The sequence below is a fragment of the Malaclemys terrapin genome, chromosome 2 (genome assembly GCF_027887155.1).
Source record: "Malaclemys terrapin pileata isolate rMalTer1 chromosome 2, rMalTer1.hap1, whole genome shotgun sequence".
Lineage (NCBI taxonomy): Eukaryota > Metazoa > Chordata > Testudines > Emydidae > Malaclemys > Malaclemys terrapin.
In genome coordinates, this window is record NC_071506.1 from 183657912 (window position 1) to 183730000 (window position 72089).

Consider the following 72089-nt stretch of genomic DNA (forward strand, 5'->3'; position numbering starts at 1 on the left):
AGTGATGGACGGATGACGACAGTTACCCAAAAGCACCCTGGACACATTTTTTTTACCCAGAAGGCATTTGCGGCTCCACCCAGAATTCCAATGGGCAGCGGGGACTCCGGGAACTGTGGGATAGCTGACCACAGTGCACCACTTCCAATGTCGATGCTTTCCCCGTTAGTGTGGACTCACAAAGTCGAATTACTGTCCTTAGTGTGGACACACACGTTCGACTTTGCAATATCGATTCCAAAAATTCGATTTAAGTAAAATTGAACTACTCTCGTAGTGTAGACAAGGCCTCAGAGAGTTAAATCTTGAGTCTGTGGCTTCCTGTATTTGGGGGAGGCTAAGAGATATCTATATGTAGAGATGTGCCTCAGCTGTTAAGTCTGAATCTGATCCGGATCTGAAATTGCCCATATTACATTTTTCCCATTCACATGGGGCAATGATATATTTTCGATGAGAATGACATTTATTTTAGATGAAGAGAGACAAACCAAAAGAGAACAGGTCTTCATGTGAGAGCTGTCTGTCTGTCTGTCCACTGTACTGGCTACATCTGAACATGGAATGGCTTTGCAGCAGAGATAAGTTTATTTAGCACTTAAAGATATAGCCCATGGGGAAACAAACTGAAACAGACACAAGCTACAGAAATCATACCACAAAGTTTGGGAGTGTTCCATCACATGGTTTTGCTCCAGACACATATCTACTATGCTAAAATAACCTTTCGATAGAAGGCCAAGTCTTGCTTTTTTTCACTCAAGCAAGTAATTCCATTGAAGCCAAATGGACCAATATATTAGTAAGGTGAATAGGAATGGACCCAAAAAGTTTTCCCTTTCAACCTGTAATGAATTAGGAAGTTTAATCTATCATAACAAGACCAGCCAGGCCATTCGAACATAACTCCAAAGAGTCAATACTTTCACAAATGATAGCTGGAATAAAAGATTCCGTAACACAGCGTCCATTCTCTTCACCCCATAAACAGAATTTTGGGCTACTATATGGAAAATATCAGCTCTGCCATGGTAGAGTTAAACATTTGTTGAAACAAGCACTATAGTTTGACTTTGCATGTCCATTGTGGCTCTTTCCCTCCCCCCTCCCACCAAGGATACTGATGTGCTGCCATTTTCACTTGAACCTGCCAGAATTTGAGATTTATATGCAGACATTTCTTTACATGCGGCCCCAAATGACAAACTAAAATCATTTTTTTCTTAAATGACACACAGTGCTATTCCATTTGCTATTTATTTGTTTATTTATTTATTGTTTCCCCTGAAGCAAAGCAATCTCACTCACTCCAATTTTGGCTTGCTTCGCTTTCCTTTTTTTATTCCAGTAAAAAAAGCTGAAGAGGATGAGATTATTCTGACAGCACCACATTCACATGTTACGACAATCCCTCCAATCTTAACCTTTTCCTTCTTAACTTTTAATTTCCTTATAGTAGTATCATTGCACTGTAGATGTGGTGGCTGTGTTGAAACTTCTATTGGGACTACTTGGTGATTGTAAGGAATGTACATGTGCCTGGGACCTGAAGCTCATCTAAAGTTGCAGTCAGAAAATTAGCTTTTATTTCTCACTTAAAGGAAATCCATTATGTTCTATAAAAATATGGGGCCAGATTCAGACCCAATTATCACATAGTTGCACCACTGAGTGCTGCTGAGTCGAGCATGGAGACTGCTGAATCAATATATCCCGTGTGCCCTAAACATGTCCTTTCCCTAACAGATGGAGAATGCAATCATGCAAAATGAAGAGGGGAGGAGGGTAATGGAAAATTCCCACAATTTCTTTGAAGGGAAAAAAAATCAATCATTTCTTCATGCCCTAATTTGTACAGTGTCTGGGAAGTTGCTCAGGAATCAGATTACTAAACAGCCAGTGACTGATAGTTCTGATATAGTGTTTTCCATGCTTGCTGTAATGTCTACCAGGCTGATTGCTGTCTGTGTGGTTTGGCTGGCGCTCTGAGAAGTTGAGCTGATTTCTAGGGTTCAGAGTTGCAGCTCTGCTGCTTGTGCAGTTTGAAGGGATCTCTCTTCCTAAACAGTTGTTCATTTTCTAACATGTCCCCATCCTCCTCAATATGAAGGGCATATATTGAAAACAGTAGCATTTTAAATGGTTTAAACCAAAATGAAGGAGTAATAATTATTGCCTTATTTAATTCTCATTCATTATTTTGAAGGGGCAACGATAATTAATTACACAAAAATGTAAAAATTGGTTATATATTTTCATCCATGTGCAAAGGTAATGGAAAACTGCAAGGCTCAATTTTAACAACTTTGATAGCGAAATAAATATTTGTGTATAGGAGTATGTAGAGCTATACAGAATATCTCTAATATCCATTAATTTTCAGAACAGTTTATATATATTATACTTGTCACTGACTAATCTGGAGTCTGATCTAAAGCCCATTGAAGTCAGTGGAAAGATTCACAGTGGATTCAGTGGTCTTTGGATCAGGCTGTAAACCCTAAGCCGGCAGAATCAGACCTTCAGTTGACAACTTTACACATTGGGGAAGCAGCCAATGTGGTGCATGGGACACCAAGGTTTAAAATAAGAACTTTGTTGTCACAGGAAGAGACCAGTCAATGTTGAGGTACAAGTGTTGTTGAATTTATGAAGATTCATTGTTTGAGGAGAAAGGAAAATGTTCTGCAAAAGGAAGCTAGCTTTGAGACTCACATGGTATGTCTACAATGCAATTAAAAATCCGCAACTGGCCTGTGCCAGCTGACTCAGGCTCATGGGGCTTGGGATAAGGTGCTGTATAATTGTGGTGTAGATGCTCAGGCTGCAAGGTTGGAGGATCCCAGACCTTGGGCTGCAGCTCAAGCCCAAATGTCTACACTCAGTTACACAGCCCCTTAGCCCAAGCCCTGCCAGCCTGAGTCAGCTGACACTGGCCAGCCATGGGTGTCTAACTACATTGTAGACATACCCAGAGAGACAGTCTTGACAGCCTAGTGAAGGGGATGTATTCCTACTAAAAGGGTTGCAAGAGAACATCAGTGCCATATAGTCTAAATGGGCACCACTAGAGCCCATGATTGTATTAATTGGAACAAACAAACTGGCCATTATAAAAAGAATGTTACTTTTAAAAAAATAGCAACAGGCCTTAGTCCACAGTAAAGGTGAATTTCCATATGGACTCAATTCAGCTCTATGCATCTGAAGAAGTGAGGTTTTTACTCACGAAAGCTCATGCCCAAATAAATCTGTTAGTCTTTAAGGTGCCACCAGACTCCTTGTTGTTTTTGTAGATACAGACTAACACGGCTACCCCCTGATACATGATTGTATACAATACTTTCATTTGTCATCTTATTTTCTTAGTACATTGTATGAAGAACCTGCTCTGAGTTCTTATCACAATACATCACCAGCATCGTTTAATTGGAACAAACAAACTGGCCATTATAAAAAGAATGTTACTTTTAAAAAAATAGCAACAGGCCGTAGTCCACAGTAAAGGTGAATTTCCATATGGACTCAATTCAGCTTCTGCACTACAAAAGCTCAGGCCACGCACAGCCTGAAAAACCATTTGTAAAGAACATGCTGACTTCCTGAACCTAACAGCCAGGCTTGGGTCTGGCTTTTGGAATGAATCTATTCCTGTGATGGGGCATGAAAAGGCTGGTGGAGAAAGGGCTAAGCCTCTCCCGCTGGCTCCCAGTTGTGTGCCTTCAGTACAAATATTTGCAGGTACAGCGGGGCTAGACCAGCTGTGGTGTATTAATTTGCCAGATCAGCACACTTTATGAAGCATGTGTCTTTGGGATATGGGACTGAGTCACGCAGTGACAGTCAGGAAGGAAATTTCTCTAGAAAGGGGAGCTCAGAGGAGAGCTAGGAGGGTGGGTAATCTTCCTCTTTAAAGTGTGGGTGAAGCAAGCCACACTTTAGACCTTTGTGCTAGGTGGGGCTAAAGCCAGCAAGACCTCGTACTAGAAGCTTCTCCAATCTGAAGGCAAAACCATGGCAAGATCCAGTGCCTCGAAAGTGAAGTCAGGAAACTTAAAAGTTGGAATAAGACACCATTTTTAACAGTGAGATTAATTAACCGCTGTAATAAATTTCCAAGGACTGTGGTAAATACTTCATCACTTGGAATCTTTAAATCAAGACTGGATGTCTTTCTAAAATATATATTCTAGTTCAACCACTAGTTGTTGGGCTAGATAAAGGAATGACTGAGTAAGTATCTATGGTCTGTGTTACACAGGAGGTCAGGTTAGATGTTTATAATTGTCCTTTCTGGCCACAGAATCTATGAAAACCTCTACTTTACTTGAGGGTGGCCTTGATTATTTGTGTTTGGTCCATTAAAGGTCAGGAATTCTTCACATTTATTTGTACACTTCTACAATAAAGCTCATTACTGAGGTGTTTAAACTCCATCTAGGTACTTTACTACTCTAATCAGCCAATAAGGGCTTAATCCTAAATCCATTAAGTCAATCAAAAAGTTCCCATTTATTTCAGTGGGCTTTGGATCAGGCTGTATGTGCCTGTAAAGTGTCTTCACAATGTTAAACCATTATTAAGTTATGGCTGAATCCACCAAACCATATTTGACAGTTGCTTGGTACAGTACTGTTAAAAACAAGGGCAAAGTGATTTAAACAATATTGCAGGGAGAGAACCACATTTCTGGTTCACATCACTTTTAGCTCAGAATGCTCTTGTTTACTTGTAATGGATTTTGAATACACAAAATGTAAACACTAGACTCATCCATTTATTTTGCAAAGAAAATGATGAAACTGTAATGCATTTGCAATATAATATCTGTAAGTGAAAGCAGGCAGCCTGCAGCAAGTGTGTTTTTGGCAGCATTCCCATGTGCCACTGATGGAAGGACATGTTGCATTGGAGAAATGCATCACTCAATTTACAAATTCAGGAAGGAGTCTTGTTTTTAAGATCCATAATCATAACATAGTTCAAATGCCATTCCTAATAACAAGCAGAGCGATTAAGAAAACAGGAAATGTTACTTATCTCCCAGAGCCAATAGAATTTCGGGCAATTGTGACAAGACTTGTGTGGGACCAAAATTATGAGGTTGAGCTCAGCTTTCATTTTAACACTTTCTAGTCCTTTTCATTGTGGAAATTGCCTTGAAAATGTAAACTGATCGGTAGGATTCAAAAGCATATCCTAGATTTTACCTAATGATCACAGGTTATCCATATTCATCCAACAGCCTCCCAGGGCTGAGATTTTTGAGTACATCAAATCCAAGGACACAGATCAGAATTTGTGGCTGAGAAGGTCAGTTGACCGCTCAGCAAATGATATTAAGTTGCTCTTCCATATGGCAGAAATCATTATTAACAAGAGACATCATGGTTTATTGGACTAACATAGGACTGAGACCAAGAGACTCTTGAAGCTAATCTCAGTTCTAACATTGATTCCCTCTGTGATGTTAATCAAATCACGTAGGGCCAAATTTTCAGAAATGCCTGCAGTTTTGAGTATCCAGCTTTCAAACATCTATAATATCCTAAATAATGCTTTCTCTCTTTCCCCATCAGTTCTAAAACTAACCCAGAAAATCTGGGAACTATGGGATTAATCTTTCAAGGTTCTGAGCATGCTGACATGACCCAGCTAAGCACTTAAGATGTGCTTAACTTTAACTGTAAGGAAATACCCTGGAATGTATAATGTGTATATGCTTTACAGAAAAAGCTAAGTATCAGAGATGGAGGAGACCTGAAATAATGTTTTTATATTCAGAGGCATAAATGCTAGTTGTAGAAAGGCCCCTAATAATTGTCACTTCTGTTTTCCTGTTGGGCTATTAGATAACTATCAAATTTTAGTAATGATAGTATTCTGCATTTGACTAGTGTCTTTCCTATGAGGATCTCGAAGATTTTACAAAATTAATTGTCTTTAATACATCAACACCCCTGTGAACTAGGTAGGATTATTGTATGCAGTATTGTTGTAGTCATGGTGATCCCAGGGTGGGGGAGGAAATATCTTCTACAGAACCAATTCCTATTGGTGAGAGAGTCAAGCTTTTGAGCTTACACAAAGCTCCTCTTCAGGTCTGGAGACCTTCTTCAGATCCCAAGGAAGAGCTCTGTGTAAACTCAAACTTACCTCACCCACCTTGTCTCTCAGACAAGATTATTGGCATTTTAAAGATGGGAAAACTGAGGGACAGAGAAGTTAGCCTTGTCTACACTACAAAAGGTATCCATTGATGACAGGCCTAGTGGCCACAAACAGGGACTGGGCCCCACTGTGCTAAGGACTGTATAAGCATAAAATTTAGTCTCTGCCCCAGAGAATTTACAGATAGAACCAAGAATCCTCATCTCCCACACCTGCGCCTTAACAACTAAGCTACATTCTCTCTTCGCCTTCCCATCCTGCTCCTTCCTAGGGCTGCAGAGATCTAATCTACTTTTTTCTCTTATCGTTGTTAGATCCATAATTTCTTGAGCCACTTTTGCAACCTCTTTTGTCATGCTGCTTTGATATAACCTGCTGGAGATGAAGGCATAAGCAAGGAGCTAAAGATAAAAGGTAAGAACTCACACTGTGTTCATGGATTTTTGTAGTTTTTCTGTATCAAATGTAGGAATTAAGATATAAAATCCTACTCTGGCATAGATCATAGTGCAACTAAAGATCTAATTCATGGGATAAATCCAACAGAGAGAATGAATTCAGAGAAGGCTTTTGGAGTGGATTTCCGCACAGCCAGAACCATCAAATTACTGAAATTTGTCACTAGACTAGGAGACTGTAGCAGGCACACTGTTAATTAACTGTCAGGAGTGAGAAAGAACTGGGGGAGGAGGGTGAAAGCAATGGAAGTTGGGGAGGAGGTGAGAGTTCAGAAGTAACATACAGTTGACTCTTAAAAGATATTTCTTTTCCCCCTTTGTGTCTTTTAATTTCCCTCTCCCTCTGTTGATGGCCTTTTATTTCTGACTACTTTAGTTTCTTCACCATGTCCTTGCACCTTTTTTCTCTCATGTATTCTGTCCATGGTCTTGTATTCTTTCACACTGTAAAATTGTTTGTACAAAAGATACTACCAAGATAGTTATATTTTCAAGCTTCCTTTTGTTGATTGGATTGTTTTCCCACACATTATGATCTATAATCTTTTTAATATGATTTAATCTTAATGAAGATTGAAACCTGCCTATAAACAAAATCTCCCCATGCCAGTGGACCCATTGAAGTTAATAGAAAAAAATCCACTGACTTCAGTGGGAGCTGGATTTGGGCCTACAAGCAAAATGAAAAATCAGTGGAGCAATCTGGTACTTCCATGTCACTTCAGTCTGAGCCTGATCCTTAAAAGTGCTGAGCTAATGAACATGCAACAATCTCAGCTCCCAATGACCTTAATGAGAGTTGAAGGCTCTCAATACTTCATAGGATTGGACTTTATCACAGGAGTTCCAATGTTTTATTGTATAGGCATTTCCTCTTATTTATCTGGTGGCCTTGTGACAAAGATATTGGACTGGGACACAAGAGGGTTCAGTTCCCAGCTTTGCTACTGACTTCCTATATGTTCTTGATCAAATCACTTGATCCCTTTGTGCTTCAATTCTCTATCTGTATTATGGAGCTATAACTTCCTTTGCCCATCTTACCTGGACAGCAATTTACTGCGCAGCAAGCCAGGGGTGGATCTACAGTGTACCAGCCTGCCATGCAGTAATGTCCTATGTGGATCCTGCTATAGTATGCAGTTTGGGCCTTTCAATGCACTGTAGCAGGGTCCATAGAGGACGTAACTGCATGGCAAATTGGTGCACTGTAAATTCACACCCCAGCTTGCTGCACAATAACTTGCCATGTAGACAAGCCCTTCAACTAAGGTCTTCAGGGCAGGAATTGTCTCTTACCACATGAACACACAGCACCTAGAACAGAAGAGCTAGTATCTCAGTTGGGCACTACTGTAGTATGAATAATAATTACACACAAAAAATATATTAGAAGAATGTTGTTTAGGTCAAGCACTCAAAAGCTGGGAAATGTTAGATTTATATCTAATTCTGCCCAGCCTAGTTCTCTCTCCCCTTCTCCACTTCTGCAGCTATGCCAGCAGCTCCTAGGCCTTCCCTGTGGAATGTGGTCTGCTGGTTTGGAAGTGGTATGGGCCCAACTCTTTAGGCTGTTCCTGCACAATTATTGTTTGCTACGCTGCCAACATTTTCCTGAGCTGCTCAAGCAAGAGAAGGGAAATGGTGATTCTCAACAGTTTATAACAGGGATTGGCAACCTTTGGCATGCAGTCTGCCAGGGTAAGCCCCCTGGCAGGTTGGGCCTGTTTCTTTACCTGCCGCGTCAGCAGGTTCAGCCGATCGCAGCTCCCACTGGCTGTGGGTTCGCCGCTCCAGGCCAATGGGGGTGGCGGGAAGCGGCAGCCAGCACATCCCTCAGCCCGTGCCGCTTCTCGGCCAGTGGGAGCCACGATCGGCCGAACTTGCGGACGCGGGAGGTAAACAAACCCGGCCCGCCAGGGTGCTTACTCTGGCGAGCTGCATGCCAAAGGTTGCCGATCCCTGGTTTATAACATGTGAATAGAAGTTCATGAGACAAGCAACAAGTGTGTCTCTAGCCCCAGAGCTTTGTCTCTTCCAAATTTCAAAGGTGTGTTGCAAACAATGGCGATGTTTAAATTTCTCATAAAAAGTTTGCAAGAATCCTTCATAATGCAAATTTTAGGAGTCCTAAACATTGAGGTGGCTATGAATTTTGCATATAATAAATTCCATGAAATTCATAATCTTTAGCATATTATTTCACTTATTAATAGCTATCCATAGAAAAGAGTGGAGAAATGATTTACGCACTTATGATCAAATCTAGAACAGCTGTGTGATGGGTTGCTCTTACAACACTAGGATAACGAGCCATGGTATTATGCCGCAAATTATGAAACAGTCCTTTTACCCATCATATTATGTAATACATGCCCCCTGCAAAAGAGATCACCACTAGGTATGAATGAAACTGCTTGATATTTCTGAGGTACTAACAAAAGTTCTAGTTCATACATAGGAAACAGAGAACAGGAAGAAGAGGCAAAGATAAAAGATTTGAAAGAATAAATTATTCTGTGTAACTGTCCTTAGCACATAACAATGCCAGAGAGACATTTAAAAGAAGATGAAGAAAAGTGAATTTATTTTTGTTCTGCCCCTCTTTTAGAAGACACCTAATTCTTTCAATTAATTCATTTGAATGACAGTTGTAGACAACTAATGAGCTACAGATGTCCAACTCTATAAGCTGCAGTCAGGAAAACATGGCTTATTTATCAGTTCTTTACAAGAAAAAAAAGGCTTTTTATCTGGTCTGTTTATTTGTGGTTAACATCTGCTATCTTTGCAAAAATCTTTAGCTCCATCTTCAGAGCAATAATGTGTATGCACCTTTAGAGCAAGAGGGGTATGTTAAATATACCTCAGAGCATACAAGCTGAAACCCTGGAAAAGTACTTGCAAACTAAGTTGCATTATTAACTCTAAAATGCATACCAAGATGACTCCACATTATTGCTTTGGTGCTACCTGTGTGAATGTCCAGAAATATACTTCAAAGGCTGGGAGAATTAAAGCTTAGCACAATACAGAAAAGGTCAAATAGAAAAATGCACACATCATGGCCCTGATACAGGAAGGTACTTAGACTCATGGGCCACTGTAAGTAGATTTCAAGGAGAGTACATATGTGTTTAAAGTATGCTTAAGTATCTCCCTGAATGGGTGCTTATATTAACAACATGCATGTGCCAATGCAATGCAAAGCTGTATGTGGCATGTTAAAGAAAAAGTACAGTGAACAATTGTGTTGCGTTTCATCTACTAAATCACTGGGTACTGAGCTTGGAGGCTCAAAATTCCTTATGATGGTTGACACACAGCTGTTGATACCAGAGGCAGAGTATTTTGGAGCCTACAGTGTTCATAAATGGGAAAGCTATCATTTGGCAGAGTTCGTGTTGTCAGTTGTATGAGACAGCTGGGTTATAGACTGGTAAGGCTAAGGATGTCAGAGTATGGAATAAACTAATTCTCAGCTGAGAGCTCCGGTTGCCTTTAGTGTCAGTACTTCCGAGGCATTTCATCACTTGACGGTGCATGCCAAGACTGCTTATGGATATGTCAACTTTTTCCTTTCAACTGGCGCAGCTTCTATTTGAGATCAGATGCAGAAATGACTCATGATTTTGAGGCTGCTATCTCCCTGGATAATGTGAGGAACAAAAGTGATATTTTATAGCTCTTTTTGATATTTCACATAGTTTCAGAGTACATAAACTCAATGGTCAATTTGTGATTTAGGTTTGCCCTAACATTCTGGGAATTGGGAAATATTCATAACAGTCCTCACGGGTTTCATCCAAAGATTCCAATTGGGTTCAGTAGCCTGTGGATCAGACCCAAATAAATATTTTTACTCATTTTCCAGATTCTGTGTAGATCTACATGCCGTAATTAATGAGCCTTATTTTTCCCAGCCACTGATCATTGGTGGCGGGTGAACTCCCCCTTCAGGGAGGCTAGCCCATGCGGCCCCTTCTGCCCAAGACCCCACCCCCTGCCCGCCAGAGCCCCGAGTTCCCTGCACACCCCACGGCCAGAGGAGCACCAGCCAGCCCACCCCAGACACACTGGCCGGCCTACTCCAGCTGCACCAGCCCAAGCACTGGACCGCTGGCTCAATCCTAGGGCTGGCCTGGGCCACTGGCCCAACCCCTGGGCAGGTCCAAGCCACCCCTGGCTGCCCCAGCCACTGGCTGCCGACCTGAGCCCCGAGCCGGCTTCAGGGAAGAGGGGGAACAACGGCAGGGTCTTGGGGCAGAACGTGGGTGGGACTTAGCCACCCCCAGCCTTCACTACCCACTGCCCATGCCACTGATATTTAAAATCAAGAAAGCTAATTTTGCATAGTTTTTTTTCAGTAAAAGCTAATTAAAACAATTAAAAAAAATTATGATAGCTGGGAGAAGATTGGTTAAGACAATTCAAATGAAGCTGGACATACTGAGTTCGAGACATGTCCTGAAGCAAACCTAAATAACTGCCAATTGTCCCCCTGTTTGGAAATGAAATTATTCCAGACATACAGTGCCTTGCAGCCTGCTTTAGCATCTCTGCAGCTCTCTATCAAATAGCCTGTAAAAATAATAGTCATGATAATAATGAATCTGCTCCTACTCCTATTGTTGTCAAGTTTGTTTGCCATTGCCTTCAGTGGAAGCAGGATGAGATCCAGTAATAATTAAAATGTTAAGGAACCTCAAGATGCTTAACAGGATATGATGTATGTTCCTCTCAGCCTTCTGTGAATTCTCGTGCTCACTTGGAGCATGCCAAGTGCAATAAACTCTATTGCCCTGTCTGAGAAGTGTAAATAATAACACGATGCCCAAGTCATTGAGTTGAATATTGGTGGTTGTTGTTGCTCTGTACAGAACTTCTTTTTAGAGTAGCTTAGCCAGGTACAAAAGGACAAAGGACAATTTTTGTCTGTGAAATAGCAACTGCTGGCAAAATGCTGTTTTCATAAGTCTTTGAACAAAGCAGCTGTTTCATTCCTAAGATTGTATTTTTAAAAAGGTATACCAGAAAGTATAGAAAACACCAGACTAGCAGAAGAAACATTAATGGAAAATAGGTAGAATTTTAGGAATCTGTACAACATCCACAAATGTAAATACAGGTAGGTATCAAGAACGTCTGTTTGTGGGGGAAGAGAGATGTGTCTGGGTGAACTTCATCCCAAAGCAGAGGACAAGATGGTATGCTCCACTTAGCCCTAGGAATGAAATTCAAATCAGGACCATAAAGGCCATGATGCAACAATTTAAACTCTGACCCTGAAAACACTTGTCCACATTTATTCAACGAGGCTACTTACAGTTGTGAGGAAAGTGACACACCTGTGACAACATTTGCAGGAGCGGGCACTAAAGCCCAGATTCAGCAGGTACTTAACTTGAAGCATGTGCATGCTTGAAGTTAAGTGCTTCAATGCTAAGCTGGATATGGATGACATTATTCACCTTCTTAATGTTATGTGCTTTACTGAATCAGGACCCTAAGTGTTTATCCTCAGTTTTAAGTGATGCACAGGATCTTGTGTGCATCTGTGTAGGACTCAATTTCACCTTTATATTCATTTATATATATCTCACATTTCCTATGATTAACAACAAATGCTAATCAAGACAAAGTTCGTCCAAGGATGGCAATACAGAGAGAGCGAGAGAGAGATCTTAATCCATAGTGGTTGAACAAACCATTTAGTTAACGTAAAAGGTAAAATGGTATTGGTAGAGTGCCCCAAAAGAACATTATCAGCAGTTCTAGCCACCCCTGTCCTATTCACTCTGGGTGTTCAATTATACCTGACTCTGGTGTCAGTATACTGGCACTGCAGCAGGAAGTAAATTGTACCCCACAAAGTGATGTAGTAGCAGGAGTATGGCATCCCCCAAAGCAGAAGGCCTCTCAATGTTCCTTTCAGATAGTGCATCCTCCCTAGTGCCCAAACCCCAAAATGAAGGGCTCAACACAGTCTTAAGAAGTGATTCCTCAAAGTGTGGAAGGTCAGATTCTTTCACAGACAGCAGCTGCTCTCCCAGCTCTGCCCTCTCCTGAACCACAAAGCCCAGTCCCCAAGGCACAACTTTGGAGCTGTTTCCACAAAATCAGATAAAGCAAGGAATTAGAATTCTTTCTTCATGTCCTTCCCACTCCAGAGGCCACTCTCAGAAGGGAGCCAAATCAGTCCCTAGAAAATTAGCCATGAGCATTCTCCTCTCTCATTGAGTCTCTCTGTACTGTGCTCTTAAAAATTATTACAGAAGCCAGTGTGATAATATCAGCTCTTCTGAAAGGAATTAACCACCAGAAATTTAAAAAAAAAGGACATATGTAAGAAAGGGAATCAGAATGACCAGTACCGCAATTAGCTGGGTATAGTCAAGCTTTCCTTTCATGCTATTTTAATTTTTTAAAAACATTTTTCACTTTTAAATGAAATGTTTGCCCTAGTTCTTCAGTCATTGCTGGAACTCCCCCCTGCCTTCACACCAAAAGAGTCTGGGTTTTAATTTGCTTCACCTCTTTCTACTAATTGGTGTGAGCAGGCAATCTGATCTTGTCAGCGTAAAGAGTGGCGGATACAAAAATCAGGTCAGCAAATTTGATTTCTAGTGAGTGTTAATACATGTGCTCACAGGTATGTGTAAGTCATATTGCTGTTTATAGGTGGTATATAGTTGGTCCTGTATTATCAGTACATTTAAAGTACTATTCCAAAAGCTACCAGTTGAACGTAATGTCATGGACTTCAGATGAATTTTTGTGAAACAAGGCAGATTTAGGGGAAAATACTCTGAGTCTGGCATTACTGATGTCATACATATCCCAAATATGCAAGTCCTGCTTACTTCAGCAAACTTTGAGTGGAATAAATGCAAAGTATTCAAGAGAAATAAGAAAGAAGGATTTGGGGCTCAGTCACTAATGTAAACAGGATGAGACTGTGAAGATCAGTAAAGGCAGCATGCAAATTTGTACTCAGGTAAACAAAAGGGGGCAAATTCTTCTCTCAGTTATAACACTGCCACTGAGTGCAGAATTAGGCCCAAAGGCTCTGAGTTAACCCAGGTAAAACAAACCTATATCAATTATCTGAAGCTTCTAACTGGCCATGAACTTAGTGCCAGAAACCCTTTGTAGGATGTGTGATATTATAAGGCTCTGTACAATTAACCTCATGACTGAGCCTATTTACAGTGTAAACACAATGTAACTAATAATAGTTGGATCTAAAACTACATTAAATATGAAACAAAAGAGGCAATAATCATAATTACTATAGCCTTGTAGCATAGCAGGTATTACACTGCTCTACAGCCAAAATGCTTCTGAAATAAATGTAGTCAAACTTTACTAATTCTGGGTCACTGAGAACGAAAATGATGCTTAAAATTGTTGATTGGCTCTAGTTTTCAAGATATGCTATTGGGTCAGTATTTATGACCCTTGACTTGGGAATGGCAGAGGATAAGTGAGTTATAAAGGGAAGGGATCTCAATTTAAACCAGAAATGACTAAAATACATCTTTGACTGGAGGTTGTTGCTCTCTTGCTTGGTCTGCAGACTGGATACACAAAGTCCTGCTGTTTTCTCTGCAAATGGGATAGTCGTGCAAGAGAGTCCCACTACATCAAGAAAGATTGGCCACTCTGACAGTCATTGGAGCCTGGGAGGAAAAGTGTTCAACATCCACCACTTGTTGAATCAAGGAAGATTTTGTTACCACCCTTACACATCAAGCTGGGTCTGATGAAGAACTTTGTCAAGGCCATTGACAAAACACAAGCAGCTTTCAAGTATCTCCGTGGAAAATTTCCCAGGTTAAGTGAAGCTAAGATAAAGGAAGGTGTCTTTGTTAGTCCTCAGATTCGTGAACTTCTTCGAGATGATGCATTTGACCATGCACTGCGTGGCAAGGAAAAGACGGCATGGAAAGCCTTCCAGTTAGTGGCAATAAATTTTCTCGGAAACAACAAGGCAGACAACTACAGGTTGTTGGTGGAAAACCTCCTCAAGGCATACAAAAACCTTGGTTGCAACATGTCACTAAAGATACGTTTTTTGCACTCTCATCTAGATTTTTTTCCACCGACCTGCGGAGCAGTGAGCGACAAGCACGGCGAGCGATTTCACCAGGACATTGCAACAATGGAGAAACGCTATCAGGGCAAATGGAGCCCATCAATGCTTGCAGACTATTGCTGGACAGCGACAAGAGATGCTCCATTTAATGAATACAAGAGACAAGCCAAGAAGCGCCGAGTAGACACTGAATAGGACTAAACTATGTACATAATAGTTTTTTGCCTTTTGTTTCATAATAAATTTTATTTATATAACCCTTTTGATGATTTTTAAAGTGTTACATAAACAGGACAGGTGGAATATTATCATGTAAAGCAACCATAAACACATGAAAAGACCTAGGTTTACAATTTATGATTAAAACTCTACTATCTACACAATATACATAGACATAAAATGTAAAAACTTAAATATCTTAGCAACAGTAGCCAATCAGTTGTTTTAATTGTCATATTTGAATTCAGCACATCAAAATACATAATAAATAGCACATTTTATCTCTGAAGCAGACGACTTCTCAAAAATTGTAGACCAGTGTTATCCTTGACTCTTGAGAGCTTCCCTTAAAAGGAATATACCTGTTGCAGAAGGCATGTAATGGGAAACATAATACAGTCACTAGCTGTGTTATATTTTCTTAGGATCTCTGTGGGGGTGGAGGGCCAACAATATGTCACGTTGGCTGTGTCTCTTAGCCCACCTACTTCTGCCCCATGACCACTCAGTGCAGTCTCTGGCCCCATATGACCTCCTTAGACCAGCAGCAAGTCCTACATTGGGCCTCGGAAAGGAAGATAATGCAGCCGAGCCCTTTCCTTTCACTTGGGAAAGTGGGGAAATTCACACACTGAGGATCAATTCTGTGCATGGACCTGGTGGAAGGCAACATCCCTAGATCATTACCCTTTGAAACGAATAAAGCACCTAAACCGAAGCATTCTGAAATTCATCAGGATGCTGCAGAGTTGTACCTAAATCCAGAAGTAAACTGTTGTTTGTTGGGGTAAAGGGCCAAGCCAAATATTTCAGCAGACTTCTGGAAGCCTCAAGGGCTTCCAAACGTCTATAAAATTAGTCACTTTCCTAATTACAGATCCCACTTTCTGGTTGTGGCTGTAAGAATGGGCCTTTTGCAAATCTACATGTCAGCACCATAGGGTCAATGTGCATCCAACAGCTAGCCCTGTATCTGGGGCTAGATTTAAGTCCTTTTTTATATTAAACCATATTTCTCAGTTTATTCATACTCAGAGGTGAAACTGAAATTTCAGACTACTGCTGTAACAGGAACTATTTTACTTGGTATATATGATGAATGTGCATGAATAATATCGGAGCAACTGACAACAAAGGGAGAAGGATTGGGCCCTATCTCAGTCATGGAGAAACTACCTCAGTGCATTTGTGTCTCCTTACAATGTATTAATTGCTTTATACACCCAAAGGCTGCTTTGGAGTTTGTTGATAAATTGTATAGTCAACTGCTTGACCACACTTTGGGTCATTTATTTTTTTTTATGAAATATACTCAAGAGGCCAAATAACTAGTGTGAGATAGATTTATTAATATGATAAAGGAGAGAGGTTCTAGATGATACCAATCACCGAAGAGCAGTATAGTGCAATGATGTTACATTCACCTTATGCAGATGGTATGCTCCCCAAATTACACATTTCAGCTGGTATTATTTATATGATTTTATAAGTTACATATTTCTTTACATATCATTACAATCCAATCTATTAGTTTGTTTTAGTTCCCTAACTTCTTGTTCTATGAGTAGTATCCCCATAGGTGCTCCACTCTAGGTGTGCTTTTTTGCATCTTTGATCAGAGATTTCACATAGCAGTGTCCATTCAGCCCATGCATGTGTGTTACTAAGTCAATAGTAGTCTTTAGCTTCCTAATTTAAACAAAAAATATATAGATAGATATTTAGTTAGATACTTGATAAAATAGTTCTAGTTCACTGGGAGGTTATGCCCGGTTCTTCCAGTTTCAAACATTGTCATGCTGGGAGGCAATCCTGGTGAGTGATGGACACTCCTGATACATTCATTGCCACGGGGAATCTGATGTGGCTCAGAAGTGTAACTTCGTCTGGCATTGAAATCTAGAGCCAGAAAAAGCAGTGAAATCAAACTTCATCTCCTCATGATGAAGAGCTTGCTGCACCCAGCTCCTGACCCAGGCCAGGGGACCCCCCCCATACACACACACATACACACTCTGGTCTCCAAGTAAATCTGCTGCCTCCACTGTTTCTGAGCCACATTCCTTGAGAACATCTAAAAGGAAGACTTCCAACAATGGCCACACAAGTTCTCCAGGTAGAGAATCTACCTCAAAGAAATTGCAGTCTCTGATGACTAGGGTGACCAGATGAGATGAAGAAAATATCGGGACCTGGGGGGGAAGGAGGAGGCAAAAAAAATAAAATAAAAATAAAAGCCGAGTGCAGCCGGCCGGCCGAGTAGAAGAAAAAAAAAAAGGCGAGTGCTGCCGGCGGCGCAAAATATCGGGACAAAAATTGCGTCCTGACCATAGATCGGTCGGGACGCGGGACAAACAGCTCAAAATCAGGACGGTCCCAATTTTATCGGGACGTCTGGTCACCCTACTGATGACTTCAGTGACTTAGGCACCATCTGCTCTCCAAACTGGTACCCATGAGACTGCTGGTTCCTCGGGTACTGAGAGCACTGCTAAACCAAAAGACTGCAAAGTCTCTGGCCTGGAGAGATCATCAGTACCATCAGAGGACCAAGGAGGCAAGAAGAGTTCTTCCTCTGCTCACTCAATACTGAAGAAGCCTGCTTGGGGCTCCAACCACACTTTCCTTGGACCACCCAAGACTCATGGTACCATCTGCTCCCTCAGCCACTATCACTTTCGTGCAGGCCATGGATTTAGTACAACAGCATGCTCGGTACTGCAGGAGTTTTGTTTTCCCTGAGATCTAGCTGTATCTGAGATGCCCAACTCACCACTGCTCAGCTCCAACATATTTTCGGTACCAAGGACATTGAGGTCTCAGATATCTCTTGGTGCTCTACTGTTTCACAGTGATTTAAAGGAAGAGAATTTAGATGAAGACTTTGCCTTGGTCTCCCAAATATCGGTACAGGGCTCTCCTCCCGCTCCTCAGTCCTTAGTGGATGATCTTAAACAGGTTCCAGCTCTGGTCAAGATAATTGCTGACTCCTTGCAGATCCCTCTTGAGGTTTAAGAATCACATCATAACCTGCTTGACATCCTGCCTACAGCTTCATCTGCGCGCACAGCCTTGCCTGTCAATGAGGCCCTTCTGGACCCTGCAACCCTGGCTACAATTCCATCTACATGCAAGAGAGCAGACAAGAAATATTATGTTCCAGTGAAAGACTCAGAGTTTCTATTCTGTCATCCCTCTCCTAGTTCTTTGGTGGTCTATGCAGTTAATGAACATGAAAGGCAGCACCCTGCTAAATCTACGCCCCATGACAAAGTTCATAAGTGTCTAGACCTAACTGGCACCGTCTTTGCAATTCAGAATCGCTAACTACCAGTGTTAGGGTTACCATACGTCCTCTTTTTCCCGGACATGTCCGGCTTTTCGGCAGTCAAACCCCCGTCCGGGGGGAATTGCCAAAAAGCCGAACATGTCCGGGAAAATGGCAGCTCTGCTCCTCCCCTGACTCTTCGGCTCTGTTTAAGAGCCGAGCTGCCTGAGCGCTATGGGCTTCAGGCAGCCCCCTTGCCTCCGGACCCCAGCCGACGGCCGGGCACTTCCCCTCCCGGGCTCCGGCGGCGCAGGGTCCGGAGGCACGGGGGCCTCCAGCCGCAGCGGCTCTGCTCCTCCCCGACTCTTCGGCTCTGTTTAAGAGCCGGGCTGCCCGAGCGCTACCGGCTTCGGGCAGCCCCAGTGACTCCCGACCCTGCGCCGCCGGAGCCCGGGAGGGGAAGTGCCCGGCTGGGGGCGCAGGGTCCGGAGGCATAGGGACTGCCCAAAGCCCGAGTGCTACCGGCTTCACGGTTTCCGCGTGGCTGGGATTGGGAGGGAGGAGGGGGCAGAGTTAGGGCGGGGAAGGGGCAGAGTTGGGGCGGGGCTAGGGGCGGGGCAATGGGCGGGGCCAGGGCCCGTGGAGGGTCCTCTTTTTTTATTTATTAGATATGGTAACCCTAACCAGTGTTAATGGTGAAAAACAATCATAAAAATTACACCAAACTGAATTATTTTGTGGAGCAACTATCAGCTGAGCACAGACAACAATTCTAGGCAATTATTATGGAAGGCCAGCTGCTCACCAGAATATTGCTGCAAGCCTCCCTCAACACTGCTGATACTGCAGCCCATTCAATCTCTACAGCAGTAGTTATGAGAAGGACATCCTGGCTCCAGTTTTCAGGTTTTCCTAAGGAGGTACAAAATATAGTTGAGGACCTCCACTTTGATAGTTCTAAACTGTTTGCTGACAGTACAGCCAAATCTTTGTGCACATTAAAGGACTCCAGGGCTACTTTTCGTTCTCTTGGGATCTATACATCTGCCCATAAGAGAAGGTTTAGCAAATCCCAGATGTCTCAGAGATCCTGTCCTACCCAATTCCCAACCACCCAGAGATCATATGAACCACAACACAAAAGACAGACATTCCAGAGATGGAAACCCCCAACGTCTCAGCCTTGGACCTCAAAGCCTTCCACCTCCAAGCACCAATTTTGATGAGGTGATCGAGGATCTGAGTTACCATTCTCATCCTTACCAGTTGCACTAATTCAACTTTCTCCCTTCAGTGGCCACCTTTACCACTTCAGGCAGGCCTAGGAGTTGATCACTAATACAGGGTTTTGAGATTGTCTTCACAGGGTACTCCATCCATTTTACTTATTTTCCACCAACCAACCCCCCTTCTCCATCCCTTTTCAAGAACCCCTCTTATAAAAGCTTGTTTCATCAAGTAATAGACTCTCTCCTTCAAGTGGGTGCTATAGAACCAGTTTCCATGCAGCACAGAGGAAAAGGGTTTTATTCTAGGTACTTCCTAGTGCCAAAAAAGAATGGTGGTTAGAGACCCATCCTATATTTGAGCCTACTCAACACATATGTGAAGGCCACAAACATTCAGAATGGTAACACTTGCAGTGATAATTCTGTCACTAGATCCAGGGGATTGATTCTCAGCCTGCAACCTTCAGGATGCATATTTTTACATTGCAATCCATCTATCTTACAAATAATTCCTGTTTTATTGGGCCAGGACCACTTTCACTACAGGGTGCTCCCCTTTGGCCTGTCATCTGCCCCGCTGGTCTTTTCAAAGATCGTGTCAGTAGTAGCCATGCAAATCCACAGGAAAAGAATTTTGAGGTTCCCTTAGCTGGACGATTGGCTGATGAACGGTTGCTCCCTAGAACTAACTTCATGGAAAACCTTCACAGCCATAGCTCTCTTCCTCAAAATGGGCTTACAATTAAACATTCAAAAATCCACTTTGACCCCTGTGCAAAAGTTGCAATTCATAGGGTCTCATCTCAGTTCAGTAGCAGCAAGAGTCTACCTCCCACTGCACATGTTCATGGCCCTTTCTAACTTAGCCAATACAATGCAATTCAGCCCACAAGGCCTGTTTCCAGTTGTTGGAGCACATGGCAGCAGGAACTTTCATAATAGACTACAGTATAGACTCCAAATGCACTGCCTTCAGGGGTGGCTCAGGACTGTTTATTCACCAAATAGACACAGTTTAAATACACTACTTTCCAAAATCACCTTCATAAAGGAATCCCTCAATTGTTAGAAAGACGATTGCAATGTTTGTGCAGGACTTTCTTTTGCATGTCCTTCCCCAATGATTGTCATAATGACAGATGCATCTGTGCTAGGGTGGGGAGCCCATCTGGACACTCACGCAGCCCAGAGCACACTGTGTATCAACCTCCTGGAACTCAGAGAAGTCAGATACACCTGTTCCAGTTTCTACCACTAATCGGAGCAAATACCTAAAGGTCATAATGAACAACCTGTCATGCATGTTCTATATCAGCTGATAAGGAAGAGCAAGCTCCACCACCGTCTGCGCCAAGGCTGTCAAGCTTTAGAATTGGTGCATATGCAATCACATTATTATCAGGGCAGCCTATATTCCAGGAGTTCAGAATATGACAGCGTACTCACTCAGCAGGCACATCTTCCAAGACCACAAGTGGGAGACAGAATCTATTATACTTCTCCACATATGCCACCAATCGGGTACCCGCCAAATAGACCTGTTCACCACAGCAATGAACAAGAAATATGCCCAGCTCTGCTTCAGAGGCAGGCTGGGTCACCGATCCCTTGGGGATACCTTTCACCTTCACTGGTCATCGGATCTACTCTATGCATTCCCACCGACTCGTCTAATATCCAAAGTTCTATTCAAAATAAAAAAGGACACAGCCAGGATCTTTCTAATAGTTCCGACCTGGCTCAGATCAACATGGTTTCCTTACCTGATACAGCTGGCTGTTTACTCACCAGTCACTCTCCAGGCTGCTCCTTGTCTCCTCTTCCAGGAAGACAATAAGATCCCTTCATCCCAGGCTCTGAGTTCTTCATCTCAAAGCACGGCTGGTCAATGGTTTACAGGATTAGAAACAACCTGCTCAGAGGTGGTAAAAACAGTACTAGTACACACCAGAAAACAGTCTATTCACTACATGTACTCTCAAAAATATTCTACCAACAGCCCCATTACTGCCAGATATACTGGACTATCACTAAAAAGCTCTGGGCTGTCACTGACCTCCATTAGAGTCCACCTAGCAACTATCACAGCTTTCCATTCTCCAACAAAGGATTATTCTATTTTTGCTCACCAATTGACAATGAGGTTCCTTGGGGGGATAGGAAATCTTTTTCTGGCAATCAAGCATCCTACACAGACCTCAGTCTGGTCCTTAAATGCCTTACAAGACCATCATTTGATCTGATAGCTACCTTTTCACTCCTCCATTTATCAATGAAAACAATATTCCTGATAGCCATCACGTCAATATGATGGGTTCGGGAAATAGGGAACCTTATAGTATATCCCCCTTTCACAATATTTTAAGTCACATTATGACCACACCACAATTTTTTTCCAAAAATGTCCTCCAAGTTCCATATTAACCAACCCTTTAAAGCATCTGCCACCTAGATAAACAAGAAGGACTGTTACACACCCTTGATATCAGGAGAGCCCTGGCTTTCTATCTTGATAGGACTAAACCCTTCAGAAAGACTCCCAAATTGTTTGTCTCACTTGCAGATGGAACAAATGGATCTTCAATCTCTAAACAAAGCCTTTCCAACTGCATTAGTTCTTGCTATGAATCTTGTAATAGTCAAGCACCCTCGACCACATGAACTCATTCTTCAAGGTCCGTTTCCACCTCTGCAGACTTTCTCAAAAACATTTCTATCAATGAAATATGTAAAGGCACAACTTGGGCTTCTGTACATACGTTTGCTGGACACTATGCAATAACTCACGACTCTACTTCCAATGCTATGTTTGGCTCGGCAGTACTTTCTTCCATACTGGACTCAACTCCAAAGCCATCTCTGCATTAGAGGGAACCGCTCAGTAGTCACCTAGAATGGAGCACCCCGGGGAACGCTACTCGAAGAAGAAGAAATGGTTATTCTCCCAGTGCAGTATTTATAATTCTTTGAAATGTATGTCCACATATATGCTCCCCGCCCTCCTTCCCTATGCTTTAGAAGTCTCTGTTATAGGGCTTCGTGGTAAAGAGTGAACAGAGGGCAGTTTGCCTGCACAATACTATATAACAACCACACAGGCACAAGACTGAGTAGCATACATGCATGGACCGAGCAGACACTGCTATGAGACATCGCTGATCAAGGTGCAGGGTGCACAAGCGTAACTAGAGTGGAATTCTCACTGGGGAACATATCTTGAAGAACCGTAGTTACTGCACAGGGTGAGTAGCCACCTCTTCTGTTCATTCCTTTATTTTTGTTTTGGATACTATCATTCCAGGTACCGATCTGTGAAGGTACTTCCCCAGCACGTACTTAGACATAGAACAAATGTATTTTGAGTTTGACAAGTTTCCAATCTGCTTGTGCCAAATGCTTACTTCAGCAAATACAAGATGGTATGCGATACTTAGCATAAGTGAACAGGATTGTGGAATAAGCAAGTATAGGCTATATCCCTGCTCCAATATATATGCTTAATATTATTGGTGTTTGATGCATACTAATATATATATATATAAATGGTGCCGATAACACACATTATTCATGGATGTGTTTCTGTGCTAGCCAGGATATATTAGTCAATAAGTATCACAAACCTAAATTATATTTCTGTGAAGTACATTGTGTCTATACATATATTTTATATGGTCAAAGGGCAAAATAGTCGAGTGAATAAAATACAGGACTGAGTCAAAATACCTGGCTTCCATTCATGCTCTGCCGCTGACCTGCTTTGTGACCCTTGCAAGTCACATCTCTTCTATGTGCTTCTGTATCCTCTTCCACCTTTTGTTTGTCTTCCGTATTTAGAGTGTATGCTTTTTAAGTCAGTGTCTATCTCCTGCTATGCATCTGCGCAGCACCATGTACAATGGGGCCTTGATCTCAGCTGGAGTCTCTAGGTTCTAGTGTAATATCACTAATAATAAACCTCCAGTAAAGAGGAAAGGTTACCTATAACCAGACAGCTCCCTAGTGACTTCAAATATGCTAAGAAGTTATTCTAGCTAAGGAAAGTATTAAGCACAAACTGTGGAGCTGCAAATCCCTGCCTACCTTTTGCAGGGTAGCTGCAGTATTAGACCCAAAGAGCTAAAATGGATTGTGGAGGCTGCAGTCAGAATCTAAAACAGCTCAATAGTGCCAAATTTCACAAATTTGCATGGCAGATCTGATAGAATTATATGGGCTTTAGCGTGACTTCAGTGATTAAATATCTGTTTCGCTTGATCTCACCCTTTTCGGCCAATGCCTCCTGCAGCCTCAGTTGGCATGCAGTTACAGGTAGTTTTCCCAGAGGAAGAATAAATTTTTCTGAGATGTGATGAGACAACACCATAATTAAGAAGAATGTGCAAATGTGCTCCTGCCTCTAAAAAAAGGATCAACACACGTATTTAAAAAGATTACGATACGTCAAGTTTAGCACGGTGGCGCACACCTGTAATCCCAGCCACTTGGGAGGCTCAGGCTGGCAGATCGCTTCAGCTCAGAGGTTCTGGGCTGTGGTGCGCTTTGCCAATCAGGTGTCTGGTGGCTGAAGGAATGACTAGAACAACGTGAATGGCATGTTGTGATTGGCGCTCTCTCTGTGAGGGTTGATGGCCCGATCAACCACGGTGACTATACTTCAAAGCTAATACCATGCAGATAAGTCCTGCTGTCTTTTCTCAGGTGAAACTCCCATTGATTTCATTGAGAGCTCTGACTGAATTAAGTGGTCTAATCACCTACATAAGAATACTGTGCCGGTAATCCTGGCTGAGGATGGGGTGTAGGGTGGGGAAGTACTGACTCCTCTGCATTATCATGACCTTCCCTGGGCCTTGCTGCTGCCCATGGACTTGGAGATCATGTTCTACAATATTTGGGAAGTTGGGGATGGAGAGCAAAGATCAGCATCATTCTCCCATCTTAAAGTGGTGTATAGGCAACTGCGGCTGTATTATCCAGTGCTCCATACCTGTATGCTAACTCAGAGGAGAGATAGTTATTGTACCAGACCAGTGGTAGCACATCCCACCTGATAGTGCAGATGAATGAGGAGCCAGAGAATTCTCACAGAAGGCGAAGCTAGGGGTTGCCTTGTCCAGTGGATTCCCCTGCATCTCTTGCATTAGGAGGCTGCACCTCTGCCTCCCAAATGGAAGATTAGAAGAGAATTTGGTGAGTTCCAAATTTTCTGTTCTCTCCATCCCCTTTTGCAAGTATCTTTCATGTGAAGGTGCAATTTGCTCCAAGGACTGGAAGATGTGTTCTTTAAAGGGCCCATGTCAAGGCCTTTGAAGTATTATCAAAGGCTTTTCCATGCCCATTTATCCTCTATACACAAATATATCCAACCTGTATCACTTCTGAGTGCCAGAGAAATTTAAAGATAGACACAGATGGCATCATTCGTCTATGGGTTATTCCAGTTTCATACCATTGTAGTTCCATTATTACCTAGCTCTCATATGGCAATTTTCCTCCATTGATCTCAAAACACTTTACAATGGAGGAAAATATCGTTATCACAGATTTATGGATGGAGAAATGGAGGCACAGAGTGGTGAAATGACTTGTCCAAGTTATAGTGCAGGTCAGGGGCAGAGCCAGGAATAGAACACTGGTGTCCTGAGTCCCAGTAAAGTGCCCTATCTCCGGAGACTCACTGCCTTCCAATTAAAAATCAATGGAGTTACACTGGTGTAAATCTGGAGTGATTCAATGGTGACTCTGGCTCAGGAATGTTGCCTACAATAAGTAACCAAAACATGACACCTTTAACTGTCCACACATGCCAGGAGATTGATCCCATCTTGCTGCATTTCCAGAATTCTTGAGTAGAGTTCTAAACAAACCATGGATAAATTAAGCCTTCCAGTAACTAAATGGAGGAGATAAAATATGAAGTTTGAGTAGAGAACCCATTTCCAGCACTTTAACACTGTGTATGAGAGAGAGAAATTCTTTATTTCCCAGTAGGACATGAAGCTATGACATACATTTCACCAGGGGTTTCATAGCTACTTGCTCACATAAAGGAAGCAAAACTCATAGAAAGTGCATAATCACTCCTTATCTCGCTGAATTATTTTTTAGGGATTTTACAAAGCTCAGTTTGCTTGCAACTGCTGAATTCCTCTTGTCATTTCTCCTTGTCCTTGCGTGTTACAATGCATCATTCAATTAGCCCGTGGCTTAGAGCGCATTTAGCTATCATTTTTCTTTTTGTGCTTAATAATGTTTGCTAATGTTTTTAGCAGAGTTCTTGTACACAACAAATACCTGCCTAGTGACTGTAGCTAACAGATGAAGAAAACAATCATTTCAGTGCAAAATAATTTGTTTGCATAGTCATGAGCCACTGTTAGTCATAAAATGTATGATAAGATGGAAGAAGCCATGAGTGACAATAGAAAATACCCAATAAAGAAACAAATGGCATGCATTCGTAATGTACCAAATTAAGTTATTTTTTAAATGGGAGTTGATAGGATTATTTATTGGAAAATATTTAACTGAGTTTTATTACCTCAATAAGATCCCATAAGTCATTTTACTCATCCAATTCTATTTTTAATTCCATTGTTATTCTCTTGTAAACTGTCAAAGGTGACTAGCATCTCTTTTCTTCACCATGATCCTTGCCTCCTAAACCATGATTATCATCATCATCAATATCAAACCATTCAACCCTGCGGTGATCTCTGAACAGTATTCTTCCTGCACCATCTGCCATGTATCTTTGTTCACACAGTATTTCCATCCCAAATTTAGACCGATATCTGATTTAGTTTGGCAAACAAATCTTCTCTGGATGATCAAAACCTTCCTTGCCACAGAGTCGGAGAAGAATCCCAAGCATTTTAAAGACACACAGGATCTTTTTAGCAAACATTTTAGCACTTTACCAGAATTCTCAGATGTGAACCTAAGCAAGATGACTGGAAGAGTGAGAAACTGCTGCCACCTGCAGTTGAAAGTTGGTAATTTTCAGTTACATAGGGTGTGTCTGAACTTGCACATGTAATTGTGATCAGTTACATTGTTGTGCTATAACTCCCCTATTGTCCACATCAGAAGCACATTGCTGAAGGACAGTTTAGTGTGGGAAAGCTAGCATGCCTGAGCAATGTTGGTGTGTATATGTCTCTGCTATGGCATGGCCCTGTACCCATTCTATGGTGGATGGGGTAAGGGGCGTGTACCAGGTCACGACTATCGAGAGTCCTCCAGGGCCAATCCCACAATGCATTGATCCCTTTGCTGCCTGACCCTGAGCCAAAGGTATAAAGGTCCCTGACCAGCCCATTGCTATCAGTAGTAGCAACCTGTGTTGAGCACTTCAGAACAGTTTTCTGCTGAAATCTATTGATCAGTACAGGTGATCATGGAGAGCAGGCACCTAGTCTCTGGAGCACACCCAGGTGCTGATCAATGTGTGGTCAGAGTACACCATCCTCCAGGAGTTAGCCTGAACCAGCAGGAGCATACACCTGTAGTAGGAGATTTCACAGAGGCTGGAGAAGGTGGCATTCACCAGACTCTGTCCCAGTGCTTGGAGCACATGAAGGTCCTGTGACTCCTGTACCGAAGGACGAAGGACTCCAACAATTGTTCCGGAAGGGGACTTAACACATGCCCATGCTTTGAGCTGGACAGGGTGTAAGGATCTGGAAACTAGAAACTGGGTCTGCAGAGTCGGGACAGCTGATGTTCCCACAGTATCACCAAGAAGCCAGGCAGAGGTATAGCCAGGGAGCACTGTGGAGAGTAGGCACCACAGGAAGTACTGTCCAAAAGATGCAGAATGATGGTACCATGTGGCCATCTGATAGGCCAAGCTCCCTATTTAACCCCAGTGGTTGTCCCAGGAAGTTGTCTGGGCAACCACACAGACTTCAGCCCACTCCAATGCCAGACTTGCTTGATCTACTGATCTCAGGCCTCCAACTCCAGGCTGATTCTGACCCTGATTCCTGCCTCTCGATTCTACCCAGGTACTGCCTCTGATCTCAGGTCTCCACCTTGGCCTGACTCTTGCTTATGGGACCTGGCTCTTGCAATTCCTCCAATTGCTGCTCGGTGACTACCTTGTGTGCACACTTCAGCCTGGTTGTGACTGCTAGGCCAGACCACCTACATCCAGGTTGCTTACACCAGGTGCTCTCTAGAACTGCATGTACAGAGTCCGAAGTCACTCTTGAATTCCTCCTCAATCCTGCTGGCCTTTGTATAATGGGACATTGATGAGGGAAAGGGCAATGAGGCGCCAGTGGGAGAGGAGCATATGATTCTGTACCTCTATCTGGTGAACCCAGTTAAGGAAGTCCTGCCCCAGGAGCCTGAGGACCCAAAGTTACTGCAAGAATCAGAACTCAAGGCTGGTAAGTTTTTGTTTTAGTTTTTCTTTTCCAATGGACCCCCACCATCCCCAACAACATCCTCTCTTGCTACACTGTCACATGCCAGAGCCTCCCTACCATCACCACCCCCTCCCCCACCACTCCACTGCAACATGAACCAGGAGCAGCACATGGGTGTAAATCAATGATTTTATTGAAATCCCATGAACCACTGTAAAGCATTTAGTGGAGCCTATAACAGATTATTAATGAGCAGTCCCTTTGCCCTGTATCTGTGCAGTTCTCAACCAGCACTGAAAGCAATAGCCCTTGGGCAGTGCAAAACAGGGAGGAAATGGAGGGAGGAAAGGAGGAAGGAAGGGAGTGAATTTTAAAAGGGCCTGGGTGAAGGCACTTTGTGCAAAGACCCAACTCCACTTCTCTCCCACTCCCGTCTTTCCTTCCCTTTACGAATGAGAGCCACACACAAGAGGGGTGGGGGTGGTTAGTTGGTGGCTTTTTCTGCAGTCCTGTTATGTCTGGGAAAGGAAAGGGAACTGAGGAAAGTTTGTCTGAGGAAAGTCAGAGTGGTTTGTTCCCCGTGACCCTTAGAAATGCTTATTACCATTTCCCAGTGCCTGGTGTGTGGCCTCTTCCAGTGCTGAGTCACTCTGCAGAAGAGGGGTGGGTGAAGCATCCACTCCAGCAGTTCCACAAACACAGTGCCATGTCCCTTAGCAGTGGAGAGAGGTAACCGGCTTGCAGTGTTAATCCAAAAGATCAGGGAAGAAAATACACTTCTGGAGTCACTCTGTTTCTCCATCTCTTTCAATGTAGTTCTCTGGACACAGGGGTTGGACCACTGATGCAGGGAGATTGGGGTGGAAGGTTGGACATTTTCTCAGGTTATCTCTTCTTCTTCCAAGAGAACTCAATCTGCTAGCATAGAATACAATAAATTTCCTCTAGGATTGCCACCTAGTCCTATAAGCATAATTTAGCAAACTTTTGGTGTAGCAGAAATTCAAGCTGGTTCTTCAAGTGGAACACCAGGGCAAATGTGCTTGGTCCGCATTCATAGCTCATCAAACAGCTCCACTCAGCCCTACGGAGAGGGGTGATCATTAGGAGAAACATCTCTCTGGCATAAGTGGCCGGATGTCTGCCACAGGATTGGAAAGCCACTTCTCTTTTCCATTCTGGGACCTGGAAAACTGCAATGAGAGCATGCTGGATACCCAGCACAACATCCTCTGCAGGCACCCAAAATCCTTGGCAATTGTAGCCTGATCTATAGATTATGAATAAAAATTCCGAGTTATCACTTTGAGGGTTAACAGGTTCTCATCCCAAGATCAGGCCCAGTATTAATAAAATTATTGTATAGTTGGGAACCCCACTGTGCACAGGTGCAACACTCACACTATAGGAACTCATTTATATTTACAAATAAATAATGTATTAATACATTTAGCAAAGTCACACAAACTCTAACTTAGTAAGGTAGATAAAGATAATACAGAAAGTATATATGAACATCCATACTCACATCATCCCTAGCAGAACAACCTGAAATGTTAGTCATTATCTTCCTCATCTCTGTAAGCCTCCTCATTTCTCTCCTACTGCCCCCAGGCTGGAATGTCACTTTTATAATATGTTACGCTGACATTACCATGTCTAATGCATATTCAATAGGGGTTTCTCCCTGTTGTGTATTTGGTTGTCGTGGTAATAGAATCTTGTTGTTGCTATGGCAACTGAGTTAGATTATTAGGGGATAGCCCAGCCAGTTTTACAGGTTTACAGCTCTCTGTGTCTCAAGTGATTTCTTCCTAAAACTATTGCCCCCAAGGATATAACGTGGCGACGAGGATGGGATTCCTGTGCTGCCCCAGCAGCAGAAGGAAGTAGAAGTCAAGATACAAAACAAAAAAATCTTTTTGCTGTTGGAAGGGGGTGAGAACTGGCTTGTTTGCACTGATGGTACAAACTGAAACTAATACCATGGCTACACTTAAGGGGCCGCTGGAACCTTTTGAGGAGACTATAGTGCAATGGCACGTATATAGTGAGCATTTTGAGCTTTTTGTTATTGCAAATGACATTACATAAGAGAAGAAGGTGCCAATATTCTTAAGTGTTGTAGGGGCTAAGACCTACTCCCTGCTACGCAGCTTACCACACCCTGTTAAGCCTGAGACCAAATCGTACAGTGATATTGTGGAAATCCTGGGGTCCCATTTTTCTCCAAAACCACTGGTAATTGCTGAAAGGTACAGGTTCCACAAAAGAGATCAAAAAGAAGATGAAACGGTTGTACAATTTGTAGCAACTTTGAAAAAGCTTGCGGAACACCATGAATTTAAGGAGATATTAACTGACGCCCTACATGACAGGTTAGTGTGTGGCCTGCACAGTGAAGCTATACGGAAATGCCTATTGACAGAGCTCAGTTTACCTTACATCCCCTAGGGTACATCCCCTAGGGTACATAAGGTGTCACAAGAACCTACCCACAAAACTGTGGGGTCAGGAATGTTACTGCTGTGGTAAGCCGGATCACCATGCATCATAATGGTGGTGTAAGGACCTGGTGTGTCGACACTGTGGCAAAAAGGGACACATGGAGTGTGCCTGTAAACAAAAGAAAAAGAGGCCTGTGGTCTGGCTGACCAAAAAGGGGAATCTGCATACCCTAGATCAGATCCAAGATGACCAAGGAGACGCCTCATCACAAGAAGTGCCACTCCACATTTTGTCTTTAGCAGTGGGCTCACATGAAGACTGGGTAACCCCATTGTTGGATGGCAAACCTATACGCATGGAACTGGACACCAGTGCAGCCGTCTTACTGGTCTCCGAGACTGTGTATAAAGAAAAGCTATAGCATCTTCCGCTTAAGGCAACAAAAACTGTTCTGAAGACGTATATGGGAGAAGCTGTGCCCATTTTGGGCACTATTGATGTTAAGGTGGAGCTCTATGGACAGGCTGCTAAATTGCCACTGTTTGTGGTGAGAGGTAATTACCCAGCCTTAATGGGTAGGTCTTGGCTTAGGAAGATTCAGCTGAACTGGGCAGAAGTGCACCAAATGACTAAAGAAGAAACCGGTATGACCACTATACTAAGGAAACATGCTGCTGTTTTTGGAGAGGATCTGGGAAGTATGAAGGGAATCACTGTGACATTGAACATTAAACCTGATAGTCAACCAAAATATCTGACAAGTTTCAGAGTAACAGCCGTGTTAGTCTGTATCCGCAAAAAGAAGAACAGGAGTACTTGTGGCACCTTAGAGACTAACAAATTTATTAGAGCATAAGCTTTCGTGGACTACAGCCCACTTCTTCGGATGCATATAGAATGGAACATATAATGAGGAGATATATATACACACATACAGAGAGAGCATAAACAGGTGGGAGTTGTCTTACCAACTCTGAGAGGCCAATTAATTAAGAAAAAAAAAGAAAAAAAAAAAAAAAAAACTTTTGAAGTGATAATCAAGCTAGCCGAGTACAGACAGTGTGATAAGAAGTGTGAGAGTACTTACAAGGGGAGATAGTCAACGTTTGTAATGGCTCAGCCATTCCCAGTCCTTATTCAAACCGGAGTTGATTGTGTCTAGTTTGCATATCAATTCTAGCTCTGTAGTCTCTCTTTGGAGTCTGTTTTTGAAGTTTTTCTGTTGTAATATAGCCACCCGCAGGTCTGTCACTGAATGACCAGACAGGTTAAAGTGTTCTCCCACTGGTTTTTGAGTATTTTGATTCCTGATGTCAGATTTGTGTCCATTAATTCTTTTGCGTAGAGACTGTCCGGTTTGGCCAATGTACATGGCAGAGGGGCATTGCTGGCACATGATGGCATAGATCACATTGGTAGATGTGCAGGTGAACGAGCCCCTGATGGTATGGCTGATGTGATTAGGTCCTATGATGATGTCACTTGAATAGATATGTGGACAGAGTTGGCATCGGGGTTTGTTACAAGGATAGGTTCCTGGGTTAGTGGTTTTGTTCAGTGATGTGTGGTTGCTGGTGAGTATTTGCTTTAGGTTGGGGGGTTGTCTGTAAGCGAGGACAGGTCTGTCTCCCAAGATCTGTGAGAGTAAAGGATCATCTTTCAGGATAGGTTGTAGATCTCTGATGATGCGCTGGAGAGGTTTTAGTTGGGGGCTGAAGGTGACAGCTAGTGGTGTTCTGTTATTTTCTTTGTTGGGCCTGTCTTGTAGGAGGTGACTTCTGGGTACTCGTCTGGCTCTGTCAATCTGTTTTTTCACTTCAGCAGGTGGGTATTGTAGTTTTAAGAATGCTTGATAGAGATCTTGTAGGTGCTTGTCTCTGTCCGAGGGATTGGAGCAAATGCGGTTATATCTTAGAGCTTGGCTGTAGACAATGGATCGTGTGGTGTGTCCTGGATGGAAGCTGGAGGCATGTAGGTAAGTGTAGCGGTCAGTAGGTTTCCGGTATAGGGTGGTATTGATGTGACCATCGCTTATTAGCACAGTAGTGTCCAGGAAATGGACCGCTTGTGTGGATTGATCTAGGCTGAGGTTGATGGTGGGATGGAAATTATTGAAATCATGGTGAAATTCCTCAAGGGCTTCTTTTCCATGGGTCCAGATGATGAAGATGTCATCAATGTAGCGCAAGTAGAGTAGGGGCGTTAGGGGACGAGAGCTAAGGAAGCGTTGTTCTAAGTCAGCCATAAAAATGTTGGCATATTGTGGGGCCATGCGGGTACCCATAGCAGTGCCGCTGACTTGAAGGTATATACCCATAGCGGCACTGCTATGGGTACCCGCATGGCCCCACAATATGCCAACATTTTTATGGCTGACTTAGAACAACGCTTCCTTAGCTCTCGTCCCCTAACGCCCCTACTCTACTTGCGCTACATTGATGACATCTTCATCATCTGGACCCATGGAAAAGAAGCCCTTGAGGAATTTCACCATGATTTCAATAATTTCCATCCCACCATCAACCTCAGCCTAGATCAATCCACACAAGCGGTCCATTTCCTGGACACTACTGTGCTAATAAGCGATGGTCACATCAATACCACCCTATACCGGAAACCTACTGACCGCTACACTTACCTACATGCCTCCAGCTTCCATCCAGGACACACCACACGATCCATTGTCTACAGCCAAGCTCTAAGATATAACCGCATTTGCTCCAATCCCTCGGATAGAGACAAGCACCTACAAGATCTCTATCAAGCATTCTTAAAACTACAATACCCACCTGCTGAAGTGAAAAAACAGATTGACAGAGCCAGACGAGTACCCAGAAGTCACCTCCTACAAGACAGGCCCAACAAAGAAAATAACAGAACACCACTAGCTGTCACCTTCAGCCCCCAACTAAAACCTCTCCAGCGCATCATCAGAGATCTACAACCTATCCTGAAAGATGATCCTTTACTCTCACAGATCTTGGGAGACAGACCTGTCCTCGCTTACAGACAACCCCCCAACCTAAAGCAAATACTCACCAGCAACCACACATCACTGAACAAAACCACTAACCCAGGAACCTATCCTTGTAACAAACCCCGATGCCAACTCTGTCCACATATCTATTCAAGTGACATCATCATAGGACCTAATCACATCAGCCATACCATCAGGGGCTCGTTCACCTGCACATCTACCAATGTGATCTATGCCATCATGTGCCAGCAATGCCCCTCTGCCATGTACATTGGCCAAACCGGACAGTCTCTACGCAAAAGAATTAATGGACACAAATCTGACATCAGGAATCAAAATACTCAAAAACCAGTGGGAGAACACTTTAACCTGTCTGGTCATTCAGTGACAGACCTGCGGGTGGCTATATTACAACAGAAAAACTTCAAAAACAGACTCCAAAGAGAGACTACAGAGCTAGAATTGATATGCAAACTAGACACAATCAACTCCGGTTTGAATAAGGACTGGGAATGGCTGAGCCATTACAAACGTTGACTATCTCCCCTTGTAAGTACTCTCACACTTCTTATCACACTGTCTGTACTCGGCTAGCTTGATTATCACTTCAAAAGTTTTTTTTTTTTTTTTTCTTTTTTTTTCTTAATTAATTGGCCTCTCAGAGTTGGTAAGACAACTCCCACCTGTTTATGCTCTCTCTGTATGTGTGTATATATATCTCCTCATTATATGTTCCATTCTATATGCATCCGAAGAAGTGGGCTGTAGTCCACGAAAGCTTATGCTCTAATAAATTTGTTAGTCTCTAAGGTGCCACAAGTACTCCTGTTCTTCTTTTTGCAAAATATCTGAAAGTCAGAACTGTGCCATATCCCATCAGACTGAAAGTTGAAGTGGACCTGGAGCGCCTGGTCACAAATGGAGTCCTAATGCCAGTTACCCAGAGCCCACGGGCAACTCCTATTGTTCCAATAGTGAAGAAAGATGGCTCCCTCTGGATTTGTGGTGATTTTAAAGTCACTGTCAACACGGTGTTGTGTGCAGAGCAATACCCGCTTCCCCGCATCGATGACCTCTTCGCAGACCTGGCTGGGGGGCAAAAGTTCAGTTTGATCTGAGTCAAACGTATTTACAGATGCATGTCGATGAAAAGTCCCAAGAGCTGTTGACTATTGTGATGCATAAGGGGCTTTATCGATATTGCCAGAATAACATCTGCTCCTTCCCTGTTCCAGAGGGCTATGGACCAGATCTTGTGTGGCTTGCCAGGAGTCCAGTGCTATCTGGACAACATCCTGGTAACTGGAAGGAATGAAGAGGATCACCTAAAGAATTTAGAGGCTACCCTACAAAGACTGGAAGAGTATGGCCTACGAATCCGCAAAGACAAGTGTGAATTCCTCCAGCCCTCTGTTGAATATTTGGGACACATCATTGATGCTAAGGGTCTTTGTAAGGCCCCTGCAAAAGTAAAGGCTATTGTGGAGGCTCCCTCTCCTTGAAATGTTAGCCAGCTTTGCTCGTTTCTAGGACTATTGAACTATTATGGAAAGTTCATCTCACAGTTAGCCACACTGCTAAAACCACTTCACGAACTCCTTGGGCAGAACAAGGCCTGGAAGTGGACTGAAGCCTGTGATATTGTATTTAACAAAGCTAATGGTGCATTGCTAAATTCTGTATGTTCTGACGCACTTTGATCCATCCTCACCCCTACAGTTGGCCTGCGATGCCTCCCTTTATGGAGTGGGAGCAGTCATGTCACACATTATGCCTTCGGGAGAAGAGAGACCTATTGCTTTTGCTTCATGCACTCTAAGCAAAGCAGAAACTAACTATGCCCAAATCGAACGTGAGGCATTGGGAATCGTTTTTGGGAATTCAGAAGGTTCATCAGTATCTGTTCAGACAGAAATTTACTCTTCTCAGAGATTATTAATCTCTGACTTCAATTTTTGGACCTCACACAGGCATTCCTCCATTAGCTGCTAGTTGTATGCAACGTTGGGCATTGTTGCTTTCCGCGCACACATATGAAATCAAATATCGGAAATCCACTCTGCACGGTAACACGGATGGTCTCTCAATGCTGCCTTTGCCAGTCAAACGTCAAGATATTGCCCAGAAGGAAATCTTTTACTTTGAACAGGCAGAGAATACAGCCATCATCGCTACTCAGGTAAAGAAGGCAACTCAAGTTGACCCAGTATTGTCCCAAGTTATGGACCTGGTGATGCATGGGACATCTCAATGAACCTCTCCGGTCTTACCCGACCTTGTTGTCCTACATGTCCAGGAGGATGGAGCTATCGATCCAATCTTGTTGTTTGTTGTGGGGAAGATGTGTCATTATCCCACCACCACTGAGATCACAGATGTTAGAACAGCTACATTCCGGTCACTGTGGAATAGTGAGAATGAAGGAAATTGCACAAAGCTATTTTTGGTGGCCTGGATTGGACAGTGCTATTGAAGAGAAGGCAAGAACTTGTATGTCATGTCAGGGTGTGAGGAATGCACACCAGTGAGCATCCCTACACCCATGGGACTGGCCTGAAAACCAGTGGCAACATATTCACGTTTACTTGGCTGGCCCACTTGAAAGAAGCATGTTCTTGGTAGTGGTAGATGCCCATTCTAAATGGCCAGAAGTCTCTATAATGCAGTCCGCTACTGCAGAAAGTACTATCCAAAAACTACGGGGACTCTTTAATCATTTTGGTCTGCCAGAACAACTTGTGAGCGACAACAGGACCACAGTTTGTCTCTCAGGAGTTTCAAAATTTTATGAAGGCAAATGGGATACACCACATCACGTCAGCACCATATCATCCATCCACCAATGGAGTAGCGGAAATATTTGTGCAGACAATGAAACAAGTTTTGAAATCGGCAAGGGGACAATTATCCATTCAAAAGCATCTGGACACCTTCTTACTATCCTACAGAAACACACCTCATGCTACGAGCAAGGCATCCGGCCTTTCTAATGATAGGACGACAGCTGAGCACTTACTCTGATCCGCTGAAACCTTCTGAACCCCCGACAAATTGTGTATTGTCAGCAGCAAGATCAAGTCATCAGGCGTGCATCCAGAGCAAAAGACCGAACCTTTAGCCTGGGACAGCCGGTTTTGGCTCGGAATTATACTTCTGGAGCTAAATGGGTCCCTGTCACTGTCATTGCTCAAACAGGACCTGTTTCCTACAGAGTCCATACTGCAGAGGATCTCACCTGGCGGCGACATGTTGCCAGGTCATACCAGTCCTCAGGACACATCTTCAGTTGAGTTGCCTGACTTCACAACTTCTGGCGAGACACCAAATCAAGAGTCACCTGTTCCTGACTTTCCCCCTCCAATACTGCTGGCGGCAAAGATACCACCCTGCCCGGAAAGAGCTGATACCACATCCTCATACATTCACGCTACGAACCCTGAGCCCATTGTCAGGCATGCGCCCAAGACACACTTTCGGGTGCAACAACACCGGAAGTCTGCCATAATCCACCTAGAGACAGAAGGCCTCTTCAATGGCTGGATCTTTAGTTAGGGTGAACCCACGGTTACGGGGCAAAATATTCCCTGGGATTTAGCCAGGAACAGAGGCAGTTTACCCTCCTTCTCTAGTTTACTGTTTGTTTTATTTAGGGGATGTTCTCATTAAGGGGAGGAATATGTTGTGTATTTGGTTGACATGGTAATAGAATCTTGTTGTTGCTATGGCAACTGAGTTAGATTATTAGGGGATAGCCCAGCCAGTTTTGGCTGGTTTTTGGTTAGTTCAGTGTGTGGCAATAATGGCTGCTTTTAAGGTTTACAGCTCTCTGTGTCTCAAGTGATTTCTTCCTAAAACTGTTTCCCCCAAGGATATAACACTCCTCTCTTATTTGTATTTCCTCCCCTTACCAATGTTAAGGTGTCCTTCTTCTATAGGTTAGTGTATTTATGATTTCACCCCATTTGTCATATATGTCAATTCGTTGCCTTGGCACTCTTGCGGTCGGATGTTCCATCCGAAACCTTCCAGAAGCTGGTGTCAGTTCATGTTCTGTGGTTGGCTGATGTCATTATGTACAAAATTCCCCTCTACATTCTACTTCCAGTTCCCCAAAACATATGAGTTACCTAAGTTTATCTATGCCAAAGTTCATAGGCATCAAGACTCATGCTAACTGCTGAAGCCAATCACTTACAGGATACAAGCCTGTAGGTTCCTTGCATTACTGCTGAATATAATAAAGCAGAATATAAGGCAGAGCAGTGAATATAATAGAGGTAAACTGGCCCACTGGGTGACACAACGGAATCCTCCAAAGCATCCAGGAGGGGAATGTCCCTGTAGCCCAGCCTGTGTTCAGCCCCCAAACCTCATGCAGAAGATGCCCCCATTTGTCCCTCTGTACAACATTCCCATTCCTACCTTTTCAGGCTGAGGAGGAGAGGAAGGGTGAGGAGACCTGTTAAAGAACATTAATGTTTGCCCACTTCTGAGATAATTTGACTTTTTTTGGGGGGGGGTGTTCATTTGTTTCTGGTACAAACTGTTTTAGGTCTATATGTAAATGAAAGTTAGTGTTCACTTCACTTTTGTGTGCACCTTGCTTTCCAGGTATGATCAATATGATATGTTCAACACATTATGGATGGGTGAGTAGGATTCAGAGCACAAGACTGTGATTTCTGTAATGTGTGGTGCCAACAAAATGTAATGAATTCTGTCCGTCCCACACCCCTTTACCTTTCCACCCATTTCCTAATGTTAAAACAAGAAAAGGGTTCTAAGTGAACTAAGTTGTGACATAATTGGTGCTGTGCGAAGTGAACTAAGTTGTGACATAATTGGTGCTGTGCGAAGCACCAGAATGAAAAACAGAAGATAAGTTAAATGAAATGTCTTAGGACTTTGTTAACAACGTCATTGACAATACAGACAAAGGAAACAAAATTTAAATTAACAAATTAAATTAACAGTGGTTGTGATGTTCTCCCGGTTTATCTGGACCAGTGATCTGTTAAGTCACTCCAATCCTTGACTCTGGGAGCCAGCCTTACCCTGCTCTGCTGTGAGAACCTCCACTCCTGGGCTGTTCATGCACAGCCTCTGGCATGTAAGCTGCTCCTTGGATTGTGCAACCGAATTACACTAGCCAATATCTCCGGTCTCAGACACAACCCTAGGAACCTCTGTCTTGCAGTGTCCAGTTATGCCTGCTGGACGCTGCAAGCTTTTATGAGTTAGTCAATTTAACAAAAGAAATGTATATGTACCAGGCTTGTTATCCCAAGGGGAGTCTCTGACACACTTCAAACCAAACGCACAGCTTCAGGTAGAATAAACAAACAGATTTATTAACTACAAAGATAGATTTTAAGTGATAGGCAAAAAGTCAGAGTGGTTACCAAAAGAAAAGAAAATATAAGCACGCAGTCTACACTCTCAACCCTATTAGACTGGTCAACATCTAGATTAAGCAATTATTCCCACCCCACTGGATATTGCAGTCCTTAATGTACAGGTTTGTTCCTTAAACCTGGGCCAGTCTTCTTCTCAAGTGTTAGTTGCTTGCAGCAAAGGTGGAGGCAGGGGCAGAAAAAGGGCCCAGTATGTGTCCACTCTATCTGTTTTATACCCTCAGTCCATATGCTTGGGAAGCACAAGTCCAAGCATGTCTAGGGGGCATTGCTGAGTCTCTCCAAGCAAGCTTGAGCAATTCCTCATGCAGGTTAGTCATTGCATTGTAGCTTCCTTGCTGGACAATGGCTGTTGATGGCTTGTTTGACACCCCGCCCAGGCGTTGGTTACTTTCCTTGCTGTTGCCTCTGGGGTGCTAATATCTGGCTGATTCCCCAACTTACAGCATATGCATTAATGATATACATATATGGATAGAGAAATGACTTTCAGCAGATCATAACCTTTCCCCTGATACCTTACAAGGCATACTTTATATGTAAGATCACGATTATAAGAAAATTATCAATATGGGGGCTACAGTACGCTCCCCCAAGGTATAGAATGTCACAGTGGTGCATTTACAACCCCTCCTCTCCCACCCCCACTGGAAACCATAGGTGTACTCATGCCATGGAAGTAATCATACATAGCACCTGATAAGTGCTCTAAGCACTGTGGAAGAAATGTGTGACTTCCCTCCTGAAACCTCACAGAGCTTTTTAAAGTACTTTAACAATGCTTAAGTGCTCCCCATAAAGCACCCTGAAAACAGCAGTTAACATTTAACAAAAATGCTGTTCAACAGTTCCCTTAAACTACCTTAAAACTCCCCTCAGCACAAAATCATTGCTAAAGGTTTTTACCTTCCCCAGCTGTCTGCTTTCAGTTAGTACATTAACATCATCTGCAGGGAATCAAAACCCACCAAGGTATCTTGCAACTAGGGTGAGCAGATGTCCCGATTTTATAGGGACAGTCCTGATATGTGGGGCTTTGTCTTCTATAGATGCCTATTCCTTCCTCCCCCCCCTTCCCAATTTTTCACACTTGGTCTCTGGTCACCCTACTTGCAACAGCTATGGCAATGGTTCATTGGGCTTTTCCAGCAGCACCATAATGTCACGATAATATGTCTCAACACAGTCCTGAGTCATCTTCTGGCTCCCTACTGGTCCATGACATACAAACATGCAGCATCACAAATGTCCCTGGTCTGCTGGGAACCAAGAGCTGTATGCACATGGGTAGGATCTGGCTGCCTCCACAGGTTTTGAAAAACATGTGTCCTATGCCCACTAACTGTGGAAGTGTTCCCCTTTAGCCTCACCTCTGTTGTGCAAAGAACAGAACACCATGATAATCCGACCCGCATTGGCTATGTTGGCACCCAAATGAATCTACAGGCATCACCATTGGGCTTTCAGACTCCCAAAGGACACTCCAGCACCATTCTGCATATACTCAGTCTGTCACTGAATTCCCTTTACCTTGGATTAGCAATGTTGGGGTACAGCTTCATGAGTCACAGTAGGAGCATGTATGCGGGTTCCCCCATATAAATGTTGGCACAGAAACACCATACATACCATGTCATTTGGGGGGAATAAAGTCCCTTCTTCTGCCCCTGAAACAGTAGCACTACCACTGCATACCAAAAAGGGGTAGTGTGGGTGGGTATATGACTGTGCATAGTGTATACCCAGACACTTAGCACAGGTCTGTGGCCAGAGGCAACATGTGACCCTACCCCAAGTTGCTGCTTGGCTTGTACTGAGCATGCTTCCATGGACTAAGCATGCTCAGTAATATCTGCTACAGCTGCTGCCCTCACTCTGACTCCGCCCCCCCCACCCCCACCCCACCACTATCAGTGGGTACGGGTCGTCTCTGTCCTGGGCACATGAGTACACAGACAAGTACTTAGGGAAGTGCACAACTGTAGATGTAGCTATAGAGGCTCCAGCAAACCAAATATGACAATCCAGAATTGATGGAAGGTGCAAATAGTTTTTGTGGGGGTTTTCCCTTTTCTTTTCCTGGTAGAGCTAAACAATCAAAATGATTACAGATTTAAAGAAGCATATGTAATAAACATCAGAGGTGATCAGGGTGTTGGGAACCCACACTCCAGGTTTCATTTCCCAACTCTGCAAATGACTTAACATGAGACATTGAAAAAGTCAATGAACCTCTCAATAGTATTATTTATCAAACTGTGAAATGGGAGTAACCATGACCTACTTCAGAATGGTATTAGGAAATTAAATTAGTCCATAGTAAAAACCTTAGAGTACCTGTTACAATGGTGCTATAGCAGAGCAGGGTATATTGATATAGCTACTTAGAGGTAGGATTTTCATCTTTAGAGCCTTAATTTCTGTCAATATTTTCATACTCCCTCATTGCAATAAGAGTTTAAAGCGCCATTGATTTGTGGTTGGATAATCCTGTCCCTAACTATACATGTGCTGGGGGAAAGTGGGACCAGTTGAGCTGAAGGGCCCTGAGCCAAGCTGTCAGTGCACATGCTCAAAAGGGGTTAGGGGCCACACTCTAACACACCTTAATGCACTTTTTAAAAGGGGGCACCTTCAGCATATTCAAGGGGCTACTACAATGAAATCAGTTTCTGATGCCCTGTGCCCTCCACTTCTCTAGCATCTCTGTGCAAGACAAGGCAGGGATGTAACCTAAATATTTAAAATGAAGGAAACAACTGGGAAATTCCCCTGATAAGTCAGCTGTAGTTAAAGTTACAAATCCCATTTCACAAACAAAAATGGTGCACCTAAAGGCTCAGTCTTTAAGCCACAAGTGGTTACTGAATCTCAGTGTGAAATCTAACACAGAGCTTGGTTTGGTATTTTCCACATTCCCTAACCGTAATGGAGCTTTGAGTCACAAAATTACCACAGTCCATTAGACAGGCCTTAGCATTATGTACTATTTTTTCATACTAGCAATGTCAACATCAATTACATTTGGTACCCAGCAATGTATCCATGAATCCTTCTTGTCCAGGAATGTCCCTTTCTTTTGATTCCTTGTTTCCTCGTAGGTGGCATCGTAATGCTAACTCTCCTGACATAGGATAGGGGAAGAGTAGGCTGCAACAAATGGAATTATTGGTAACTCATTTTCTTGTTATCAGGCACAGTACTCTGGTGGTTTGGTGATTAACTCGCTCTAAGTGCAGACAAAGTGAGTTGAGCCCTGATCAGTGACATCCAACAATATGAGGAATGGAGCGCAATTCTAAATTCCAATTCTAAAAAAATGGGGGACCCAGAGTGTGACCCACAAGCTGAGAACTAGTGTCCTAAATATAAATAGTTTATACTTCAGGCGGCTGTAAATACATTGCAAAACCTAGGCATTCATATAGCTCCTGACCTGGTGAGAGACAAAAGGAATGAATAAGAAAAAGTAGTTTTTGATGTGTGAAAGGATGTGGAATTAATTTATTTAATGTCACATTTAATCTACTTTCTGTTTCACAGTTCAACATTTCTGATGTGCACAGTTTACATCAACAACCATGGAAGATTCCCAGGTTTGGGTCTAAAATGGGGGGGGGGGGGATGTCAGGTTGAGAGACTACATATGTGCATTACTTGATTGCACATGGTTTTAGACAATTGAGCAAGAAATAGCAGATATTTTCCAGACCCTCAACTAAATGAATGTTTTGGAGGATGTACCAATATGGACTGCACAGCTGCAGCATACAATGGCTTCAAGCCATTGAACTATGTGCATTTCCCTTATTTAAATCAAAAGACAGAGGAACCAAGAGACTGTTCAGTTATTGCTGCTATAGCCACTGCATTTTCACAGGTACAGAGCAATGCTGTTTTTAGTGCAGCATCTCTAGTGAAGTGAAACTCTGCAGGGATGGAGCCTGGTTTTGGTCCTGAGCTGCTAGAAAAATTCCATCTTAACTTTTTTTTTTTTTTTTTACAAAAACAGATGGGGAGAAGAGGAAATTGCAAACATTCATCTTTTTTCACTCTGTTTTTCATTCCGTTTTGTCTTAAGTGTATAGGGCCAGATTGTTGCTTTTATGTTACAGCCCAGGTATGAGGAGGCATGAGAGGGCCTCTCTGTAGCAGGTATCCCCAGGAGATATTGTGGCTGCCTCAAACAGAATTGCTCATGGAGGCGTCTGGTGAGTACACACTGCAGGGCCACGCTCTGCCAACGTTTCAAGGAAGGCAGTGTGTGTTCCCGCCAAGCTCTGTCATGGCCCATCTCACTTTAGCTAGCTTCTATGGGGAAAGGCAGCAAAAAGGAACAAGATTGTACCCATTCCTTCCATGGGGCGGGGGGGGGGGATTCTTGCACCCTAGCCACTTGCCTAGGAATATTAAAGCTATGGTATTGTTCAGAGCCAACCTGAAAGGATTTTGTACTCCTCTGCCAGTCACTAAAATAACAAGTTAGAATTTCTCCTTTCATTCAGACAGCAGCTGAGTGGGGAAGAGTTTGCTGTTTGTTGCAAGGGGCTCATCTTGGCATTCATTGTTGGCCTGATTTGTGAGTACAGAGCCCTAGTCCAAACAGCACTCGTGAATATGGAGATTTTTAAATAAGGAGCGCTTTGGATAATTTTTAATTTTGTTTTTATGTGCCCGCCCTCCTTCTCTCCCCTCAATCCCCAGAGATTTTTAGTTTCAGCCAAGATCAAAAGTGGGACGAGAAGGGAGACAGTAATGTCCAGTGGTCTGGTCATCTGACTGGGAGTCCATCATTCTATTCTTTGCTTTGCCAACAACTTCTTGCTTTGTTACTGCAGATAAGTCCCTGGAGCACTCAGTGCCTTAGTTTCTCACTCTACAATTTAAACGCTTATCCTCCTTTGTAAAGTGTGTGAGGCCTGCAGGTGGAAACACTACATAAGTGTTAAGGACCTTCACTAGTTATTATCTGAAATATCCTACAGCCTGTTCCTGAACTATTTCTACCCCAGTCAATTCTCAGGAAATGCTGGAAATCATGAGAGAATATGAACCCTCAAGATTTCCAGGGCAAATGGTTTGGAAACTACATATTCAAATGACTTGAATATAAGCATCCTAACTACATCACTAGACCTTGAAAAAGATTTTCTTGTTGTTCACAGTAATGCAGTATTATAGACTTGTTCAGACCCTTAGTCTGTCACTTCAGACAGGATCAACAAAGCTGTTATGGCCCCAAATAACTTTAATATCTGTCCCTGAGGAGGGAACACAATATCTCCTGTGGTAGGGAAGGAGAAACACACAGATCGGGATTGGAAGGAGGATCCAGTGACCCTATTTTCTCATTCTATCTTGATTTTAAACTAATGCCCTAAATCTTTAGGAGCACTGCCCTATTGCTATAGGCTTAAAGCAGTCTTTTGCTGTCTTATGCTCTAGAAAACAGGAAACCTTATATTTTCTCTATAGCTAGATGTAGCGTGGGGGTGTGGCCTCCCTCGGTGACTGACAGAGAGGAACCACCACTCACCCCCTGGTGGGCAGAGATGGAACAGCCACCCCCACCCCACTGGAAGCAGAGGGGCATGACAGGAAGTATAAAAGGTAGATCCTGCAGCTCACTTGTTCTGGAACTGTCGAACGAGACGTGCCTCCAGCCTGTTCCTGGGGCTTGAAACCAAAGGGGACCTCTGCAGCACTGAGGACCCAGAGGGACTGCTGGAGATGCCAGTCGACGAGAATGCCAAGGGGCTTCTGGATCTGCTGCTAGCAGTGTACCCTGGGGAACCGGAAGATACCCATGGGACACAGGTACAGAGCGAGGGGGTCATAGGAAGTAGTGAGACCAGACTATAGTCCGGTTGTGTGGTCAGAATCATGGCCAGTGGGTTTTGACCGGATCCCCGCTGACCCAGTGGCCACCGTTAGGGCCCTGGGCTGGGACCCAGTGGAGTAGGGTGGACCTGGGTCCCCCTGTCACCAACCTCCACCCCCCTGGGGTGGCATCCTCCACACCTTAGGCTAAGAGGCCTGCATTTGTCTGTCATCTTCCTGAGTCAGAATGCCAGGCTAGACTGTTTGGTGCTCCACCCTGCCTGGGGGCCTGAGCCCTTATGCCATCTGGTGCTCTGCCCTGCCTGGGGTCAGAGCTCTAGACTACAGACTGCTTGGCTCTGCCTAGAAAGCCAGGGCCTTAGAGACTGCTAGTTCCCCCTCCCCCACAGCAATCATTACCTTGAAGGGGCCCAAGAGCGAGGGGGTGTGGCCTCCCTCTGAGACTGATAGGGAGGGATAGCCACAGCCTCCGACACTAGAGCAGGCTTTATTCTTTGAGATATTTTTCCTCATTCAAAAGTTCTTGACAGTTGTTATATTTTTAAAAATTTCAAATTCTTTTTATTCCCATCTTCCAATAGTTATTGTAATGATCGATATCATATAGGGAGCTGCAGAACAAGATAATGTTGACAGTACAGAAGGCTAGTATACAACATGCATGGTGCAATTCACCAAACAAACACAGATGAACAAGTTAATTGGAAAAAACTGACATCAATACCTTTTTTTAAAGGTCGCATCACAACATGTAATTATCTGAATATATTAAGCTTGAAATGCAAGACAGGATGTATGTGATGCCATTTAGCAAAATACAATAAATCAGGATACATGATCGTCCTTAAATTTTCACATGCACAAATGCAGACATTTCTTAGTGGCTTGGGACAGTCCACTTAGCTTTATAGGCCCACAACGAATTTGCCTGATTGCACCAGAAGAAAAAAATCGCTGAGGCGATTGAAAGTGAGGACTATACGGGTCAGGGTCTTGATCATGGAATGTTTTTGAATGACTCTCTCCTGGTGTGTTATTAAGTTGCTATAGTGAGTATCCATCTGTTTTTACATCAGCTTCATAAATATCAAGAAAAGATAATCTTTCTGCCTGCAGTAGTCATTCTGAGTGGAGGAAAACAGCCCTCCAGCCTTAGCTCCAGGGGAAAGGGCATTTAGGGATGTAGTCTGCAACAAGATGCAGGCACATCCACAAGGCCTCGTGGCCCACACATGAGTGCTGAGTATTGCACTGCATAGACAAGTACATGCAGCCACTTCACCACACCCTCCTTGGACAAACTTGATGTTCTTCCTCTTTGGTAGCTTGCTGACCATTAAGCACTGTAACAGTGGAGCTGGTGCCAGTACATGAGAGATGCATGCTGGTAGAGTCATAGAAATGTGAGGATTCTGGGGGCCAGACGCAGACCTAGGGAAAACCAAAGGAGTCACAAGGCAGACCAAAGTTCACAAGTGCCTAAAGACGAACTGCATTTGACTTGAAAAGCAAGTTTATGCTGAACCTGGAGAATCGGCACTGATGTAGGAACCTCATAATGGGTGAAAGGGACTGGATGGGGAAGGAAGTTTCATCTTGGCATGTGGGAGTGGAGATAAACTTTGAATGGGCATATCAAGGGAGTGTCCCTTGGTACCACTTGTAGTGGCTTCCCCTCCCGCTATTTATAGTGTGAACTCTTTGGGGCAGGGACCATATTTTATTGCATATTAGTACAGGGCCTAGAACAATGAGGCCCTGATCTCTGCAGGGGGCTGCACATGCTGTTGTAGTACAAAACATCATTATTATTTGGCTGTATTGCATGAGCCAGATTTTCAAAGATAGATGGGTGCAACTGTACATTTATATTTCATGCACCTAATGTGCATGCACAAATCAAGTGTTTGCAGACACTTAGGGGCCCACTTGTGGCAGATTTAACAGTCAGCAAAGTCAGCATATACTGACCAGGCCCCAAGTGGTCTGGACTCCCCTGCCTCCCTCTCCCATCTGCCAGTGGCAGAGTAACAAAAAGGGTTTCATTGTGGGCTCCCACATGCCATCACATGTCCCACATTTAAATAAACTTTCACTTTGCCCACTTCCACATTTGCACCTGCCTCTGCACCCCTGCTCTGCTCACCACCCACCATCCAGATCCATGCATGCCATTTGCTCGCTCTGGCCTGGGCTCTGCACCAGTGCTGCTGCTCCACTGCTCCTGCCAAAGCCAGAACTGTTGTTGTAGGAGCCAGAGATTCTAGGAAGAGCAGCATAAAGGTTCCTGCTGCCCTTATTTTAGTTTGCCTGGGCAGTGGGATGGGAGAATGAGCCTCTGACCATAATGGAGTCTCTGCCATTGGTGGTCCTGCTAATCAGAATTGATGGCAGAGTCACCATGTTGGAGGCCCCATCCCCAGGCAAATTCACATGTGGGCAGTGGGGACCAGCGGTTTGCTCTTCCTAGTGGTTCCAGCAGGCTGCAGACAATGGCAGCAGCCTGTGCTGGGCATATGTTGTGCGGCCAAGCAGACCTGAACCTGAAGGGTCCCTTCAAGTGCACGGGCTCCTGAGCAGCTGCACCAGCTATTCCTTTGCCACTGGCATCTCTCCCCACTTGAATCTGGGGCCTTCCCCTCCCAGGTAACTGAGTCAGTCACCATGACAAGGGTCCCCCTTGCTGCCTCAGGGTTGATGTAATTGCATGGATTGTATGTGTCTCACCGCCCTGGCCATCAGCCCCCATTTTTAAGGGGTACTAGGAGACCCACACCCACCTGTCCTACAAGACCCTGGCAAAATCGCACTGCATTTGATCATTCCCAGCAGTGGTGGGTAGTAGTAGGAGTTTCCTGCCCTATCCTGCAGGGGTTGCAGCCTCTGAGCATGCTCCAGTACTGCCGGGGCTGATGTTGGGAAATGTAGTTTGTTTCTATAGCCTCCATATCCTCCTCTGGCTGTGGGACACTGAAAGGAATATGTGTCTGCTCCGGCCTCTCCCCAGCCCCACGGAATTCTCCCCAGCCAGCCCAACTCTAATTCTGCTAGTAGAATTTGGTAGATTCTGCACAGAAAATCAACATTTTATTTTATCCCACAACTGAAGGATAAATTAAGCAGCACAAAAATATACTTTATTTAGGCCTATACTTCCAACTTAGTTATTCTCAGACCAGAACATATCTGAAAATGAAGACCATAAATACAACTACAAGTCTAGTTTTAGAAAAGAAAAAGGAAGAGATTTTGTTATTATAAACTGCCTCCAAAGATCTTCTGTCAGAAATTATCGTTTTGTAAACTTCCTGATCAACCCCTGCAGTCTGAAACAGAAAGTCAAGTACTGCTCCTCAATGAATCTGTCATTGTGTCAAGGTTTAAGTTAGGAAAACAATTTATGCAGTACCACTAAAGTTGCACCTATAGTAGTAGCTGATATTTCCACAGACATTTTGCTTGAAACAAGCACAACTGTAGACCTTGTGAGATGAGTTACGAACAGGGTAGCTCATCTACAGGGCTCTGCAGCTCAGTGGAGACAGGGAATGGATCACTTGATGATTATCTGTTCTGTTCAGTCTCTCTGAAGCACCTGGCATTGGCCACTGTCAAAAGACAGTATACTGAGCTAGATGGACCATTGGTCTGACCCAGTAGGGCCATTCTTATGTTAACCAACAAAGCCAAAGATCCACTGCTTGATTTGTCCCAGGACTTACCAGGACTGAGCCCTGGCACCTCAGGCTTGTCAGTTCATAGTCCCGGCACCTCTGGGCTTGCCGCATCAATTATGAAAGTAAAAAAATTGCTTGAGCCCTGGCACCTCTTTCATAACAAAGTAAGCACTGCAAAGATCCAATAGATGATCTTAAAACCAAAAAAAAACAAATACACTGTAGATGAACTTGAAAGGAACAAAACCAAGGCCATGTAGATGAGCAGGTCAACAATAAAGCTGGTCAAAGCAGTCTTTCTGCTGAAATACGTTTGATATTCCCATCTGATAGAAGTCACTTTCAAGATTCAGTTTTATCACCTGACCCACTGTGGATGCTTGTACAGATTGGTCCTTGCCAGCCCATTGAGAGTGATATGCCAAATGGACAGTTCCTTTTTTGTTCCTGTAAACCGCTATTTTTCATCTTCATTTTAAAGAATGAAAAATGCACAAAAGATTTGCATGTCAAGTGGCTAGCATATTCATATCTTTCATATTATTCATTATGTCACATTTGTTGGTTGTTTGGAGATACAAAATCTCGAAAATCAACATAGGTAACAGGTTTCAGTGATTGGAAGAGTAAGCTAAAGTCGTTGCCCGTTCATGGGTGGAGCAAACAACATTTGCAGTCAATGTGGAAGCACTACAGTTCACTAACGGTCATAGCATCAATGCATGTTTTGAAAAACAAGCATCTGAAAATATTCAGAAACATCAAGAAGTAAACATTTTAGACATGGTCAAAACTTTAACTAGTTTAGGTCTCCCTTTCCACAACCACCTGTGAAGTGTTGTAGAACAACTATCATATTTACTTGAGCATCATTACATAATGTTCAGACACAATACAACTTTTGCCCAACATATCAGTGACACCATGAGAATCCAATACTTAAGCAAGACAATTACTGATTAATTTATATGTATATTCTAAATAGACACCCGGAGCTACATATTTAATAGCTGCAAAGAAGCTAAGCTTTTACTGTCATTGCAGATGTAACCATGGATATTAGCCTTGTTGAGCAAATGGCCATTTTGCTTTGCTTTGTTAATATGGTCAAATACTTATATTTTTCTGTAGACTTGGTTCACAAGATTGTCTTTCAAGATGTATTATTTTACAGAAGACACAGAGGTTTGTCACCTATGTCCAGAGCTACTTGAATTTCATAGTATCAAGTTCTCTTGATGAAGTTTTACCAGAAATGGAAATGTTGTGTCAATTCTTTCTCACCATACCATTTGGAGTGGCTAGTGGTGAATATTGAATGAGCACATTAAGACTATATGTGTTTAACATAATCATAGACATGGCCGAGTGACCCTGGTCTCCGTGCAGTTGGGAGAGAAGAGATAGCAAGGTTGGAGCTGGAGAGCTTCACAGAACAATTTGCCAAGGAAAAGTGTAACCATGGTGCGAGGTTCCAATAATGGGAAATACGCACGCCAATGCAATTTGGGTGAGACTCCACATTTGTTTAGGCCTGTGATTTTTGTTGTATGGTGTGGGGTTTTTTACACTTATTATGTTTTAAAAAGCCTAAGGCGATGTGACCATTGGACCCCATACTGCATGTTTGCTGACCTTGTGCTGACCCGTACATCTGCCCCTGGGGACTACCTCTCCCTTTAAATATACATTAGGCGCCCACAAACGTATGTGTACAATTGCACAACCTAATTTTGAAATCATGGCATCTTCTATGTGCATCTTGCCCATTTTCACAGTTGAGGCTCAGAACCCTCTTGGTCTCTAGGAATAAGGTAAACTAAAAAGGTGCTGTCCCAGCTACATCAGCAAAAGCCATGATGAACTCATCTTACATGAAAAGTGCTTTTTGTATACCTCTACCAGGCAAAGATTCAAAGGATCAATAGTCCACACACCAAATTCTATTCTCAGATGTTCAAGAGTGACTCTGCTGACATCTGTGGGGCTGGATGAGTGTGAGCAAGAGGGGATTGTGGCCCCATATGTTTCCAAATGCACTGGAAGAACAAGTTAGCAGAAGTCTATGTGATTTGACAGAAACTGTGAAAGAGTTTGCACTATGGGGCTGTACTTTAAAATATTCTTTGCCTGTCTATTAATAGTCTATCTATTAAACTTTAAAGAAGAAAACCTAGATTCTGAAGCCATTTCAGAGAGCTGTTGCCTGGGTCTGTGTTAAAGGTACTGTATTCACAACCGTTTCTTCATGAAACACATTTTCTGCCTTCCCTCTGCACTGTATTAATGCATTTTCATTTCCCACTGCCTGTCCATTGGCCTTTAATTCCATTTAACTGAAGAATGACCTGTGATAACATTTTCTTTGTGGTAAAAGACCCCCCCATAGCTTCATGGCAGGCTTCTTGCCCTTTATTGACTGCAGTGGCTCGCAATGGAACTCAAGGCTTTTGTCAGGGTTTCTGATTTCCACATAACCTCCCCTTCTCCTCCCCCCAACCAGCTGTCAGTCCATCACACCCACGTTTTCAACACTATGTTGAAATTGGACATTGAATAACATTTCCTCAGTGCTCATATGCTTTAGAACAATGAGGCCTATCTAGGGGGGAAAGATATGTCTGTTAAGTCCAGCTTTTACATCCAACTAAGTGTCTGTTAAATCAGGTATTTAGGCTTTTTTCTGAAAACTCTACTTACCCATGCTTTTTTCTTTTGCACTCGATACAGTTCAGACTTGCTCAGCGGCATTTTCTAACATTATTAATAATGCACAAGCTATAATGGAGCCTGAAATCATTTTTTATTCATAAAGCCTTTTTGCATGGAAATTCTGAGCTTAGTTTTTATATGACATGAATAATGCATGATGGGGTGTGTACTATGCAACACCTCAGGTGTATTGTGAGGCACACAGCTGTGAGCCAGGTGCTAGTAGTAATAGAGAAGAGTATCTATCTCATTATGGCCGTAGATATCATCACCCATGAGTCACGAACCCGTCCCACAATGTTCCTGGAGGTAGTTGTACACCATCCCTCCATCCAGCAGCCTGCTGACAATAGCTTACCTCCAACCCATGAAGGCTAGCCCCAGTGCCTGGCTCTACCCTGATGCCTAATTGGAGGAGTCCCAGGGCAGGTGACTGATCTACAGGCCTTACTTCAGCCAGAACAGGAAGCTGAACATCTGGGTTCCACCTTACTTTGGACTGTGTGCTTCCTGCTCACATAGCTTGATTTCCTGGCATCCTGACTCAGCTTGACTCTTGGTATCTGATGTGGTACCTGACCTCCAGTTTGCCTCTGGCTTCTGACCTCCTAGTATCCTGAACCAACTGACTCTTGACTCCTGTCTCGTGATTGTAGAGTCTGGTTCTAAATACTAGGTCTGGCTGACCCGACTTGGCTGTGACAATAGGCCCCTGGAATGGGTGATTGCTCATAGAAAATGTTTTGTTTTTCATTGCATAGACCATATAAAGAAGTGTATGTTCAGCACTTCACCTACTGCACCTTAAAGTCTGATAAATTGGTGGAGAATATCCCCCAGATAGAAAATCCATCAATATCACTGCCACTATAAATACAGGACTGCCCAGAGTTAATAGTCACTGTAAATTCAGAGGCAGCCTGCCTGGACAGGATATATTGCAGACCCAGGGCCATGTGGGCCTCAATGCCAGGCAGTGTGGTAGACAGCAAACTGTGGGAAAATATCCTGGAAACATGAGCGAAGGGGGAGCAGGGCCTCCATATCGTGACCTCTCTGGCCACAGGAGCAACCGGAGACATTTCACATGACAGCTATGTAGTCAGGACTGCACGGCTTTGGGCTGCACGTGAGATTGGCATGAGGCAGAACCAGTAAGCAGCCACCCCTGGGTAATATGCTTCCTCCCCAGACCCCCATACCAGGTGGATTTCCAATTGGATGTATGTCCAAAAGTTACCATGCTGCTACACACCCTATTTTCCTTCTGTGTCTTCTGCCCCATTTGTGAGGGGAGAAAAACCAGACAGGAGAAGCTAATCTGTAGGGATGGCCAAATACTCACAGCCTGTGCGTTCTCCCCGTCACAGATCACACTCCTGTCACCATGTGTACCATGGTTCCTCCAGCTAGAGAAGCAAGTGTAATTTATCCAATGGAAGTTCAAACCGGCTGAGTTTTGCAGAGCATATTTTACCCTCCTGCTGGTTAGTCACTGGGAGGGGAACATGTGCCCACCTATCTGTAGAACAGTAGCTTGATAGGTGACAGGACAAGGAGGGAAACAATAAAACTGTATTTGTTTATTCTCTGTTAGAATGAGGGTAGGAAAAGGAGTTTGCCAATAAAAACTAACTAAATAAGCAGCCTGAAAACCTGACTGGTAAATAATCTGATTTTCTGAGAAAAATGTTGAATTATTAATCTGTATTAGTATCCTACCATTATGAAGCATGAGCCAAGGCACTATGTTAAAAATTTATAGTAGGGATACAGTCTTAATGAACCTTTCCTGGTATTTTCTTTATCTGTTTTAAATTAATTTCTTTCTACCAGAATATGAATACTGCACACCCCAGGCTTCACAAGCATGGAAGTGCTCTAAAGCCTGCAGCATCAGTGGCCATATTGTACTAATTGTGTTCAGATATAAGTGGGAGAGTGAAGGCGGGTGTTTCAAAAGGTACAAACCAGAGACAGACTGCAGGGATGGAGATCTCACTGTTTGAATCAACAGCCAGACAGCCAATCTCTTCAGAACCCACAGATCCTAGAATGCCATTCGTCATGGAAATCTGCAGCAGCAGATTCCAAAAGAAGCCCACACCGTGTCACTTTAACTGGAACATATTCTCATTAGAAATTCACACATAACCTGATATCTAGAACTGTATTCACAAAAACTGGGTTTTTTTCAGACCTCTCTCTGCTGCTAACTCACCAGCAGCCAGGTCACTTGAAGTTAAACTTTAAAATAAGTTCAAAATGCCATTAGTTTCTGCTTGGATTCATATTATGAAAAATTTAAAATGTGGTGCCAATAAGGAAAAAGGTGGGTATCTTTCTGAAATGCAGCCAACTACAGGCACTATAGCCCTATCTTGCGATAAACCATTTATCTTTGTTGCACTGTCCCAGGAGCAGACAGGGAAGCAAATTGTAACTCAGATACTCTGTGCCGCAGACATAGGTTCAAAAATGGCTATGTACTCAAGATGATCATGAGGGCAACACTTCTGGAGCCAGCTTCTACTGACTCTCACTCTGTCCAGTCACACCAAGGTTAATGATGTTAGACAGGGAACAGATCAGCACAGAATTTGGTTCTCTTTTGTCTCAGGGGATGGTACGGCCTCCTCTGTGCCCAGTGGCCCATCCAGACTCACTTTTGGAATAGTGTTACAAACCCCAAGTCAGCAATGTACTTAAGAATGTTGTGTTGGAAGGTTTGAGCTTCTGTCAATAATTCATAGTCCGTGACAAAAGAAAAATCTTGCTTACGGGAACACCAGTCTTACTGATATTCTGGCCAGAAGGGGGTCAGAAAGCAGATTGCTTTCATGAGTTGTAAACTATTCTCTCTTCTCGTTTTTTTCTCTGTAAATAAGCTGAGAATGCCTTGTGCAGGTTATTTTAGGAAAAGTGTAAATCTGGGATGTTAAGCCAATCATTGATTTCATTTTAATTCCAATTTCTCTCTGCTTGTATTAAACTTGTTCCTGTTAAAATTACTGTTGTGTGAGTAATTTCACACTGATGTCCCCAAAGAAAAGAGAATACAGAACCTCTAAGGAAGATGAGTTTCTGGCTCCTACAGCAACTTTCTAGTCTTGGTCAAGGGGCATGGGCAGTGAGTTGTTACCTTCAGGCTACGATGAGCAAACACAACAAGAGAAAGGGGCCAAAAGAGCAAAGTTGACTTGAAAGGAAGGATGGTCTAGTGACTAGGTCACTGGCTTAGGCCTTGGGGGATAACAGTTCAAGGCCCTGCTCTGCCACAGGCTTCCTGTATGACCTTACATAAGGTTACAGATCCTCAACTGTATTTAAGTGCCTGCCATTGATTTCAATGGGCGTTAGTCTCACTTCCCCATCTCACGGTGGTATTGTGATAAATACCTTAAATATTGGGAGGTGTTCAGATACTGTGGCAGTGGTACCTAAGTTCACCTCCACACTTACAGCAGTGTGTAGATGTAGATGTGTGAGGCAATGCTTGAGTGTGTAGAGAACTATGTAGGGTATATATCCTAGGGGTCAGACATGTATGGCATTCTCCTCACCTAAGCTGTGCCTCACTATCAACAATGCTATTTATACCCATGATACCTGGGCAAGCAGTGTCTGTACTCTACATCCTGCCATAAGTGGAGATGTACCGTTAGATGGAGCTGGTGGTGGTGGTGTTAGTCATATATGTGCTTAATCCACCACTATTCAGTAAAACACTTAAGCATGTGTTCAAATGCTTTGCAGGCATACAGTGCTGACCACAAGGTGGAGGATGTGAAGTCTATTCTTCTGCCCTGTGAAGAAAAAAAAAAGGGTATTTGAAGGGGAAAGGAAATGACCCAGAATATAGAGGATAGGAATCCAACCAGATCAACATCACAGCAGTGTCTCAAATTACTTCAACAGAGTAGAAAATAGCCCATTTACCATATATTCTTGGGGTCAGGTGGAGGGGGAGAGAGAAGGCCTTACTCTTATACCTGGAACTCGGCACTAGTTTAATCACTACTGCATTGCTCCGGAGCAGAATTGTGTACCTTTAATTGTTGTATTCCTTCCATATTTGACAATGATGTACAACTACTGGGTGAAACCCTTAAGTATAATTTTCTAATCTATATTTTTATTGAACCAGATTATTTATCTTTTTGACAATATTAGTCACCCAAAATTTAATTTTTAAATTAAAGAACTCCATAATATTGTTACCTAGAAATGTCCCATCCAGCTGAGAAGAGAACATTTATCTTTTGTGTTGTTTTTTTAGTAGAACTAAGCTATTATATGATTCTCTTGACTATATCTGTACTTATTATGATATATTTTTACTATGTTCTTCTCATGTTTCTGTAAATTAAGTGAAAGGGGTGATTGTCTGGTGATTCTCTGTCTTCTGAAATAATGGCTTTTTGAAGATGAATATTTTACTACAAAATGTTACTGAATACTAATTTTTAAAGTCAATGATGGCTTGCTGAAGCCATGAAAAACTATATGGTATCAAGAGTGTATTGTAAAACCAAGGTCCTGACCCCTTATTAAAATTTCTTTTTTAAAGACTATGGTGTCTAAGGCAGGTGTTCTGGTCAAATTCAACTTTGCATAATTATATTCTGCCCATGTAAATTCCCTGCGCAATCTCAATTGGATACAGGAAGGCATGATATAAATTGTTCCAGATTGCAGATGCTAGTGCTACCCTGTGTTGAATTGAATTCATTGCCTCCATATCTGCCACCTAAGCAGGGATGTTTCTGTACTTGACTCTCTCTCAGAGAGAGAGAGAGAGAATTATGATGGACATACAAATCCCACACTGGACAACAAGGGGTTAAGGAGCTACTCTGAGCTCAGGCAGCTCTACCTCACCACACCTGCAAGACATGCACAGGTTGGAGGAGGAGTTTAAAAGGGAAGCAGAACAGCTCACTTGTTGGCAGCCCAGAGAAGAGAAGAGACCTTCAGCTCCTGAGGAAAAGGCAACAGCTTCCCCAGTGACCACTGTCTAAAGGCCCCTCCCTGAGGGAAGGGAGGGCCAGAGTCTGACACATCCTGAGGGGGAAACCATTCCCCTCTGTTGCCTATGAACACAGTTTATTTGCACTAATTCCTCTTGTTTTTTGTTAATGGACTAGCCCAGAAAGGGAGAGATTTTTAAGTGATCTGGCTGAAGGGCCAAGTCACAGGAAGAGGCCGGTCATTGCAGAGGTGAAGTAGTTGTCAGCAGCAGACACCCTGTGGGGAAAGAGCTACCCCATGTCTGGCCACAAGGAGGTGCCAAGTGTGAGTCCACCCCTTTATTCTGTGTGGGTTTGTGTATATATACACATACACACATAATGATCATGGTTCTCAGAACTATCAAAAATCCAGTGTGGAGAGTACCTTTGATTCTGAAGACAAGATAATAAGGTATTATGGTCTATATTCTGCATCAGAGAAATTCCAAATTATCACTAGACTTCTTGGAAGTCTTTCCCTAAAATTGAAAAACACATTTACATAATGCCAAATCAAGGCAAAAACCAAAATTCAGTCATCCTGGTTAATAACACAGGTCTACAATTTTTGAGAAGTCGTCTGCTTCAGAGATAAAATGTGCTATTTATTATGTATTTTGATGTGCTGAATTCAAATATGACAATTAAAACAACTGATTGGCTACTGTTTCTAAGATATTTGAGTTTTTACATTTTGTCTGTGTATATTGTGTAGATAGTAGAGTTTTAATCATAAATTGTAAACCTAGGTCTTTTCATGTGTTTATGGTTGCTTTACATGATAATATTTCACCTGTCCTGTTTTATGTAACACTTTAAAAATCAGCAAAAGGGTTATATAAATAAAATTTATTATGAAACAAAAGGCAAAAAAATATTATGTACATAGTTTAGTCCTATTCAGTGTCTACTCGGCGCTTCTTGGCTTGTCTTTTGTATTCATTAAACGGAGCATCTCTTGTCGCTGTCCAGCAATAGTCTGCAAGCATTGATGGGCTCCATTTGCCCTGATAGCGTTTCTCCATTGTTGCAATGTCCTGGTGAAATCGTTCACCGTGCTCGTCGCTCACTGCTCCGCAGTTCGGTGGAAAAAAAAATCTAGATGAGAGTGCAAAAAATGTATCTTTAGTGACATGTTGCAACCGAGGCTTTTCTATGCCTTGAGGAGGTTTTCCATCAACAACCTGTAGTTGTCTGCCTTGTTGTTTCCGAGAAAATTTATTGCCACTAACTGGAAGGCTTTCCATGCCGTCTTTTCCTTGCCACGCAATGCATGGTCAAATGCATCATCTCAAAGAAGTTCACGAATCTGAGGACCAACAAAGACACCTTCCTTTATCTTAGCTTCACTTAACCTTGGAAATTTTCCACGGAGGTACTTGAAAGCTGCTTGTGTTTTGTCAATGGCCTTGACAAAGTTCTTCATCAGACCCAGCTTGATGTGTAAGGGTGGTAACAAAATCTTCCTTGATTCAACAAGGGTGGATGCTGAACACTTTTCCTCCCAGGATCCAATGACTGTCAGGACCAGAAGTTTCATCCTCTTCCTCTTCCTCATCTGACTCAAGTGAGAATGATTCTGGTGCATCAGGAACCGGCAGTCCTTCTCCGTGGGGTACTGGGAGTATAGCTGATGGAATGTTTGGATAATGCACAGTCCACTTTTTCTTCTTTGACACACCTTTCCCAACTGGAGGCACCATGCAGAAGTAACAATTGCTGGTATGATCTGTTGGCTCTCTCCAAATCATTGGCACTGCAAAAGGCATAGATTTCCTTTTCCTGTTCAACCACTGGCGAAGATTTGTTGCACAAGTGTTGCAGCATATGTGTGGGGCCCACCTCTTGTCCTGATCTTCAATTTTGCAGCCAAAATAAAGGTGATAGGCTTTCTTAACCATAGTGGTTATACTGCGCTTTTGTGATACAAAAGTCACTTCAACACAAACATAGCAGAAGTTATCTGCACTGTTCACACAAGTACGAGGCATCTCTGCTCACTTTGGCTAAACAGAAATGTGTCCCTTTGCAAAATCAAACACTGACAAATAAGAGAGCACGACACTGTATGATTTCTAGAGCTGATACAGGGCAATTTGTTCAGCAGAGTGATGTAAGCTTCGTTATGATTGCATCATCCATGACTTCTAGGAATAACATGATGCAATTCATCGCATGTATGACGCAATACCAGCTTCAGATTGCATCATTCATTGTTTTGCTAAAAAGCAAGTACTGTCCGAACCCAGTCATAGATTTATTCATAGATCCAGTCAAAGATGCATTTTAGTCATTTCAGGTTTAAATTGAGATCCCTTCCCTTTATAACTCACTTATCCTCCGCCATTCCCAAGTCAAGGGTCGTATATACTGACCCAATAGCATATCTTGAAAACTAGAACCAATCAACAATTTTAAGCATCATTTTCTTTCTCAGTGACCCAGAATTAGTAAAGTTTGACTACATTTATTTCAGAAGCATTTTGGCTGTAGAGCAGTGTAATCTGCTGCTGTAGTTATCTGATCAGTCAGTCCAAATATTGTATGTAGCAGCACTGTAGCAAATCCTGTTTTACATCAAGTCTCCAAAATTGAAAATTAGATTACAGTGAGAAAGTGTGGTTCATTTGCAAGTGTACTTTTTAATTCCTAAGCCTTTTGTGGGATTTTATCTCATCCTTTTTTTTTTTTTTTCATTTTTACAGTAACTTTGATGAAGAATATCAAAGTTCACCTGCCCCCTGAAAAAGTTTGCAAAATGAGATTTATCTTGTACTGTATATCATACCTATAGACTAGAAATGAAAATCAAGTCTCTATAAAGTGAAACAAATATTGTTTTTCATTCTTTTGAAGAGCTAACCTCTTTTCAAATAATTTAGCATTTATATGTCTAAATTGCCTAGACGGCATATGGAAATAAACAACCTGCTTGTAGTTTGTTCTGTGTTTGTACAGCACCTAGCACAATGGGGCCCTGATCTACGGTAATAGAAATAAACAAAAAAACAATAATGGTCGACTCTAGAAAACAAATCTCAGAGATCTGGTTCTTCTACATTGCTAAACCATTAGAAATACCATTTAGGGAATGGAGTCGGGGTAGATGAAAGAAGACTTTAAGAATTGTGTCTGATCAGATGAGTCATCTAGCCCACCTACCCAGTGTAAAGACTGCATAGATAAGTGAATGTACAAAATGTTGTAATCAGAATATCTGATCAAAAACTGAATGTTTGGCAGGAATGGCAGCTCTTTTAGATGTATGACTGATTATTCAAAGTTTGAATACAAATCAAGCTATTTTCAAAGAATTGTATAGTGCAGCAGTTCTCAAACTGTGGGTTGCGACCCCTTTTAATTAGGTTGCCAGGGCCAGCATTAGACTTGCTGGCACTTGGGGCTAAAGCTGAACCCGGAGCTCCACCCCCACCCAGGGCTGCGGGGCTCAGGCGGTGGCTCCCTCTCCCCCTACTTGGGGTAGTGGGGCTCAGGCTCCTCGCCCCCTCTTCCCCTCCAGGGTCATGTAGTAACTTTGTTGTCAGAAAGGGGTCGCAGCCCAATGAAGAATTCCTGGTATAGTGAGTGTATAGTTTCTGTATATTTAATGCAAATGGCACATCTATTCTGTTTTGATATAATTTTTTAGGGAAAAAAGGTTAGTTTAATATCTGATATCAATAGGCATTTTGGAGCTTCTTTTTGTTGCTCTGTCAATGCAAATGTATGGCCCAGAGCCTTGGCTGATGTACATCATATAGGTCCCATCCATTGAAGTCAATGGAGCTGTACTGATTTATAATAATGCACTGTGGTAACCTCAGGACAAACAGCTACAGGGGGGAAGGAAGGGATAGTAATTAGTCCCAGGGTTAAAAGGACTCTCCCTATCCACTGAGAGGAGATAACCATGGGGAAATATGGTTCAGCTGGAAAAGGGTTTCCTAGGGAACTAATTAGGTTCAGCTGGCTCCAACTGCTTTTTAAACCCTCCCCTGGGTGGAAGGGGAAAGGTGTGAGAGAAGCTGCCAGTAGGCTGGGTGCAGCAAGACACTGAGCCCTTCCACGAAGGAAGGCTGCAGTCCCTCCCCAGAAGGGAAGGAAAACAAGTGCAAGGGACTGACTGAGGAAAGGAATAGCTGGACTCTGTGCTACCTGTAAGGATTTGCCTTGCCCAAGCCTGTGTCTCCAAGGCTAAAAAGGACTGAGCCTGCTGAGGAGAAGGTACTTTGCCACAGCACATAATCCCCCAATCTGGCATTAGTCCCTTTCAGCTGCTACTCCTCTGGGCTGGATTCAGACTGCTGATCTGGAGGTCTCATTGGCACAGCTTTTGACTCTTGACTCCACCTATAACATTTCAGTGGTGTCTGGCTCAATCCAGTAGCCAGTGAAGTCACTAGATCAGGTTTCAGGGACCATATAAGACTTTGAAAGATTGTTAAGACAATCAAATTACCAGGAAAATGTTTGTAAAGTTATTTGACAAATAATCATGTATTTTTGCCTTATTGATCATTTTTATCCTAATACTGAATGACAAAAGCATACACTGTCACAGTTTACCTACATACAATTCAATACTCTTTATTAAGACTGATGCAATTGATATTTTTTTTATTTTATTTTCTCTCTCTGCTTTGGTTTAAATTTTCTCTTATCCTTGTATTTTTCTTTTTGTACCAGCTGTAGTATTTGTCTGTTTCTCAACTCAACAATTTTATATAATACTCAATGATTTCATAATTCATAATCTCATTAGATTACTATTTGTGTTTTCTCTGAGTAGGAGAAAACTAAAAAGACTTCTAGATTAGTTACATGAGGTCTGCATACATGCCGTTTGAAAGCCATTACCCATGGAACTCCTACTAAAGTCGATAGGAAGGTCACACATGGAGAATTTGAAGGCTCAAGCGCTATATGAATTAAAAAATTGTGTATCACACAATATAATCCAAATCAAGGTTAAAAAAAAAATCCCCAAAATGTGATATAGTGATGTAAAGGAAATATGCTGAATATTTGTTTGTTAGCCAATCAAAAAAGTTCTCTACAGAGATGTATTGTAAACCAGACTGTTTGCAATCAGTTTCAGTGAATTCCTGTGTAACAAGCAGAATAACTTCTGGTATTGTATGCACTTATAAATGGGCACTCTAGCACTCTCTACATCTGCTTGATAATATGTCATTCAGTGGCTCACCTAAACCATAAAAAAGGAAATTCCTTGCTTCCAAGTAGCTAGTATAGAAAAAAGGCTTTTAGTTTCACATCTCCTTACAGTTATAGAAAATCATCCTAGAATGGTGATTTTGGGGAACGATGAAGATGTGCACATTGATAATTCATGCATGCCTAAAGCTGAACTTCTTATGCTGGCAAAACTCATATACATGCATTCTGTAGCTCAGAGGTTCGCAAATTGGAGATGCATGAACTGTATTCCGGGGGGCATGAGACGATGGAGGAAAAAACAAAACTTATCGCGCACATTCAGAGCTGGGCGGTCGGAGAGCTGTGGCTTCTAGCCGGGTGTTCAGCTCTGAATGCAGCGCCATTCACAGCAATGATGCAGAAGCAAGGGTACCATAGTATGGTGCATTGCCACCCTTACTCCTCTGCTGCTGCTGGTGGTGATACTGCCTTCAGAGTTGGGTGGCAGGCCAGCTGCCACTGCTCTCTGCTCTGCCTTCAGAGCTGGGCACCTGGAGAGCAGTGGCTGCTGGCGGGTGCCCCGGTGAGGGGGCGTAAACTACTACAGCAACAAAGAAGGGGTGCACAACCACTGCTATAGCTAGTACTTTTATGCCATCTGTAAAAGTAAGACTATGGCTGCAGCCTAAAATCGAACACAACAAAGATTTGTCTATATTAGCACATCCTGCCTCTGTTCTCAGCATTAGGTGCAGATGCACTGGTGATGTTTTAAATGTTAGAGTAGACATAGCTAAAATACATTCCTCACGATGTCAAGAATACCTGCCCAGAGCAGTGTGCGCTCATATAGGCAAGGCTGTACTGTCATGAAATATAATAGTCCTCATGAGCTTGTCAAGGGGGTTCCAGAGAAGTACTTTCAGGCAAGAACTTTTTCTTCAAGATGATTTTTTTTTTAAATAAATAAGCAACCACAAAAGGCTAAAATCTGTCCTCTGATACAAGGTGTATAGCCCCATGGTACTCAGTGAAAGCAAGGGTAGATGGTCACAGCCCTTCCTTGGCCACACCAGTAAGTACTGGGGAGTATTTTGTCCCTGCTCAGATAGTAAATCCATTCACAGAGGGGAGAGCAGGGACTTACCACCTAATATTCCCTGCTGTGAGCAAAGGGACAAAGAGAAACACTGAGTGGGAGGAGCCCTGTGTCCAGCCCCCACCACCACTACTCATTGGCCAGAAGTTGCAAAGCCAGCCCAGCACCCATATCTCCTCCCAATCAAGTGCCCTATCCAATAATCCATGTTGACCCTTGTTTACTAGATATTTAGAATATATTAAAAAATAGAGTTATTTCCTTACTTTCAACCTCCCAATTTCTTAATTGCTTTACATGTACTAAATTTAAAGTTTACACACTCAATCAAATCAGAGCTGATTGTGGGGGGGAGCAGAGGCACATTACAAACATTCTGGGTCTGATTCTCTTCTCATTTACATTAATTTTAACTTTAACACCATTGTAACCCCATTCCTTTCTGTAGGATTATTCCCTATTTTCACAATTTGGAGAGGAGAATCAGGTGTCTTATTTTAAGTGATCAAATTAAGCAGTAAGGGGGGAAATAGCTATATTTATTTATGTATTTTTTTACATCCAACACTTCTTTGGAGTTAGACAAGCTAGCAAAACATTTGCAGTTTATAATTCTCATGAGTAGCACTACCAACTTCTTGCTGCTTAAGCATAAATTACTTGTAGTTTTCAATTGCACAAATAGGTGATTCTAGCAATCTCTACACTCAATACAATAGCCTTGTTACAGTGGGCTGATGTCTGTGCTTTTGTGCTTCTTTGCTCTTTCACATACTTGTGTATCATAAGGAATTTTCTCTTCCCTTTAACCTGAGCTTCCTATAACTAGGTTTACCAGACCTCCAGGTTACCTGGACATTGCCTCTTTTTTGAGGCTGCATCCTCTGTCTGAGTGGATTTTCAAACTGGAAATGTCTGGGATTTTTGCAGAGCAGACATTGCAGCTCAGAAAGAGCCCTGATTGGTCCAGTTCCCAGCTGGTCCCTCCTCTGCATCCAGAGCTGATTGGTCCATTCCCTTGCAGCCTCAGCAGCCGGATCCCACCCATCAAGACCCTAGCTCCTGGGACAGGGGTCCTGCAGGGAGGCGCTGGCTGATGGCTGTTGCTGCATCCTGGGCTTGCACCAGCCAACCCACCATCGTGACAGGAAGCAACATTGTCCCCCACCTCCAGAGAGTACCCCTGCCACAGATACCACTATGACACTGCACCCCATATTCACCATAGTGGCATGATTATGATGCATCTTGTACAAAATATGTCATGTGAGGCGTAAATAGAAAAGTAATGATTTGCTGAATATGATTATCCTATTTGTATGTATCTGTCACTTTTGTATCTGGAGTTATAAATATTGACTATGTATCTGTATTTCAAATGTGCTTGCTCCTGGGTAACACCCAAAAAGCTTTAGATCCAGTTTAGCTAGCACATTGGCACATTGTGAATGGCATATTCAACTCGAATGGCCCATCAACAAAGACAGTGGGCCATGGGAAAGGCTTATCCTCACCTGTAGACACTTCAGTCAGCATAAGATTATGTCACAGAGGTCATGGAATCCATGACTTCCGGCAATCTCCATGACAGTGGAGACCCCCGCAACTGACAGCAGCCCCCCCACCCCTCCAACCCCCAGCTGCCAGGTGGCAGAAGGACCTCGGAGCTGCTCAGTGGCCACAGGCCAGGAGAGCCCCCTGCAGCTTCCACCCGGCAGTGGCAAGGGACCCCTGAGCTGCTCACTGCTGCCAAGGGGTCCCCTGCAGCTCCCCTGCCATTGCGGTGGCAGGAGACCTCCCGCCCACAGTCCCAGCCACACAGGGTAGCAGGGGGACCTCTCTCAGCCACTGGGCAATGGGATCCCTGCAGCTCCCAGCCACTGCAGAGAGGAGGGCAGGGTGCTGGACCCTCCTCCCTCCCCATTTTGTCAGGGATGCTTTTAGTAAAAGTTAGGGTAGATCACAAGGATTCTGTGATGTTTGTTTGTTTATTGCCCGTGACCTGTCCATGACTTTTAGTGAAAGTATCCATGACAAAATCATAGTCTTACATATGGATAATGGCTGCCATGACATATCAAAGCATGCAAGGGCATGTGACTAGGTCATGTGATACTGGACTCCATTTTGGTACCTGTATTTTTCCACAAACTGTGCTATGGGCTTTGCTTGAAAGAAAGAAAAGTTCCATCCACATGGAAGAAGCTATAGAAGGGGGAAGTGACAAAGACTTAACTGGAGGAAGTGCTGGTCCCTGGCAGGAAAGAAGGAAGCTTGGAGGACTGTTTGTACTATCTAACAGGTTGAGACACTGCTTGATTCAAATCCTATCCAGTTTAGAGGACTTAGATTGTGTTTTTGTTTTATTTCTTATGGTAATATACTTTGATCTGTTTGCTATTACTTAAATTTTAATTGATTATATCTTTCTATAGTTATTAATTCTATTTTATATTTTACCTAAAACCTGTGTGATTTTTGAGTGAAGTGCTTAGGGAAAAATCTCAGATCAGTTAATAAAGGCTTGTGCATTGTCCTCTCTACTTTGAGGGAGGGATGGACTGGGTAATAACTCCTATACTAGTTAGGCTTTTGACCAGAGGCCGGATGGTACAGCTCTGGGGTTCTAGGCTGGGGAGTATATTGTTGGAGCCTCTCTGTTGTTAATTCATGAGTGGCTGAGGAGAAGTATTCATGTAACTGCAGCGGGGTATGTCCCTGCCTGTGTAAAGGTTTGTGTAACTGCAGGATCGGGAGCAGTCTACAGCTTGTCACAGCAACACAGTGTGAGAGGGAGCCCAGGCTGGTAAAACAGAGGGCTCAGTGGTTCTAGTTCCAGGTTGCACCCTGGGGGGAAACAGTCACAATCACTTCAGCACCCCAACTGTACCCCCTTTTCTGCCCCCTTTCTAGTTTCCCCCCATCCTCTTTTTGGAAACCTGAAATATGATAACCCTACCTATAAATGTCATTCTCTTTTTGTGGCATAACCATTCCCATAGGATTAGAGCTTTCTCAGAGGATTATGGCCTTTCCATTAATAAGAAACTAAAGATAGGAATAAAGAGAGAAAGAGCTCCCATATCCAAACATTCATCTTCATTTGATGGAGAAAACGGCCTCCAAATAAATGACTGATCTGAACATGTTTCTGAAATGACTTTAAAATATCTTTAAAATTATCAATTGTCACCATCTTTTGTCAAAATGGCAATGATGCCACTGGGTTTGTTTTAGAACCTTCAGCAAAAAGTGAGCCATATAAGGTAACTTTAGTACTGAGTTGGAATGTTGGATTAGCTATAGTCCATTAACAACACATTGGCTACCTTCCTAGTTTTACTTCCGTGAAGTCTCTTCATTATGAATGCATGCTGTGTTTTTATATGCTTTCAGTGACAAAAGTTGAAGTGAAGATTGATGGATTAAATATCCCAATGCAACAGAATTTCAGATGATGTAAATTAGAATTGCTGAGCAGAGGTTCTAGTCTGTTATTTCAAAAATATCCCCCTCCCTCCCAGCTATTACCCTTCTCTTTATCCTTTGCCTTACTGCCAAATGCACTACGAATACAGTGATGTTCCTATCATTTCAACAGAATATCAGTGGAACACTGGAGCACAGCAGGTGATGTAGAGGACCACAAGACAAGCAACTAAGCATTTGTGCAGAGTTCCTGTTCTGAATGCTTTCCCAATATCATTTTTTCTATGTAAATAATGGCTCTACTTGCCACAGGGATGTTATGAGATCACAGACAGAAGGGGAGATGCCCAGTGCATCTGCAAAAAAGGAGGAGATGCATTTACAATAAAATATCTGTATTAAGATGTGATCCACCTTGTGAAAGCATTTGTGTACTGCTGCCCTTGAACATTTTAACAACTTTTTAAAGAGAACATGTGAATCAAGAACTCCTACACTAGGGAAATGGTAACTTTTCAGTTATTATATTTAAGAGAATTCCATTATTTTCTTTGCAACTTTCATAATCTTTCAACAAAGTATTAGTTGCAACAATCCAGCAGTGAAAATGGCTATAGATGCTTCCTCGTTGTCTAGTATCCAACTGTCACTGTGCCTCAGTGGGACACAGCTGAGGATATCAGATTCAGGAGAAAGAGGGCAGACTCATCCCAAACTGGTGGTTATTCTATTATAAGATATACCAAGCCAGAAACAAAAGTAAACTTCTGTCTCACCACACTGGTTAACACAAAGTCAAAACTGCAGTCTCAGTTTAGGCATCCCAGCCCTTGTTTCACCACCCAGAAACTAGACTTTATGATAAGTGGTTATTTAAAACCAATTTAATCAAAAAAAGGGGTCTTCTGATCTGAAGAGATCAGCCACACAGCCAGGTCAATATATAACTCAGATCTTACCTAATAATCACACTATTGTCAATTCTTTAGTAACTCTTTTCTCTTATAAATAAACATTTAGATATTAAAGAGAAGAGTTAAAATGGTCAACATCACATACATGCAATCATTTCAGAGTTCTTGTATCAGGTTTGTAACAGTGACAGAATAAACTGCTGGCTGGTAAAGTCTCTGGTAACTTCCAAAAGATGGAAGGTCCTCAGTCCATTGATTGGAATACTCCTTTTAGTGCAAGTCCAGAGATCAGAGTAGGAAAAAGGCAAAATGGAGATTCTTCCCGGATTTTTTTATTCCTTCTCCTATGTGGAGGGACCTTCATTGTCCCAAACAAACCCTCCAGTACAGTTTGTGGAAAAGTACAGACACAAGATGGAGTCCAGGGTCACATGTGCAAATCACATGCCCTTACATGCTTTGGTGACTCACAGCAGGAGTCATTACCCATACTTTAGCTAAAGCCTCCAAAGGAAGGGAATGAGCTGCTTCTATGGTTCATTGTAAAAGTTAATGTTCCTTAATGGGCCATCAGCTCGTATACTTCATTAACAAAGTGTTGGCCAGACTGGATGCAAATTACCTTTTGGATGTTACCATAAGAGCAAACTATATTGAATATAGTTAATATTCATTACTTTAGATACAAAGATGATGCATGCATACAAACAGGATAATCTTATTTAGCAAATCATAACTTTTCCATTGACACCTTACATGACATACTTTGTATGAGATTTGTTGCAAAAGTCAAATAGGCAATATTAATGATATAAATGGTCATGTTCCAATCATACAGCATCACAGACATTTTCTCTTTTCTACTGTCGTTCTCAAAGTTTGCCTTGCTCTTTTTTCCCAGAGAAAGAGTGGTGTCATGTTATAGAAGTACCATAGTGTTATGTCTGCAGAAACAAATAAGATGTTTCCTTTTTGTATACTCAGATCACCATTTAAAATATGGCAACATTTGCAGACCAAATTAACTTTAGTGTGGAATTTCACAGCTGGTGGATTAGAGCTGGGTGAAAAAGCTTAAAGGTGAAACAAAACATTTTGTTTCATTCTTCTCAATTCACTAAACATGTTGTTGTTTTTTTATTTTCAAGTCAACCTAAAACACTTTTTTTTTTCCAGAGTTGCCGGTGAACCAAAAAAATCCATTATTCACACAACTGTAACCCTATATCTAAATTGTGTTTAGACTGTAGCCTATCATGAATATCACTGTATTCTTGAATGAACTCACACAGAAAAATGATAAAAGATAAGAACATCCTATTGCCCAGGGGCAAAAACTTTTCACAAAATGATCATTCCATAGTTGACCTCTCAGTCTTCCTCCTCAAAAGAAACCTGCACAATACCTTCAGAAGATGAGCCTGGGATCATAACTTTGCTAGACACTAAAAATCATGAAGTGGGCTGTAGCCCACGAAAGCTTATGCTTATATAAATTCATTAGTCTCTAAGGTTTCACAAGTACTCCTGTTCTTTTTGCAGATACAGACTAACACGTCTGAAACCTGTCAATAGAGACACTGGTTTTGTCTCATTACAACAATCTAACCCACTAACCTGCCTTTGTCCTATGACTGCCGATGTGTTAATTTCCCACTTCATCTTAAATGGTCACTTGTAATATGCGTTAACTGCATATGGCAGCTGTTCCCAAACTTTTTGCTGGCACAACCTCATTTTACACCTCTACCTCGATATAACGCTTTCCTCGGGAGCCAAAAAATCTTACTGTGTTTATAGGTGAAACCGCATTATATCAAACTTGCTTTGATCCACCGGAGTCCGCAGCGCCCCGCGCGCGCCCCCCCAGAGCACTGTTTTACCACGTTATATCCGAATTTGTGTTATATCAGGTCACGTTATATCGGGGTAGAGGTGTAATTATTTCCTCCCAGGATCTTATACTGTATGGAGGACACCATTTTGTAGAGCAAAATGGCATGGACAGTACAGCATGATCTCATATGTTTGATATATGTGAGGTCATGCAGTGCCAAGGATGCCATTTGTAGAGCAAAATGGTGCCCTTCATGCATCATGACCTTGCACACAGCTTTTATGCGAGGTCATGCTGTATGGAGCAAAATGGCATCCCCTGCAGATTGCTGTGACCCTATCTGTTGATGAGACCCACAGTTTGGGAACCACTTCCTTATCCTTAACAATCTTTTGCATGTTGTATTTAGCTGTGACCCTCTGATTACCTTTCCCAGACCTGAAGAAGACCTCTGTGTAGTTCCAGACTTGTGTCTTTCACCAACACAAACTGGTCCAATAAAAGATATTATCTCACCTAATTTGTCTCTTATGAATATCTTAGTAATGTTGCCACAAATATTACAGTAATTGTGAAAAGAACGAGGAGTACTTGTGGCACCTTAGAGACTAACAAATACCACTATGAAACCAGTAATTGTGAAGTTTTTAATGGCATTCACTATCATTCGAGGCTGGGAATTTCAAATATGCCTAATGGATTTAGATACCACTAAAGTTAATGGGAATTGGACATCTAAATCCTTGCAATGTTTGAAAATCTCAGCCTTAAACTACATTTTCTTTGGCTTCAGGCCGTCTCATGGACATGTCTATGGTTAGTACATTTAGTAGGAAAAGTGTTGTTCAGCTGTACCACAGCAAATTAATATCATTCTTAATTAAAAAGAAGATAGCATTATGTGAACTGTTTTATTGATGTTTTTAAAACATAGCTAGAATCTGCCAGTAGATAGCACCAAGACTGGCTGTAAGGCTTGTGTTTATGAAAAGACTCATTGGCTAAAAATGAAGAACAAATCAAACAGGGAGCTTCTGAGAGCAGAAGCAGCTACAGCCAGTTTGTGTAAAATCTGCATTTTCTCCTAGATATGAAACAAAACAGAACTCTCAATCTCAGGATCTTCCTCTCTTTCTCTGAGATATTTGTGTTTGTAAGTCAATGTGCTATGTGTTGTATATTAAATGAGAACATAGACATAAAGAACTAAAAGGCAGGGAGGCAGTCTTTGGGGTATAAGAAAGCAAGCTATAAAACACCATTAGAAGGTGGTTGCAAGAGAATTTGTTCTTATCAAAAACAGGTGGCCACAAATACCTAAAAAAAAGTTTTTGTTTTAAAAGTACATCCAGTGTAAAAGCTTCATAAGAAGTCACATCTTGATTTTAATCATTCTATATGGCTGCAAAATGGGAGTCTCCCACTAGGTTATTTTTAAGCTAATGATTTTGCTACTTGCTATACTTGAGTGCATCAAGGGGTGAAAACCTGGCCCCATTTTAATCAATGCGAGTTTTGCTATTGATTTCATTGGGGACAAGATTTCACCCCAAGTCTGTCTGCAATTTCATTCATCCTTAGCGAAGCAGAAACCAAAAGATAATTATGCTGTATATTAAAATGTTTGTTAAAATGGAAGTCTGATGTGCTGGATATAACAATAATAAAGAACTTATAGCCAGGAGGCTTTTAAAATGTGTTTATTGTTAAGTAAAGTAGAAATGAAAACCTGTTATTTACATTGAGTGCTCCAGACTGAAGCTCTCAAGAAATCTACATAATGAGAGGACTCTCAGTTTATTAAAGCTCTACAAGTTCAAAGGAGCAGCTAAAGAGAAAAGGGAGTCAAGGAAGAAGAAAGGCCACCCATAGGGTACAGCTATAGTGTCTCACTGCTCTAAGTGACCTAGATCTATTAAATGAATCTCATTTCTTAGTTACGTAAGCCAAGTGGCCTGAATCTCTAGAGAGTAAGGAGCTCTTTGCTCCCATTTGTTGGTGAACAGGGAGAAGAATGACAACAAAGCTGTTTATGTGCATAAAGCTATTTACCCATAACTCCAGATGGTTCAGAAGTTCCAGAGGGAAAGGAGCATTTTGCCCCCATCTATTGGTAAACAGGGGAAGTATAACTATAAAGAGAGCTTTGTTTGCATACATTTGCTACCCAGAATTCCTCCAGTGACATGCTGGGAGACACCCTAAATGTACACAAACTCAGAATTGGCTGGGTAGTGGAAATAAACAGTGAAGATAAAAGGAAAAATGGCTGTTGCTCTTTTATAAGTACTGTGTTTGAGGGCTCTGTATGCTACTAGATATCTTTCATCGTGGATCCTGGCTGTTAAGAGGACTTTATGACAGGAGATAACACAGAGATTACTCTGGGGGTTGAACTGAGAGAGTTTTTTTGCTGAAGCTATAGAAGACAGCAGCAGAATTCTGCTGAGGCCCCTTTTATCCAGCTATTATGTATTGCTGAAATGGCTGCAGCTGGATTAAATGGTGGAGTCTCAGGACCCAGCAGCACTTCCCAAGGAATTAGAAACAGGCCTGTCTAAGTGCACCTCAGGATTCTGGGATTATACTCCACTGACACCAAACTGTGAGTGGGGTTTGGCATATGGAGGGAGGGAAATATATGTGGTAAAGGACTATTTGCTTATTGGACATTCACACTAGTGGGTGGGAAACTGAGTTAATAGACTACTGCCTAAGTTACCATGGGGAAGTGTTTCATTAATCATTCATGTAGATGTACTATTGTGCTTTCCCAAGTTACTGGTATGTTCCCTTGGCCTCTTATAAAGTTATCCTTGTTTCATACACAGACTCAATGCCTCTGAGTAGGGAAGTACTGCCTATTAAGGGTACCCAAAGAAGATATTTAGTGATCTCAGAAATGCAGGGTGGGCACTTGAGCCAGTGGCTGTCAGTTTTAAAAGGCTGATCCTGGCCCTTGTTGCTGCTGCTAACGCCTTGCAGAAGAACAATCCTTATGAAGAGTGGATCTGTCCATCCTGTATGTGCCACTTCTAGATCAATCATTGTCACTTGCACTTTGTGTTCTTGTAAACGAAGATGGTAATCCTCTTTAGTGTTCCTAAAGCTACTGGGAAAAAGAACTTTAAATCCGTGTTAATCAGTTTTCTGTTAGCAAGTTACTGTGTTCATGGAGATGGAGTCTTTCAGACATATAATATGAATGATGGAGGAATATATAGTTGTAACATCTTTCCTATAAATTTTCAGGACTTCTATCATTAATATTTTGTCAACAAGGCTAACAGCTTCAAAATGCCCTTCCCAAAGACTATAGTCTATTAAGATTGTAACCTCCTTGATGCATGGACATGAGTTTGAGACTCCCCTCACACCAGTGTACTCTGTCTTCAGTAGAATCACTCCAGATTGACACCAAGGTAACAGAAGACTTTGGTCCTCTTTCTTCTGATGAAGTTAATACTCCATGGCAGGGCATGCTGCGTCTGAAACAAAGGCATATCTATGAGCCTAAGAGCAAGGACCAGCTCTTTGTACGTGTTTGTATATCATCTAGCACAATAGGACCCTAATCCTGATTGGGGTCTCTGGCTGCAACCATCATAAATATGAAGTAATAATAATAATAATAATAATTAATAATAAATTAACATTTTGAGGCATACATGGCAGGCAGTCCAAGATAGGTTTGAGTAAGTTCTCAGTACAATTTTATAACCAAGCTGGAATTTCACTGGCACTCAGGTTAAAG